At 43.9% G+C, this 67,330-nt stretch overlaps 1 protein-coding gene across 2 annotated transcripts; it reads right to left on the reverse strand.

Moving 5' to 3' along the window:
• Window positions 1-5,790: 5,790 nt before the first annotated feature.
• PRPS2 (phosphoribosyl pyrophosphate synthetase 2) lies at window positions 5,791-60,118 on the reverse strand. Of its 2 annotated transcripts, none has more exons than XM_083174313.1 (7): window positions 59,587-60,118; window positions 32,325-32,508; window positions 16,864-16,965; window positions 15,890-16,014; window positions 11,836-12,009; window positions 10,441-10,600; window positions 5,791-7,481 (listed from the first exon to the last, which is right to left on the reverse strand). In XM_083174313.1, the coding sequence occupies exons 1-7, from the start codon at window positions 59,706-59,708 to the stop codon at window positions 7,389-7,391; spliced, it is 960 nt and encodes a 319-aa protein (XP_083030439.1). In that variant the 5' UTR covers window positions 59,709-60,118; the 3' UTR covers window positions 5,791-7,388. The 2 variants fall into 2 exon arrangements, with proteins under 2 accessions (XP_083030439.1, XP_083030440.1); XM_083174314.1 differs by having other exon boundaries at window positions 16,864-16,962; window positions 59,587-60,115.
• Window positions 60,119-67,330: the final 7,212 nt, after the last annotated feature.

The following is a 67,330-nucleotide window of genomic DNA, read 5'->3' on the forward strand; positions in this document are numbered from 1 at the left end:
AACGATAGTCTTCACCACTGATGATGTTAAACATATCGGCAGTACTACGAAATGAACGACCCATGAGGTAAACCCTGAACTATATAATATGGCAACGTCACCAGGACCCCTTGCGAACATGCAGCCACTGACGATATGGTCAGATTTAACGGCATGTTCAGAGTATAGGGGTTATCATAATGATCTGTGGAAGCATGCATCGTTAATGATATAGTATAGTGCAGGCATGTCCAAACTGTGGCCCTCCAGCTGTTGTAAAACTACACATCCCTGCATGCATCTGCACCGTTTTAGCATTCCCTAATAGCAAAAGTGTGACAGGGCATGCTGGGACTTGTGTACTCACTATACCAGGCATGTCCAAACTATGGCCCTCCAGCTGTGGTGAAACTACATTACAGAAAATCAATGAGTGGTTTCTCACTAGATACATTCATATATGTGCCAATATCATGTAACATAATAAGCAATTATATGAGCCAGAGTGGTTATTACCACAGATCATGAAACCTGGCAGATTAATCATTTCTTTACAAGCAAATGGAGATCTGTTGTTCCTGGTTTAGAATAATGAATCCCTTCCATGCACATGACAAGGATTATTAAATTGATTGGCAGCTATCATTTTATATCGCAGAAAATTAAATATACATATGGGTAGTATAAATCTTCAAGCCAGAAGCAGGCGGAGCATTAGATGTGGGACACACAGCGCGGGAGGACTGTAGAGGCGGGGTCTCTAGCGAGTGTACATTACCTTGTGTGTGTTAGCGGTGAGCGGGTGTCGGCAGCCACGGTTCGGTGTCTTCGTGTGTGTGTGTGTGTGTGTGTGCAGCAACATGCAGAGCAAACTCTGTAGCAATGGAGGAAGTGGGGAGTTGAGGCTTCTGTCTCGTCTCCTCTCCTTGTGGTGCCTGCTTGGCCTCTCCATCCTCTGGCTTACACAGGGGTCCATACAGAGAAGGAGGGTCGGGCAGGTGAAAATACACTGAATGGGTGGCAGACTGGGTGAAATAGATTGCATGGGGGCAGAGTGAGGGATAGGATTCATGGGTTAGGCTGAATGGTCAGCCCTCACACATTTTCACCTGACCAAAATCGTTCCTCTTTGCAAAAAGTTTGGAAACCCCTAATATAGACTCGCAAAAGGAGCACTAATTTACTCATAAATATGCTAGTAAAACATTCCTGAGCTCAGAGACTTTTCATACACTGCTAGAACATTTATTTATTGTAATGGAACATTACCCAGTTGATAAATAAAAACTTTGTGGCACTTACTATAACCTTTCAGGAAGCAAAATGTATTTAGAGTTTAGTTTTTTTTCTGGCCCCTTAAAATAGATATGTAAGGCTAGATTTATGCTTTAAATTGACAGGGGTAATCTGACATTTGTACCCCAGATGGCTGAACCAGGCCCCCCCCCCTCCCCCTAAATAGTGCAGATGTGTGCTACAAATAGTCACTTGTTTTCTTTCAACTTCCTTGACGTAAAACCATGTGGTCAACTGGACAAGGACTGAGATATCCACATTTCAGTCTGTACATGCACATTTCAGTCTGTACATGCAGTAAAAACCATTTGGTGTTCCCTTATAGACACCACCACAAAAAAAAAAAAACTTTTATGAGAGAGCACACTAACACTGTGCCTTATTAATATTGACTTTTTTTTTTTTTTTTTTACACACGTAGAGAGATTGTGCATTTAAACAAAAAATGCATCATGGTCACAATGATATCTGATATAGAACATCAGTGTATCTGTGTATGACTGAGTCGACATACAGAGCAGAACTTGATTAAAAAAAAAAGGTGAAGCGGCTACTGTATATATCATGGGTCTTTAAACTGTGGCCCTCCAGATGTTGTGAAACTACAAATCCCAGCATGCCTTGCCACAGTTTTGCTATTAAAACTGTGGCAAGGCATGCTGGGATTTGTAGTTTCACAACATCTGGAGGGCCACAGTTTGAAGACCCATGGTATATATACTCGAGTATAAATCAACCCGAATATAAGCCGAGGCACCTAATTTTACCACAAAAAAAACTGGGAAAACTTATTGACTCGAGTATAAGCCTAGGGTGGGAAATGCCACAGCTACTAGTAAATTTCAAAAATAAATACCAATAAAATGACATTAATAGACACATTTTCAAACACAGCATGTGACATGGCATTTGGGATCTGATTGGCTGGCTGTTCCGCTCTTATTTTATCACTTTTGAAGCTTGACACATCTGGCCCACAGTTACCATTATGATTGGTGGTTTCTGTTTTCCCCCCTCTCAATTTGTGACAACGCAGTGCACATTTATTTACATTAATCAGTCAGTTGGGGCAGATTAAGCTTGGTGTTGTGATAATGTGGCTGGTACTTTATTACCGGCCAATCAGCTCCTAACGCTCATATTTCAAACCCAGCCTGTAACTTGGCAGTTAGTAGCTGATTGGCTGGTGAAAAATTACCAGCCATTTTTAGTTCACTGGGCTTAATAAATCCACCCCTGTGGACAGTCTGCTATATTTTTATTTTCTTGGACACACATCTTTATTTAAAAAAAAAAACTTACTTTTTTAAATATACCCCTGCACTTAAGGTAAGGAAGGTGGCTGGCTGCACTAGCACACTTCACGGAGTCACGACCAACAAGTCTCAGACTCCGAAAAGGCCCATGGGAAGAGCTGCTCTGTCTGGGCATGCGCAGCAGCACTCCTTAAGGACCGGCAGCCATCTTTGACAGTGGCAGCCATCCCAGACCTCCTCTGCTCCCTCCTCGCATCCACTTTAATACTGTAAGTACAGTATGTACCGGGCGGCTTGACGCTGCACAGGAAAAAGATGCTGGTGTGACGATGTGGCTGCTGGCAGAGCTCACATACTGTAGCTACGGCAAACTTGATTACAAGCACAGTGTGCAGAATGCAGATACGCGCCGCATATCTGCAGTCTGCACACTGTGCTTGTAATCCGGTTTGCCATAGCTATGTGAGCTCTGCCAGCGGCCGCATCGTCACACCAGCATATTCTTTCTGTGCAGCGTCCAGCCGCCCGTCCCTCTGCAGGTACCCGCTCCAGCGCTCCATCACGCTGCAGAGGCTCAGCATATGTGTGAACTGACCTGCCAAAGGCAGCGCAATACCACAGCCTTTTCTGCCTACCCACCACCGTCTGTGACCCTGAGCCGGCCCCTAGGCATTCCAGATGCCTGCCCAGACCCACACTCGAGTATAAGCAGAGTAGGGCTTTTTCAGCCAAAAAAAGGGCTGAAAAACTCAGCTTATACAGTACATTGTCACACATAGTCAAGTGTCATATCAGATTATTAAAGCAGAGTCTACTATTGCACCCTAGTGTGCAACTAACATGCATTTTTAGCAAAAAAATAAAATAAACATGCTTGAAGAAATGAGGACACACCTGTAGTGATTTGAAATGCAGCATAGCCTCATTGCCAAAAATCAGGTGGGTGCCCAGTAAGCTATTTGTTAGTTTTACGCTGCGCTCGCCACACTATATAAAATCAACTCCATGCTGACATGGGTAGTGGGGGTATGAGCGTACTTACTATAGTGGGCGCCCAACTAACATATAAGTACCGAATATTGGAATGATGTGCCAATTGTGCAGACACCCCAAGAGAAGCGCATATTAATGTAGAACTAATATTCATTAGTTTTGTATAAATGTGTAGTTTCTCAACGCCAGTCCAGTACCACCAATAGGTCAGGTTTATTTGTATTTCTTGTATTATTTTTTTTAAGATGTACAGACGAGTTAGTTTTTCTTGGTTGCGGATTATCCCACCTGCTTCCACAGACATATCATGAAAACATTACTTTATAGGAAACCTTCTCTGTTGAGGTATAAAACATTGTTGAGTTACATAAATACCCCTTACTGCTAAAATCAAATTTAGACGCTGCATGCTATACATCCCATTATATAAAGGCTATTATTCCTCATCCCAAGAAAATAAACTTCAAAACATTACAGGCTACATTACGTGAAGCAGAATTATTACAAATCAATGCTTATATTGGTGTCATATGTTTGCCATTGTTGCAAAGGTAGAGCAATAGTTTCAGTTTATCAATAAATAAAAGTTAATTGAAGCAAAGCAATGTCTATGTATTACGGGAGCAGCTAGCCCATTCTAACTAGGATAATAATAATAAACTCTGATAGCTAGCATAGCAATTTTACGTTCTCAAGCTCATTTATAGACAGCGTGAAAAAGACAAATTAGACAATACAGAAGCAAGGCTAGTTCTTCTCCACTTTTAAATTTAGATTTTTTCTATGAACAATATAGCTTCCATCAGCTAAACATCATTCTATTTCCAGCTATATCACAAAATTGTTTGATTATTTCAGAATATACCGATAAGAAAAACAAATCTAAATACTCCAAAGTCTGAATACAGCAATTATGTGTATGTTTTGAGCTTAACCCTTTGCGTGCCCAGGATCTCAATACCGGGTCTGAACCGGCTTCAACCCGGGTATGGAACTTTAACAAAAACCCTAGGTCACCCATTATATACAGGGTGACCCAGGTTTAACCCTTCTTATAAACCATGTTGAATTTCTGGGGTGGTCGACCGAGGATATTAAATGCTTGGTGCACGACACAACCACCAGAGTTTGAGGGGTATTTTAGCGAGTCTGTGAATGTGTATAGTCATACACCACACTGTGCACTGCACAGTCTCCCATACATGTTACGGAGAATAGGAGAGTCTATAAATAGCTAATGAGCATCATGTGGCGAATATGGGTTTTTGTGACCATCAACCACACTTTCAGCTATACTTGCATAAAAGCACACTTAAAGGGCAATATTCAATCCCCGGCGAGCATCTCCTGACGGGAGATGCTCGCCGGGCCCTATTCGATGCTGTCTTCCGACAGCATTGAGCAGGGTTTCTCGGCAGAACAAGCCCGACATCACTAGCTGTTGGGTTCGTTCTGCCGAGAACGGCCGGGAAGTGACGAGCTGCAGCTCGCCTCTTCCCGGCCACGCCCCCTTTTCGCTCCCCGGCAGACGGGACATTGAATCCCGCCTGCATGTTCTCGTCGAGCTGACCGAGAACGGGACTGGGTCACGGTGGTCGAGCAAGCTCGACTGCCGTGACCCTCAGATTGTAAATACATCCACTTAGGCATTCTGATGCATAAAAAAAAAGTACTGTAGATTGAATACCCCCCTAACAGTCACATATGTAAATCCAAAATAGTATTGCAGGCCAGCAAATTGCAATGTGTAAAAATTAGCTGTGATTGAAATGTGTTAAAAAAATTTAATACCCAACAAAGCAATACCCCTTTCACACCGCACAAATAACCTGGGTCCAACCCAGGTCACTGCGTTGTGAAAGGGCTTTTGAAAAAACCTAGGTCCAGCAACCCGGCAATACGAACCGAGTAAAAAGAATGATTTTACCTGGGTCGAACCCTGGTTGCTAGGCAATGTGAACTAGTGACCCGGGTCCCGTTCACTTCAATGGAGGAGGCAGCAGCGTTACCTTAGTATTGCCTCCTCCCCATCTTACACAGCACTTAGCGCCAATGCCGGGTAGCTCCCGGGCCAGATCTCTGTCCTAGCCCCAGTTGCGACCCAGCATTTCCAGTCTGAAAGCAGCATAACTATCAGAGTTCAAGATGGTTGTGTATTCATGTGCAACCACTATGGATACAAGCTTTATTTATAAAAAAGAAAAAAACAAAAACACAAATTACTATTACAAATAATAATAATAATAAAAAAACGACCACAAAAAGGTAAAATTGGTCCACATAAAACTCTTACAATTTATTGATGTTTAAGCAAAAATAGTATTTTTTCAACTGAATTGCAACAGACACCCATTTGAAAAAAAATGCTTTAAAAAAAAAAGAAAAAAAAACAACAACAAACAAACACAGAAACAAAACAAAAAAACACACAAGAGGTAATGCATTGTATAGTTCTGACTTAATTCAGCTTTGGTACAATAAAATTTCTATTTTGTTAACTGTGTTCTCCATAGAGAACTTATTCAAATAACTTAGCTGGCATAAGATGGCAAAAGGGTAACAATGCACACCATTATCACAAAAAAAAGACACTTTAATAGATTTTCATTTGAGGGAAATATTGCTTTTTATAATGAGCAATCAGCAGTGAGAGGCAATATGGAAAAGGCTCATAGATGTGTGGTCCATGTGCTTGTATTACCAAACCATTATACATTTACAACACACATTGGTAACATATGGAAATTTATAAAAACATACTCTATACTTGCTTGCCTGCAATAGTGTTGACTAAATATAGAACTTTCCTGGTTTATGATTGGTTATTAGGTAGGAAAGGGGAGTCCTCTTGAGCAGCTGTCACAAGTCTCAGTGATGCTTACAAACATCTGCACTCCTGATGCCCATTTAAGTCAACAGTGAAAGTATAAATAGATAAAGGAGTCAGAGATTGGTTCATTTGAAATGCAAAAGCCCAAGCGGAAATGGATCATGACATAAAATCACAATAGTACATTAGTACATCTTTACTAATGTTTAAAGACTAAACTCCACCCAAAATGTCAGTAAAATTTTCCTTACTTGCACTCTGATAATCCTCACTCTGGTTTGGTTAGGCCTTGTTCGGGGGGGGGGGGGGGGGGGGGGGGGGTTGGGGGCATTAAAACCCTTCCTTGCTGAACTTTGCATTTGCACAAGTGGGAAGTTCAAAAAGGGGTAGGGAACTTAACAGCCTTCACAAAACCCATCCTAGATCCACTGCAAGTGTTGTCAGGTAAATTGGTAAAAATGTCAGATTATATACATAAGCCAAGCATAAAAAAGTGCCTAGTTTTGTGAGGAGTTTTAAAAGGGATTTAAAGTTCAATAATTTGAACACCATAAGCCTACCCATATCCAGAGAGCACAATCTACTGTAATTAAACATCTGCTAATTTTAAGAACTGCAATCAGAACCAAATATGATTTCTCTCCCAATATCCTACCCTACCGTTCCCACACAATCCAAATCTCCAAAAGCCTTTCACTGGAGAAGGTAACATTCAAAGTGTCAAAACTATCATCATAAATCATCTTGTGCAAGTACACAGCCATTAAATTGTATCCAAAACATCCACAAAAGGTTTTATTAAATATAAACATAGGTACGAGCAGTTTGGACTGAGGGACTACTTTCAGCACTGCCATAAACTGAAAGCATTAAAAACACTATCTTCTTGCTAAGCCACACTCTTTCCAAAGATGGGGAAAAACGTACAGTTTCTGAAACTGCCAAGAGGCATTTATTTATTGGGCTTTTGGTTAATTTTGCTTTTTAAAAGAGAAGAAACAGAAGAGGACTGTTGCATGCAGGGTGTCAACAGTTTATAACGGGACGTGGCTGAAGAGGTACGACACAGATTCACCATTATGAGTCCTCCTAATCGCCTCTGCCAAAATCATGGATATATCGATCACCTGAAATGAAGAAAAAAGAAAAATGAAGTTATACCTTTTTAAATGCAGTGTAGTAAAAAGAAACAAACATTCAAGATCTCCCATTAAGCCTTTACCAAGTTGTAGCTCGTCGCTGAAAATTATATTAAGTGGCAATGAAGATTTGCAATAATTGTCATTCAAGAAGTGGTGACTACAACGTAAATGAGTTATCAAAAATAAGGGTATGTTAAACAAAACTGCTATATTAAAAACAACAAAATTTGAGTTAAGGAATGGCTTCACTAAATAGGAGGGCTGCATCAAAGCTTGGACAGAGACAAAAGCACCAAACAAATTCAGTCACGTTACAGAATGTTTGAAAATAGGCGTTTGGAGCAGATGTTTGGGAAGACTTAAAGCTTGGAGAGTGAACGTATTAACCAAACTTGTACCATAAAAACTTAACCCTTTGAGTGCCAACATTGATTTGAAAAATATTAGTTAACATTGCACCAAAAAAAGAACAGTCGCTGTGAGCAATGCTGGCATTAACAAAAAGTCACTTAATTGACATCAGATCATTTGCTGGCAATAACTAAAGCGAGTCATACTCCTGGTCCCTGACATTTTTAGCAGATATTTTGTACATCTCTCACAGCAACGTTGGCATTCAAAGGGGTAATCATGCTGTCCCTCTATTTATATAAAACTACACAATTTCTAAAAACCATTAAACACTTCTAAAACCCTAGAATGGTGGATAAAATCTTAAAGATTGAAATCAAAGGCTTTCAAAAGCTGGCATGGACAATCGCCAAAATAGTGGCACACAAAATTATTTTTAAAGGACGAGCTTTGGTAATAAAGTGGAGAGTGATAAAATACCAGCCACTCCGCTCCTAGCTGCCATATTCTGAGTTTGAAAAATGACAGATGCCGATTGGTTGGTCAATTATCACTCTCCATTTGATCGCTTTTCAAAGCTTAGTACATATGGCTCTGTATCCAACAGACATATGGCACCAAATGAACGTAAATAATTTTAAACCAGGCACCTCTTCACTATTTGTATTAGGGAGAAAAACCCGTAGGACCTAGTGACCCTTATTTCAAAGTTGAGTAGTAGCACATTACCCCCATGCTTAATAGGCAATAGAAAAGCTTACAAAATCAACTGAGGAAGATGCTTTAGGGTTTTTAAAAAAAATAGTAAATAATGCTTTAGAATACTGTGCTTCCAAAAAATATTGGAAGTGAATGGTCATTTCTAATAATGGTTTTCTTTGAACATTTACAATGGCTTGATTGTTGCAAAACATTGTGTTCAATGAGAAGTCTTATTTAGCATTTGAAAGCAGAGCAAAAGGTACTCAAAGAATATTCAGCTGTGTTAATTTATTGACCGGTTTTCTTAAGCAATATCACATTATCTATTAACAATGGTTGTACTTCTAGACCTATGATTCAGTTTATGCACGGCTGCTATTTCACACAGATTCCCAAAAGTGAGAAAATTAATTAGAAAAAGTTTAAGCATTACCCATGGGTACTACCATGCGACAGACGATGCCCACTTTGCATAACTGAGCATTGCCTAAAAGGTCTCTTTGAAGAGGGTCCAGATATTTTACCAGCATCTACCAAGCTCACCCATTATCTAGTTTCTTGGTCTTGCTTGGCACACTTATTATTGTTAGGGCAATGAACGCAGTACAGTTTATAAGATAAAGCCCAAAAATAAGTTAAGAGGATTCCCGCACCAAGATCATTTTGAAGTACAATCTGGAGCGATATTATATTGTTTCTTGAATATCTTATTTTAGAAGAATGATTTGCATTGTTGCTGTCCAATGGTTTTTAGAGAAACAGTCAAATCCGGAAGAAAAGAAAACCACTTTTGTGGACGCACTCATCCCTTAAGGCCGCCATACACTATGCGATTTGGCCCCGATTTCACCCGATCCAGATGGATCGGGCAGTGAAATCGGACCAAATTGCAGGTTTTGACACCCGGTCCGACCCGATGCGCGGTCCCGTGCGCATCGGGTCAGAGTTGGGACGTCGGACCGACTGCACATAAGATAAATCTTATGTGCAGCCGTGGGGACTCTGAGGACGCCGGCGAGGGAGGGGGGTGGGAGACACCTGCGAGGGAGGGGGGCAGGGGGAGCCGGAGCAGGGAGCTGCTGTCATGCTCCGTCCGGGTAGGGACACGCCGCTAGTAGTGCGGACGCTGCGGGGGACACAGGCTGCAGTGACAGAGCCGGGCGGGGGGAGCCGGGAGCTGTCAGTACTGGAAAAAAAAAAAAGCCCATTCATTGTATGGGCTTTTTTTTTTTTCCAGTACTGACAGCTCCCGGCTCCCCCCGCCCGGCTCTATGTTACTGCCGCCTGTGTCCCCAGCAGCGTCCGCACTACTAGCAGCGTGCGTCCCTCCCCCCAGCCGCCTTGCAGCATCCCCCGCCCGCCACCTCGATGTCCCCGGCCCCCCTGCTCGCTCCACATTGCAGCTCCCCGGGAGTTGCAAATGATACATCGCATGCGATGTATCATTTGCAAAACTTGGCACATCAAGTGCCAAATCGTGTGTCCCCCTTCCGGGGAGCTGCAGGGGGAAACCAGGTCCAAATTGTCCTTAGGACAAGTTGGACTAATGTATGGGGGCCTTTACAAAAAAAAAAAATTATAATTAAAAATGTAAATCTTTATTGGGGTAATTTATTAACATATATCCTGGAGTTTCATTTATCTTATATAATTAGTAGGTAACGGGTGTTTTAAACCCTATGCTTAAAGGTTATTGCTCAGAAAGTGCCCTTATATCCCATGATCACCTATTATCTAGTTTCTTGGCGCACTTATTGATAGGGCACTGAACGCAGTACAGTTTATAAGATACAGCCCAAAAATAAGTGTCATTATTTTCCTTTAGAAATTATGCAAAAAAGCAATTACTGGATATCTAAATGACAGAAAAAAGTTACATTAGTTTCAGTACCTGGATTTTAGAACAGTGTTTCATTTTATCTTCTTGTGGGATTGTGTTAGTTACCACTACAGCCTCAAATGCTGCGTTATTGATCCGAGAAATGGCAGGTCCAGAGAATATGCCATGCGTTAAAATTGCATAAACCTTTGTGGCGCCAGCAGATAGTAACCTTTAACAAAAGAGAACAACATTTTACTGCATGTTTTACAAGTGTACTTGAATAGTAAAGCAAAACTAGAGCAAATTATGATTAGTATCTGGTGGCTGCTGGAGTAGGTGTGAACATCTCACGCGCGTGGGTCCATTACTGAGAATGGAGCGCGACAGTCTCCGGCGCCCTGTCCACCTGCTGGTGACAGCGCAGGTTAGCAGACGGAGTGATGGGAGTAGATCATAGGAGAGTGGCTCGATCTGTATTTTGATGAATTGGTTTACCCAGACCCATCTAATTAGTGGTCAGGTGTACAGAATGATACTCAATTGATATTTAATACGTCAGCCAATTGCCTCCAGACTCCCAGGAGTTCTAAATTGCATCCAACATGGATCGACATAATTGCACAGGTAAGCATGTGACTTGCTTTGAAGTCCTGTGTGTAACGATTGTATGGTACTTTACAACCTAAGTGGGGTATTCAATCATGGGGCAGCACGGCGGTGTAATGGTTAGCATTACTGTCTCAGTGCTGAGGTCATGGGTTTGATTACCGCCATGGTCCAAACTGTGCAGAGTTTGTATATTCTCCCCGTGCTTGTGTGGGTTTACTCCGGGAACTCCTGTTTCCTCCCAAAATCCAAAAATATACTGGTAGGTGAATTGGCTTCCAACAAAACTTAACCCTAGAATGTCTGTGTGCGTGTACATGTGGTAGGGAATATAGATAAGCCCCAGTGGGGCAGGGACTGAGGTGAATGTTCAAATATTCACCGTAGAGCGATGCGAAATATGTGTGCGCTATATAAGAAACTGCAAATAAATAAGCCGCCCCCCCCCCCCGCCCCCGCCCCCCCCTGTTGCATCCAATATCTGCTGCAATGAGGTGGTGGAGGGCCTGATTATCTGCCCAAACAGCAATTCAGGAGATTTTCTTCCTGCAGTCACACTGACAGGTTGCAGCATATGCGACCATGTTAGGGAAAGCCCAGACTGACTGATACCATGAAAGCGGATGTCCCCAGCTAGCAGAACTATGAAGCCCATATAAAAAAGGAACTTTGTTGTGGGATGAAAAGGTACCCACAGTGCAGCATGGTTTCCTGAACCAGCACTGAGCTAAGAGCTGTACAAATTGAGTTTACGGTACAGGCAATTAATAGAATGCTTGGAGAAAAAAATACCGGGTAAAATCATATTTAACAGGAAGCAATCATAATGCATGTTTATTGACTGCTTGGCTCACTCACTTGTCAGCAGCATGGCATATGGTACCACATGTGTCAGCCATGTCATCAACTAGAATAGCAACCCGGTCTTTTACATCTCCGACCAACACCATCCTGTCCACCTCATTGGCTTTTTTCCTTTCTTTGTGGATTAGTGCAAACTCAACGTTAAGTCTGTCAGCAATGGATGTCACCCTGTGAAGAAACAAAACATAAATCAAATGTTTAATACAAAACAGATCACCACAATAACTATAGCAAGTAAAAAAAAAAAACATACATAAATGTATTTAGCGGCTTGTGGATTACTGAAGACTTGTACAATTGTATACATCACAATGGGGCAGATATATTAAGCTTTAACAAGAGATAAATCCAAGGGTGATAAGGAGAGATAAACGTCCAGCCAATCACCTGCTAACTGCCATGTTACAGCCTGTGTTTGAAAAAAGGCAGTAAGGAGCTGATTGGCTGGACATTTTCTCTCGTTGGGGGAGATTCTCTAAGCTAAAAATGCGGTAAAAACCCCATTATCGGGGGTTTTACCGCATTTTGGGATGCTGTAAGCATCCCCCGCCGGGTTACATCGCCAGAAAAATCTGGTGATGCCCCATAGAAGCCAATAGGCTTCTACCGCATCCCACCGTCGCCCCGCAACGACCCCCCGCATCGCCCCCTCACCTGTGTCCGGGCATCACAGAGCTATGCTGCCCGGACCTGTGACCTCCTCCCTGCACTGATCCTCTTCCGGGTGTGGGAGGGAGGGGGGAGCCGCCGGTACCCGGCGACTCTCACCACAAAGGACAGCACTTAACACAAGAGCTGTCCTTTGCTATAATTATCGCATATGTTAGAACATATGCGATTATTATAATTGTGGTGGGCGGCGGAGATTTTTTAGAGAATCTCCCCCTTTATCACCCTTGCATTTTAATACATCTGCCCCAATGTAACCTATGGCCAGTTGTCCACTGAGCCAAAACAGGGTCACAACATTATTTTTTTTACTTTGAATGTAGCATTAAACCATAAAGAAGTTAGGACTAAGGGGGGGGATACACACAGGGGGCGATTTTTGCCTATTTTCTAAGCAAACTGTCTAAATTGCTTAGAAATTAAGCACAAATTGCTCCATATGTATCTAGTCAAATCACCTAGCAAGTGCTTAGCACTCATGTGTATGGGTGATCTAGACACCAGGAAATCAGCTACACTAAATCACGTACCGCACATCACTAAGCTCAAATCTCAAGGTGTGTATGCCCCTTAACACCCACATACAGAGCATGTGTAAATAATGACAATCAGTATTCTTCACAAATTTGAGTTTCAACACCAATGTGCCATCCAATAAAAATGCCATGGCCATAGTCGAAGTATATATAGATAGATATGAATCACTTCAGTTATTGCTGGCAAATGATTGAAAGTCAATTAATTGAAGTTTAGTTACATACAGTGCCCAAAACTGGCATCTTAAGCAGATATTTTTCACATCTTACAGCAACTTTGGCACTCAAGGGGTAAAAACAGTTTGTAAACTCGGATATTTGGAAAATTCAGTATAAATCTCTAATTGCATCTAGAAATTAGTCAAAAACAAATGGAGTACAAATTATCAGGCGCTTGGAGTCTTAGGGTCCACTCAGATCTCTCCGAGGTATTAACATAAAAATGAAGAATGAGAGCAAGAAATAGTGAAGTACGTTTTTCACAGTGCACTCATCAGTTCCAAATCTATCCGGTAATTTCAGTATTCGTCTATCTCAGGATTTTTATGTATATGTTTTTATGATTGTGGATATTCCATGTACTGTATGTTATATTAAATGAGTGCACTGTGAAAAACGTACTTCAATATTTCTTGCTCTCATTCTTCATTTTATGTGAATACCTCGCAGAGATCTGAGTGGACCCTAAGACTCCAAGCGCCTGATAAGTTGAACTCCATTTGTTTTTGTATATGGTGTTTGTGAAGGTTTGTGAGGGACCTTAGGAAATACAACTGTGAGGCTGCTGAGTGCGCTATAGACCAGTCTATAAACCTTTTGCAATCTAGAAATTAGTGTTCCCTTGAAATGATATTATAGATTAAACCTAGTAAGGAGCGTGGATAGCAAAACATTATGGGATATAAACTGTGTACACAGGGTGCAATTGGGGCTATGGACAATTTTGACAATGCGATTTCCCAAGCCCAGAACCGTACAATCTTCACTTGAGATTTTGACTATGTGCTATATAGCCTATGGCAGGGGTAGCCAACTCCAGTCTTCGAGAGCTACCAACAGTTCACGTTTTCAAGGTCTCCTCACAGAACCACAAGTAAAGTAATTAGCTCCACCTGTGGATCTTTTAAAAGGTCAGTGAGTAATGAGTACAGCTGTGCACCTGCGAGGTGAGCTGGAAAACGTGCACTGTATGTAGCTATCGAGGACTGGAGTTGGCTACCCCTGGCCTATGGCAAATGCATTACAGGAAACTAGTCAAAAGTGCTTTTCCTGCAGTCTATTTAGCCATGCGATACGGAGCTCACTAGGGCCACGCATCGGTATCACCAGCAGGGGAAACACAGATTTTAACTAGTCAAAATTGTAAGCCAAAAATCATGCCATGTGTACACACTTATAAGCGTAACATACTTAAATGTATCAAATTGCAAAGCTTAATTATTAAATTGTTATTTGTGGCTTCTAGTGGATAATGCTAGTTTAAGTCAGACGTATAGAAAAAAACAATGTAAACAGAGGTAATACAGTTTCTGAACTCTTTCACGTGTCTACAGATTACTTTTACATGTGATTCTTGAAGTGGTTTTACCAAGTAGAATTTGTGTTATTAGTAATGTTCCATCAGGTATGTATCTGTTAGTTGAAACTGAAAAGCAGTGTATGGAATATGCAATCTGGACAACCCTCTATTGTACCGGTAGTTGGAGCCAATGAGAAATACTATTAAAATTAACATGAAGGGCGGCAAGTTCCGAACCCAAGAAAAGCTCATGTTTGGTGCAATGAATAAAACATAGATCAATATAACCTTTCAAAGGAATAAGGTCATATATAAATACACACACAAAAAAATTGCTGCTTGTCCTCTGACCCACACAATGCTTATGCCAAAGCTGGTTAAAAATAATTATACACAAACTTATACCAATCAATAATTAAGGGAGTGCTTCAGTGTAATTTAGGGGTAGTCATTCATATGGAGTATAATTCATTATCCTCGTCTGGTATAAAGAGGCCAGCCATCCATGAAAGTCTACAGCAGGCATTCCCAACCACGGTCCTCAAGGCACACCAACAGTGCAGGTTTTAGTGATATCCAGGCTTCAGCACAGATGGTTTAATTAGAATCTCTGAGATACTAAGTCACCTGTGCTCAAGCCTGGAGATCTACAAAACCTGCACTGTTGGTGTCCCTTGAGGACCGTGGTTGGGAATGCCTGGTCTGCAGAGACATCACACATGGGAAACAGAACAATTAGGCATATTTATTAAGCCTAGTGAAGTGATAAAGTGGCCGATGCTAAGTTACTAGCCAATTAGTTCCCATCACATTAGATGTTGGATTGAAGAATGACAGCTAGGAGGAGTCAATTGGCTGGTACTTTATCACTTCACCAGGCTAAATAAATCATCCCAACCTGTCCATGCCACTTAATTAGTGACGGGTAAAGCTGTATATAGATTTTAAACCTACCTTTATAATACGAATCAGGTGAATCTCAGAGGATGACTATCTTAGAAATTTTTGTTTCAGAATACACATATGGAACTAAAATGGATAGATCTATATAAATGACAACACATTGTCGGATACCTAAACATACTGAATTGAGCCACAATTGTAGTAGGAGCTATAACTTTTCATATATAAGAAATTTCACCTTTGAATGGGACATTGTTTTATGTGTGGTATTGGTCTTGAATGTATTAAAAGTAACGTTTTATTGAATATTCAATTAAACCTAACAGTGCACCAAAAAAATAAAAATAAAGTGAGCTCTTCTTGGGTTGGGCTGGTCTGATCTTGCAGCCAGTCATGTTCTTTTGGATTCATCGGTTTGTACCTTTTGGCACCACCAGCATCAGGAGATACAATAATGCAGTTCTTCCATTCAGGTATGTTCTCCCTAATCCATTGGAGCACTGCCGGTTCAGCATATAGATTGTCTACAGGAATGTCAAAGAAACCCTGTAAAACACAAATTTGTATGATGCATTTACACTAAAATATAATACACGGCAAAAGAGAAACAGCACAGTAAAAACAGGTATTTAACTATAATGCATTGACAAATGTTCTTGTTCTTGCCAGATGGCAATCATGCATTGCAGAAATCAAAAGATACAGCAAAGGACAGTTCATTAAAATACACTGTACTTGTGTAGTTTCACGGCTCCCAATATATCGGATGCGATCCAAAGCTATTTTTTACCTGTTCATAACACCACTATCCATGGAGTTGATTTTATATAGTGTGGCGAGCGCAGTAATCCGCGGGGCTTGCCACGCTTCGGGCTCGGTGGATCGCCACACTACATAAAATCAACTCCATGCGTGGTGAATAATGGGGTTATGAACAGGTAAAAAAAAAAAAAAAGCATAGGATCGCATTGATATATCGGCCGATATCACATCAGATATATTGGGCGCCGTGAAACTACACAAGTACCAAATACACTACCAAACTGTTACTTACCTGGGGATCAGAGATATAAGGTCATAAATGTTTCAATTTGCCAGGAAATGTGGTAACAGCAAACACAGTAAATGAGTTTTAAAATAAACTGGATGCATTTATGGACACAAAGGGAATATTATAGTTATTTGCTAGTCTGATATAAAATTAGATAGGTTGAACTCTATGGACAAACGTCTTTTTCAACCTAAATGACTAGGTTACTAATTTTGCAACAAATGATCGCATAAGTACAGTATTACATAAATCAAGAAAACCATGTGTATGATCTGTACACACTGTACAGTAGCCCTTCTGGAAGCAGATATAGCAGTGTTTACAAGCAGAGTAATAGGACGTACCTGTATCTGGGAGGCGTGGAGATCCATGGTGATGATATGATCGGCCCCAGCAACAGAAAGCATGTTTGCAACCAGCTTGGCAGATATAGGAGCCCGGCTCTGCTTAAAAAACAAAAAATATATCCAATGAAATATATGAATAAGAGGATGAGATTGGCCAACTAACACACTTAAAATTACATGCTTTGTGTTAAGGAGACGATTTTATAAGTTCCTGACACACTCCAATTTAGGCACCAGATATGGGTGCTTGCATCTTACTAGTGGAATAAAGAACAGAAATACTGCTAAAGCACCTGACTTGTTCCACAGCGGTGGACAGGTATAGTATTAAACTCCTGAAATATGTTTAAAATATTTTTCAGGTTAATACAACACTATAACAGGCAAGGGGGCCCTATAAAGCTCAGATAATTGGACCATATACTAGGTCAATGATGGCTAACCTTGACACTCCAGCGAGTGAACTACACATCCCAGCATGCCCTGCATCAGAATTAGCATGGCCAAATAGTAAAACTGTAGCAGGGCATGCTGGGATGTGTAGTTCAACAGCTGGAAAGTCAAGGTTAGCCATCACTGTACTAGGTCAAAAACACATTTCAAAGTCCAGTTTTGGAGGCTGATGCATGCCATTATTTCTGAACATAAAGAAATGTAAATTAATTGCCAAAAATCACTTTAATGATTAAAATGGTTTTGTATACACTTGGACTTATTAGGGACAAAAATGGTAATCAATAATTAACTGCAAAACATGTACTAGTTATTGTGAGGTTTGCCTGAGGTGCATGAAATAAGTCCGTGATCCCTACAGGACCATAGAAGGGCAGTGAGCCGGGGAACAGGGGGCCCTTTGTCGCCTCTGTTGGTGGTGGGCCCGGCCCCTACGTAGGTGCTAGGCAACCGGAAGCCAGCGCGATTTATAGTGGGATAAGCAAAGTCCCAAACAGAGCATACTAGACATGGACCAAAGCTAGCTACAATTTCTTAGAAAATGTTTTACATTTAATTTAAAATAAAAAGGGTGCGCCTATTACTCATGAATCCAATTAATTATGGTCAACAACTTGTTCTGCAGTAAAATAAATAAAGTAAATAAGTCTTATTAAAAGATCATTTTTTGTTTGTTTCGGGAATAAAAAAAAAAAAAAAAAAAACAGACTAGTCACTATAGTTTCCACACTGCAGTACACCCATGATGCACACCGCAATGTGTGCTGAGTGATCTATGCAGCTTTGCCAATTGTTTATAGGCAAAGCCCCGCAATCTAGCAGAAAAGACTTTCCCCGCGGGCGATGGTCCACACGGAGCGATCAGTGCTCCATTTCTAATCCATCTAGTTAGATCGCTTAGAAATGGGGTGAAAATTATCCCAGTGTGTATGCCCCTTTAGACTATGCAGTTGCGACAAATGTACGGGCATACAGGCTTTCACTGTAGAGTAGAAGCCATATAACATGAATGCTCACCTTCCAACAGAATGCACAGTCTTACTGCAAGGCTAAACAATACAAACTACCCCAGGTCACATTTATCTTACGGTCTATGCTGGCTGAGCAGTTTCAGAGTTATTTAAGAAATACTGGGATCGCTCTCGCTCTCCAATGCTTAGTACATAAAGCAGACCGAGAAAGTACCAATCACCTCCTAACTGCCATGATACAGGCAGTTTGAAAATGTGCCGTTAGGTATTTTATCTCCATCCACTTTACATCTCTCCCCAAAGCATAGTAAATATACCCCATTGTGATCCAATGAAATGGCTTTATCCTCTAATGCTGGGGTAGCCAACCCTAGTCCTCGAGAGCTACCAACAGTGCATGTTTTGCAGGTCTCCTCACAGAATCACAAGTGAGCTAATTAGCTCCATTTGTGGATCTTTTAAAAGGGGTCAGTGATTAATGAGTGCAGCAGCTAGGTTGTCTGGAAAATGTGAACTGTTGGTCGCTCTCGAGGGCTAGGGTTGGCTACCACTGCTCTAATGGATAAAAACAGGCAGCAAGAAAGGGACAATTAACCAAAACTTACATTCTGGCTCTTTTTACACATTTATACCCCTCTCACATGGCTATGCTGGGTCGCACCCAGGTACATGCCAACCCCTTTTAAACTGGCAGCCACACTCTGCTTACTGCAGAGTTGTTAACGTCACCGCGGACAGGTCCCGAGCTGGCACTGAGAGGAGATTGTCTTCAAACACTGGCTCTTCCTATGGTGTGAACAGGTGCTGGATGGCATCAAGCCGGCTTTCCAGTTTTACAATGCATCGCAAGCTGGGCGGAACCCATGTGCTTTTCAACTGCACAATATACCAGGTTGCTGCACTATGCCATAACCCGGGATATTGCTTGTAGTGTGAATGGTGTATGGGTCATTGGGTTGACATGGCTTAAGGGCGAAATATGAAATAGGTAAATCAAAGCTAAGGTCAACACAAGCATTAGGTCGACAGATTTTTCACTTTTGTCACAAATGACAATGTTTTGTCATTAAGTGTACCGATGCACTTGCCATGTTTCAGGCACGGTGTATTACTATGCTCAGCAAAATCTTCTATTCACTCCATATGCCCTAGTGGATGGTAAGGCACGAAATACCGCCTGTTGGCACATCGGCTCAAAAAACCCATGTCTACTAGTGTTCCTTCTAGGAACTGTAGCGGGCAGGGCGCAGCTGCATGGGGACGGACCAGGCCCGCCGACGCACAAAGGGGCATGACCGGGCCGCCCCTCCGAAGTCTCTTCACTGCCGGGGAAGCTCTGGGCATCGCCATCTATGGCGGCACTGGGCTTCCCCGTGCACACCAGCAGGGTTGGAGGCAGGCTCTTTTAACTGGGTGCTGCTATAGAGGCAGGGCGCATTTTGCCCTTTAAAAATGGGGCAGGGCGCAGCCTAGCGGGAACACTATCAACCTTATGATTGTGTTGATCTTTCATTTTGTTCACCTTCAGTGGTTGACCCAATGCACAGCTACCTTCGCTGTGTTGAACGAACGACCATAGGTCGACACATCATATACCACTGTATGCAAAGCCTGTATGCTGTACCTTCACTGGTTGCACACCCTGCCAGCAACAATCAGTACAGTGGACCTCAGATATCTACCTCTCTGTGCAGGATGTAGTGTCCATTCTTGCACCCTGCATGTTTTGGGGCCTATGCTGTTCCGCTGTCCTGCATGGAGTGTTTCTCTCTGCCTTTGTGCTTCTGGTGCTCCTTGGTCTGTATCTCAGCACTGAGTTGCAGGCCGGGCAGTGATGGAAGCGCCGTGGAGGAGAGCTGCACCTTAAGGGGGGGGGGGGCTGGGTTTTGGGAGTTGCAGGGTGCTCGAGTGTACTGCATGTGGCTCTATTAATGCAGAGTTTATCATACATATCAGTTTTTCCATATGTGCATTGGATCCATGTGTGGCTTATCTCCTACAGCATAACCATCGCAGTGCACCCAAAATGGCTGCCTTATTGGGTATGCTTGTGGATAGGATGAAAAACGCATGGACCCGATGGTTACAGTGGGACACTAGCACTAGAACGCTGAAACCACCCATTTTGTGTTATCTTCTGGGCATGATCTATGGTACTTATGTATTATCTGGGCTCCCATGTTAAATGCACCCCATTTTTTCATACCCCTACTATCCAACTACGTATGGAGTTGATTTTGTATAGTGTGGCGAGCGCAGCGAGCCCCGCGAAGGGACGCGGTCTCATAAGAAAAACGGGAGCCCAGATATTACATAAGTACCTGATCTATTTCTCCCAAGGTAATCCTAGGTTCTGCGCCCAAGACGGCTGCTGCGCCTGGTACCTTTTATGGTTGGAATATATAACCTATAGAAGTTATTACCCAAAATGTTAGCAACAACACAGCAGTATGCTTAATGTGCTCTCTACATTAAGTACTTAATTCTCTGTTTTCCAACATGCAAACCATGCAATTCTAATGCCTTTGTTCAATATACTACGTTTTTGTTTTAAACGACTTTGGGGGGTATTCAATCTAGGATCACGGCTGTCGATCCCTGCCGACAGCCGAGATCCTGGCCCGTTTGCGGTCAGACCGACAGCTGAACGTCAGGCGGGATTCAATCTCCCACCTGCCGATTGGCACAAAGGGGGCGTGGCCACGAAAACGGCTGTGGATTGTCGATCTGCGGCCGGGATCGCGACAATCCACGGCCGTTATCGGCAGAACGGGCCCGACAGCTTTTAAAGTCGGGCCCGTTCTGCCGTGATCCCGCTTCAATGCTGTCGCTAAAGACAGCATTGAATAGGGAGCCGCCGCTATTTCCCCCGTCAGAAATAGCGGCGACACATTGAATACCCCCCTTTGAGTCCTATGGGAGAAAAAAGCTCTATATAAATAAAATTAATAATAATTATTATTTACTGTGCTATGTGGTATTGCTTGCTTTACCAATTTGATTGGTGTATAATTTGTACCAAGGTCTAAAAGTGCACATTATCCAGCTGGGTTTTAGATTTCACTGTCTAAACCCTAAAATCTATCCTGACTAAAGTGATCATAAACAAGCCCTACATTTTTTACTTCTCAAATATACATATGCTGCCACCTTGTGGCCGATAAATGCACAAAACAAAGCAGAACGGTCTAGATATTTTTTTTAGCATTTGTGATACTACATTTCCTACATTACAGCAATAGGACAAAAACACTGAAATGTTGGATTTAGGAATAGATTTATGCGCTGGGGGCAGCCTGAAACTATACAGTTAATATGCCACCACACATATAAAAACATGTACACAAGAAAAGAATACTGACAAATTTTTCAGGCGCACCTCACCTCTCAATTTGTCTCTATGTCCAATAAAGTTTTGACTGATGTCTCAATATACATGAAAAAGAGAAAAGAACCATACAAGGGGCGAGATTCAGCAAGCTACAAATGCCGTAAAAAACCCCCCAGTTTTCGGGGTTTTTACCGCATTTTCATATGCAGCAAAGCCCCACCGCCGGGCTTCGCTGCGGGGGGTTACGCCAGTTCCTATTTGGCGTAACCCCATGGAAGCCTATGGGCTTCCCTTCGTGTCCCCTGCCGTCCCCCGCCGATCTGCGTCCAGGCAGCCTCCTGCTATGCTGCCCGGACCAGTGATTTCCTCCTGCCTGCACCACTTCTGAGTGCAGGGAGGAGGAACCGGAGCCCTTACAGCCGGGTGAGGGTTCCGTCAGGGACCCAATGCACATCGCCGGGCATCGCTTTTGCGTTAATAATCGCATATGTTACTGCATAACGATTATTAACTATGCAAATGCCAGCGAAGTGCTGCAGGGTTATTGGTGAATCTCGCCCATAGTTTGATACCATTACTTATAATATGGACCAAATGGGGGGACGGAATACACTTCAGAAATGATCCCGTTTCCCTTGGAGATGGTTCACCATGTGGAGAAAACTGAAAGTTTGCCTCCAATAGTGAAATAATGGTTTATTCTATTAAAATAAAATATTTCTATATGGGTGCACACAATGGATTTGAAACGCATCGGCAGCAGGGACTCACCAGAGCCAACATCCATATCCAGCATCCAGGTACGCCTGTGTTTTTCCATCAAATCGCTGTTTTTGTCTACATTTCTTGGTGAGAGCCCATTGTGTGCACCCATATATAAATTTTTATTATATTTTAATAGAATAAAATGTTATTTCACTATTGGAGGCAAACTTTCCTTTTTCTCCACATGGTAAACCATCTCCAAGGGAAACTGAATCATTTCTGCAGTGTATTCCTCCCCCCCATTGAGCCCAAAATGTCTACTTAAAGTAACAGCACAGGGTACGGTTCCCCACTTGGAAATTTTCCAGCAGATAGCCAGCCGACCTTTCTTAAAAGGAAGGATGGCAATTTCCGCTGTCTCAAATGTGTGACCTGTGGTGGTCTGGAGATTGGGGACCACTTCTTCCACCCCCATACAGGGAAGAAGATCCCCATCAAACACCCTTTAACCTGCTCAAGCCGCTACGTGGTGTATTACATCAAATGCCCCTGTGGCTCCATGTATGTGGGTAAAACCATTAGACAATTTAAAGAGAGGATGGCCCTCCACAAATCCAGCATTCGAGCCGCTCTCGGCCCCAAGGGCTCCGACCAACCGGTGGCCAGACATTGGCGAACCTTCCAACACAGCCTTCCCAGCCTGAAATATAAGATGATCGACCACATCCCTGAGAACATCCGTGGTGGCGACAAGGGCAGAGCCCTCCTGAGATGTGAAGCGAAAGACACACAGACCGTCTTTTGTCTTCTTGATTGTTTGATCTGCCGCCGTGCAGTTTCTATCTAAATCTCCAGAGTGCCGTCTACCTATCCTGGTCATATCTTTCCCCTGCCGTGGGGATAGAAAGGCACCGGAGTTGCTGTGTTCTGTTTGAGAGTGCCTGGACTCCCTTCTGTGAATATATATATATATATATATATATATATATATATATATATATATATATATATATATATATATATATATATATATATATATATATATATATATATATATATATATATCTCTTTCTTTGGGGGATACTCAATGCGGTCTTCCCCGACAGCATTGAGCAGGGTTTCTCGGCAGAACGAGCCCGACGTCACTAGCTCACTAGCTGTCGGGCTCGTTCTGCCGAGAACGGCAGGGAAGCGACGAGCTGCCGGCTGCAGCTCGCCTCTTCCCGGCCGCAACTCGCAGCCACGCCCCCTTCTCGGTCCCCGCCAGGCGGGACATTGAATCCCGCCTGCATGTTGAGAACGGGACTGGGTCACGGCGTTCGAGCAAGCTTGACCGCCGTGACCCTCAGATTGAATACCCCCCTTTGCCTTAATAACAAAAAACAAAAAAAAAAACAACATGTCCAAGTTTTTTACATATTGGAGAGGTATGTGTGATTGATTCTCATCATGAAGATGTAGAAAAAGTGTTAAGTGCCTAAGACATTATGGCCAGATGTATCAATCTTCAAAAAGTGATAAAGTGGAAAGTGATAAACAACCAGCCAATTAGCTCCTACCTGTCATTTTCCAAACATGGCAGGTAGGAGCTGATTGGCTGGTTATATATACGCTCCATTTTAATCACTTTTTGAAGCTTGATCCATCTGGCCCTTAACCTGGGAGATGCTACATATCACAACTGAATGCCCAGGGCTTAGTTCCAATAAACTTCAAGTAGATAAAAAAAAAAAAAAAAAAAAAAATTTAAATTAGAAGTTTTATTTATATCCTTTTTCTGGTAACCTAATTTCAGATGTTTATATATAAACATTTTTTTTATATTTTTCCAGTCCACAGTCTTCGTACATGTTTGTGTAATGTTTTGCTTATTTAAGAAATAGAGGAAGCACCATGAAGTGAATTAAACACACAACTAAAACCAGCCAGTTTCATTTGACAGTAACATTTTGGGAGGAGTCCAATTAATTGCCAATAAATCACTTTTTTTTTTATAATGCTAATATTTTTAGTAGTTTTATAGCATTAAAAAATGAAAAACATGAACATCTAGAAGATTGAGTGAAGATATTTACAAATACTCCTGCATGATTAACGTCAATGAACAGTTCAATAAATGTAACAATACAACAGACACAATTATTCATCATCCATAAAGAATAGGAATAGTAGAGCAAAACTTGGCTGAGACACTGAGGGGACAATATTGTCAAGGGAAAAACTTTGATCCCAAGGCATAACAGGGTGATTATAAGATATCCCAAATTGTATCTTATTTCAGGGGACACATCCTTTTTTACCTAAATGTTTATGAGCAAGTGTCATGCTATTCACAGGGAGAATGACGAGTCAATCATCATCTAGCAATAAATACTACTGCCAACATAAAGAGATTAATCTAAAGTTGATGGTAACCATGAATAGTATCAGCAAGACCCATCCAAACAGGCTCACCTGAAGATATTGCAGTTTTTATGCAGGTTACACCTCACCACTAGAAGGTAAATCCCATCAAAAAAGGACAGGACTACAGCAGATGCCAGAACATCCTCGAGACCTACACAGTGTTTTATCAGCAGTATGGGCAGATCTAATGCCTTCGATCAGGCATGGGCAAACTATGGCCCTCCAGCTGTTCTAAAACTACAAGTCACATCATGCCTTGCCAGCTTTGCTATTAGGGAATGCTAAAACTATGGCAAGGCATGTTGGGATCTGTAGTTTCCCAACAGCTGGATGACCATAGTTTTTCCCATGTCTGCCTTAGATAAGGTCACTTCTTTGCCATTGGAGTGATTGTAAATTGGTATGCCCTATAATACTGTGAAGGAGTTCTTCAAGTACACTTGATGCTGGTTTTAAGAGTGATTTTGTGTGACTATTAGCCTCTCGGGCATGGAAAGGAGTCATCCTTTTACAAATACATACACTAGTTTGGGTTGAAGAATCATTTTCACACCACTTTTTCTTGGACTGATCAGGAGAGTTTCACAATTTAGTTTTTTCCCCCGTTAGATATGTAAACCTTTCTAGTCAAACAAGGAATGCAAGATCCGTCGTCCCCTCACAAATAATTTAACTGCATGCACCAGTGGCAATTATTTTCACATCAGTAGATAATGGATATTTTGGGGTAAGATACCCTAGAAGCCATATCTCTTCCAGGCTTTGGGAGCACAAAGGGGGGTATTCAATGTCAGGGTCACGGCAGTCGAGCTTGCTCGACCACCGTGACCCAGTCCCGTTCTTGGTCAGCTCGACCGAGAACATGCAGGCGGGATTCAATGTCCCGCCTGCTGGGGAGCGAAAAGGGGGCGTGGCCGCGAGTTGCAGCTCGTCACTTCCCGGCTGTTCTCGGCAGAACGAGCCCGACAGCTAGTGATGTCGGGCTCGTTCTGCCGAGATACCCTGCTCAATGCTGTCGGGGAAGACAGCATTGAATAGGGCCCGGCGGGCATCTCCCCGATGGGAGGTGCTCGCCGGAGATTAAATATCCCCCTAAGTATTAAAGCCGCCACCATAGAAGGATTAAAGGAGCGGCATCTAGTAGAACCTAATTTAATTTCGAAAACAAGCCTAAAAAAAGGCTCAATGTTCAAAAGGGGAGGGCTGCCCAATAAACCCCACATAATATTCTAAACATGCTCAAAAAAATAAAAACACTTCATTGAACACCCCTATTTGTCAGATAAGGGACAATTTGACTTTTAATTTAAAAAGCGGTACTTATGTAATATCTGGGCTCCCGTTTTTCTTACGAGACCAAGTCCGCTAGCCACGCTTCGGGCATGGTGGATTGCTGCGCTCGCCACACTATATAAAATCAACTCCATGCGTAGTTGGATAGTAGGGGTATGAAAAAAATGGGGTGCATTTAACGTGGGAGCCCAGATAATACATAAGTACCAAAAAGCAAATCCAAGCTGGTTTCAAAGTTGTAGTTACTGTACACACTTTTTCCCTTAAATACTTACAACTGCAGAGCCCTATTATAGAAAAAGTAAGGAGTGAAAACTTGACAGCGTTTTAACTCTAGCTAGTTAAAGGTTATTTAAACATTATTATAACACAGCTGGTAGAACAAAGTTTACTCTTGTAGAAGCATAAAACAGAGACAAATAAATAAAACAAACACCTTGAGAACTGTTGTGTTTTTATGATAAACTACAGGAAAACATTGGACTATTAAATATTGGAAATTAGTTAGGACATCAAAATTGTTCCCATATGAACAATAACTGGGTAATACTAAAAATTATGAGTTAAATTTATTTAAATTCATTTAAATAGTACATTCTAAGCTAAGTTAACATAACACACACTGCAAACAAGTAATAAAGTGTTGCTTTGTTTTTAAGAATCTGTTCTCAAAGTAACTAAAAACCTTGAGGGCAGAAATAAGTGTTATGGAAAAACATACCACTTCCTCCTCTTATCAGGTAATGTAATAAACATCTTGAAAGACCATAAAAGCTAAAAAATCTGCTTTACATGTTAAGAAATAAGTGATTATGTATTAAAGACTGATCAGTTGTATCTTCTTAGAGGGATATTCAATTAGTGCCAAATTTTTCCGCCTAAGTGACAAAAATAATCAGTGATGTTTTTAGGTCAAATTTTCATTCAACATTAAGGGCCAATTTTACGCCTAAGCAAAAAACTTGGCATGCGTGAAAAACATGTCGACCGATGAATTGCCCAATCCACGTATTTTCAGGAGGTATTAAAAAAAATAAAACAAACACGTGTGAAACTAATCGGAGAAAAAGGCCGGAAAATGGGCAAAATTTTTTGAAAACATGGGGATTGAAAATTGAATAACCCACTTAGTAGTAGTACGTTTATTTATAAGGTGCCACAAAGTGTCCGCAGCGCCGTACATAGCAGGTGTGTTGAAAAATACAGTATAAATAGGGGTATAGCTGGTAGAACTAAAATCAGCATTAGTTCAGAAGTAGGTGTCAAAATTGTCGAGGAGACTGAGGATGAAGTAGAGGAAGGGAAGAACAGGACAGGAGCACAGGTGAGGTAAAGAGGTAGGGTGAGTACGTGAGGAAGGAGGACCCTACTCATAAGAGTTAACATACTAAAAGGAGGTGGGTGGACGAACGAAAAACAATAGGAAAGTAGGAACGGATGGGAACGGTGGCAGGATAGGAGGATCAAAAGAGGTTAGGAGGCGGGAAAGGCTAGTCGAAAAAAGTGGGTTTTGAGGGAGCGCTTGAAGAAGGTAAGGGAATCAGAAAGCCTGATGGGTGGTGGGAGGTTGTTCCAGTGCAGGGGGGCAGCGCGAGAGAAGTCTTGGACACGGGAGTGGGAGGAGGTGATTAGGTGAGAGGTCAGTCGGCGGTCAGCGATGGAGCGAAGAGGACGGGAGGGAGTGTGGATAGAGATCAGTGAAGAGAGGTAAGGAGCGGTGGAGGAGGAGAGAGCCTTGTAGGTGGTGGTGAGGAGTTTAAAGAGAACTCGGAAGGGAATGGGGAGCCAGTGAAGAGATAGACAGAGGGGGGAGGCGGAGGTAGAGCGGCGGGAGAGGAAGATAAGACTAGCAGCAGCGTTAAGAATGGATTGGAGAGGTGCGAGGCGGGTGAGAGGTAGCCCAGAGAGAAGGATGTTGCAGTAGTCAAGGCGGGAGATGACAAGAGAGTGAATGAGAATTTTGGTCGCGTCAGTGGAGAGGAATGGTCTGATGCATGAGATGTTGCGTAGGTGAAAGCGGCAAGACTGAGAGAGCACGAATGTGGGGGGTGAAAGAGAGGGAGGAGTCAATGATGACACCGAGGCAGCGCGTTTCGTCGGTGGAGGTGATCTCTGTTTCACCAATGCATATGGAGATAGTGGGAGAAGAGGGGATGTTCGGGGGATGGAAGATTAGAAATTCAGTTTTAGCCCTATTTAGTTTCAGGAAGCGTTGGGTCATCCAGGCTGAGATGGCCGTGAGGCATTCGGAGACCTTGGACAGGAGTGATGGGGATAAGTTGGGGGAGGAGAGATAGATTAGGGTATCATCAGCATAAAGGTGGTAATGAAAACCATAGTAGGAGCTGATGAGGGTGCCCAGAGAGGTTGTGTAGAGGGAGAAGAGGAGAGGGCCAAGGATTGACCCTTGGGGAACACTGACTGGCTGCGGGGTAGTAGGAGAGGAGGAGCTCGGAGTGAAGACGGAGAAGGAGCGATCGGAGAGGTATGAGGTGAACTAGGAGAAGACCGTGCCAGTGATGCCAAAGGAGCGGAGGGTGTTGAGAAGGAGAGGGTGGTCAACAGTGTCAAAGGCAGCCGACAGATCAAGCTGGATGAGGATAGAGAAGAGGCCTTTGGATTTAGCCGATAGTAGATCGCTAGTGACTTTGGTCAGGGCAGTTTCAGTGGAATGTAAAGGGCGGAACCCAGATTGGAGGGGGTCTAGAATGGAGTTGGCAGTAAGGTGGCTTAGGAGACAATTATAGGTCAGACGTTCTAGGAGCTTGGAGGCAAAAGGGAGGAGGGAGATGGGCCTGTAGTTGGATGGAGAGTTGGGGTCCAGATTTGTTTTTTTGAGAATTGGAGAGACAAGAGCGTGTTTGAAGGAGGAAGGGAAGATCCCAGAGGATAGGGAAAGATTAAAGAGGTGAGCCAGGTGAGAGCAGACTGACGGACTGAGACTTAGATGTAAACCAGGATGAACAATCTTAGGAAATAGGTTACATTTTTATGACTGTCTTCTATAGCAAGAGTAACATGGGCAAAAAACTAATTCAGATATACACATACAAAATATTCTATGGGTCACTTTAACCATCCTCAATGCCTGCCAGCTGCGCACTTATTAGTAGAGCATCAATTTTACTGCACAGATAAAATGACCAATATGTCACCTGCGATGTGCCACCACTACAATCCTCACTTTTAATGTAATTGCACCCCTATACATGACAAAAAACCTTACAAAAAGGTATGTTTGCGAAAATGGTATAGTTTACCATCAGCTGACACTTCCATCATTGGCCAGTATTCAATGCTCTTGATTCCCCACTTTTTTGTGAACTGGGCTGTTTTTGAGCCAAACAGTGAATTTTTTTCTCCGAAAATGTTATTTGCTGTATTCAATGTTCACTGTTTGCCGAAAGCGAACAGTGAATGCCGGCCAGTTCTGTTTCATACTCGCTGCAATTCGGTGTATTTCAATGGGTTTTAAATCTAATTTGCCTAGAGTGTATTCAATGCTAGAATGGAGAACTGCTTTCACCATGATTTTCGCAGAGTTCATCATTTTACATTCGTCATTGTTTAGGTGAACTGGAATGTGTTCTTTCAAAATAAAGTTGTTTTTTTGTAAAAAAAAAAAAAAAAAAAATCAGTAATTGTATTATTTGAATGGTCTTGCTATTTGTTTAACTTGCTCCACATGAATATATTTAATTTAACTTTTTTTTTAACAGATGACGCAGGGGTCAATGGGCGGGATGTTGTAACATCCGCTGCCCATTATTGCCGGGCACCGCATTATTAATAATGGCATATGCTCTAACATATGCGGTTATTAACATAAGGGACAGCTCTTGCGATAAGAGCTGTCCCTTGCAATGCGGTGTCAGCACTGAACTTCCGGGAGTCCATCTGCGCAGAGTGACGGCGCCGGCCACAGGGCATGCTGGGAGGGATCCGTGACTGATCCCTCAAACAGCGCTGCGGTAAGAAGCCCATAGGCTTCTGCAGCAAAAGCTGGCGATTCCCTCCGCAGCACTGCCACTGCGGAGGGGCCATACAGCATACAGAAATGCGGTAAAAACACGATAACTGGGTTTACCACATTTCTGCTTTAGAGAATCTCCCCCACAAATATTCACTGCGCTGGGTCCCACTCATTACATATGCACGAGCAGGACCAGCACAGCGCTCCCTGCACCTCCCCGCCTGCCCAGTGTCCTGGGGCCTCAGCTTCTGCTGCCGTGTCCCTGCCAGTTCTCCTTCTCCCCCCTGCTGCTACAGTGTGCAGGCAGGGAGGCTGGGGGTACAAATTTGCTGTCAGGGGCAGCAAGTCCCTGACGCGTTGAATAGGGGGAGAGGGAGGGCTGGCTGCGAATCCTCCTGCCCTCTGAATGTCGGTGAATGTGTAGCAAATCCTAAACCGGATTCGCTGCACAGGGTGAATACTAGCATTGAATACTAGCCATTGTGTAACATTGAGGTAAATGTATAAAGCTTGGAGAAGTGTATCTGTCCCCATAAAGAATTGTGCCGCAGTGTACACAACACAGCTCAAACCACATCTATAACAGGAGGAAATGTACTAAGCCTTGGAGAGGGGGAGAGTGAGAAAGTAGAATCCAATTAGATCCTTACTTGCATGTGCTGCATTTAAAAATGACAGAAGGTTGTTGGTTGGTACTCTACACTTTATCGCTCTCCAAGGTTTAGCGCATCTGCTTTAATTATAAGATTATGCGGTAAGGAAGGCTAGATTAATACAGTGGAAATGATTACAACAGCAAAGCATGCTTTCTCATGCTTCAAATTATTCCCCAAAACAATGTGTACCAAGAGGAAGCACTGCATGCAGGGAAAAGCAGTACTTACGCTAATATGAGCATTTGCTGTACGAGTCTTCATTTGGCAGGAAACATCATTAATCGTTAACTCAGTCATGTTTATTAGACACACAGAATTTCTATTAAATATTAAAGGGTTATGCAGTAGCCACGGATAGAGCAGTGGTAGTTTGCTTCTGCTAATGGATTTAACCAGGGCGAACCAATGTGATCCAGTCGATGTGACTCATCGTCTACACACTAATATAATAGAAAACCTACACCATAAGTATAAAAATGAATGATGAATAAGTATCTGTTTGTTATTGCAGCTCTGATGGCTGCTTATCTGGAATTATGCTTGTGTGCCTGAGGCATTGGCAGCATAACCCCCTTATGTCACTAGATCGCTGAGAAAGTGCCCCTACATCGGCCCCGCACGTCACTATGACATGGCGATTAAGCTGAATACATCTAGTTACATCGCTAGCCAGCACCAGTGTCCTCGCCGGAGAATACCGACCCAGACAGGTCGCTTATTTATTTTACACCTTTCATGCGTCAACCTATTGCCTGTCAACCAATAGTGGTCGGTCTAGACAAGGTCGACCAATTACTCCCAACAAGCCTTGATATGTGGTAAGGGAGCTGAAGCTAGGTGCGATAAACACATGGGATCAGGAACTTACCCAGAATCCCATGTGTTATCACACGATAAGGGGACATTTATTTATTTTTAGATTCTATCATTTTTCTATTGCATCCTAGAAATAGGAAAGACAGAATTGGATTGTATAGGCAAAAGATTCTTATTTTTAGAAGCTTTAGCAAATTGCACACGTACAGTATTTTATACTATAAATGCTTCATTCAACTGGGTACCACATTTTTCTTGATAACTAGATGTAGATTATGTAATTATTAGCCTCTCCTATTTGTCCTAATACTCATTCTCCTTGTAAATAAGCATGCTAAACTTTTTCTAGATAAGGAATTGCAATAATTAACGGTGTATAAATCTGATGCAATCCCTCTCCTCAATCCTAGTTACCCTACGCACTCCACACTACTGTCCTAATATCAGAACACAATCTAATGATTTTTCACAAAGAATGGGTCTTATGCACACGGTGAGATTTGACATTAGATTTTGACTATATAGTCAAAAATCGCATGCAGATCCTAAGCAGATTGCATAGGTTTTTTACCATTCGATCTCGATGTGCAGGGCAGCAATGACTATAGTGCAAATCTATTGCGGATTGTATGAATTGTAAGTAAATAGTACAGAGATAGCAAAGATTGCATAGCACTCGAATCTTAAGTCGAATAGCAAGGGAATCTCACCGTGTGTACACACCATAAGAGGGTTGAGGACCATTGGTAATATCCTTGTAAAATTCTACTGCTCACTGTAGAGCTGCTGGTCATTTTTGCAGATCTTAACAGAATGAGCCTCACTTGGGAGACCAAGAAAGTGTAGTAGCTTACCTTGTCTTTCTTATCTTGGCGAGCATATGGAAAACATGGAATGACAGCAGTGACCCGTGAGGAGGAGGCAATCTTGCAAGCATTTATCATGATGAGGAGCTCCATCAAGTTGTCATTGATCTCCCCACATCCACTCTGTATGATGTACACATCTTCCCCCCTCACGCTCTCACCAATCTCCACACTACAAGAACCAAAAGAGAAATACAGCTTTAAGTTGAAGTTATACAGAAATCAAAGCACTTGAAGAGGGTGAAATGTAGTAGGGTGAGAGAATCAAAGTAAGAGATTTGGTAAGAAATCTCCAGTTTTTTTAAACGCAGCAATCACTTACACTGCAAATTCAAACTGGTTTTGCAGTGTAAATGATTGCCTCTTTAAAAAAAAAAAAAAACTGGAGATTTTTTACCAAATCTCTCACTTTAATTCTTTCATCCATGGTTGGATGGACCTATACAATTACTCATTTGACAGAATATGAAACTTAAACTGCATTATTTGCCAAAGAACAATGTGTGCATTGCATGGTAACTTCTGCAGGATGCCAGAGGTCAAGGCGTTTATATAAAACATTTGTTTATGTATAAATGCAATTAAGTCAATTTCTAGCTTCTATTAAATATAAACAGCATGTGATGCGTACAAAACAGAAACTATGTACAGTAAATACACAAACTGGTTTTAGTAGTTTAATACAATTATTTAATTCACTGCCCAATTGAGGAAAAAAAAACAACAACATTAAAACACACTTCTGTTAGCTTAGTTGGCAGAGCAGGAGCAAGACCAACAAAGAAAAGGGGATACGAATATCCACAAAAAGGCGCTGGTGTGTGAGTTGGTTTGGCTAATGGAGCAGCAGTCTGGAAAAAGGGGGAGTCAACCCCAATACAATGGTGAACAAAGGAAAAAAAAGTGGTTGACTGCGCTAAACAATAAAAAAAATGATCTAAACAGTTGTAATATAATAATAGATTTGAAATGGTCAGGTGTATGGTGAAAAATGATTGTACAATTTATTAAAAACTCTTACATGAATTAAAATAGAGATAAATAAAAATAACAATAAAAAATGACACTGATGATATAGTCACCCTTAGATTGGTCAGAAAAATCAAGTCCAATTGGTAGGTCCCTTAATGGAATTGGATGGGTGGATCCACCCATCCAATTCCATTAACGGATTATTAATACAGGACCTACCAATTTGACTGGATTTTTCTGACCAATCTAAGGGGGACTATATCATTAGTGTCATTTTTTGTTATTTTTATTCATCTCTATTTTAATTCATGTAAGAGTTTTTAATAAATTGTACAATCCTTTTTCACCATACACCTGACCATTTCAAATCTATTATTATATTATTACAACTGTTTAGATCATTTTTTATTGTTTAGCGCAGTCAACCACTTCTTTTCCTTTGTAGGAGCAAGACCACACTTATGCCAGCTCAGTCATGCAGCTTAAGGAGCAGGATATGGTCAGTGCTCTTCGATTATAAATCTTAGGTGGAGATTTATCATATCTTAGGGGCTTATACGATTGCGGTTGGGTGCCTCCTGCTGGGCATCTGATTGCTTCAACTAAGATACCCATTAGCCAAAGCAGTCACATTTTCACATCCGCCGGAGCCAATTACTGCAGCTTATTAAAATGATGATACCTGGCACTTATTGGGGGGGGGGGGGGGGGGGGGGAGGAGGAGGAGGAGGAGGAGGAGAACACACTGATACTTATTCCGCATCACATATGTTATGGCATTAAAACAATACATTTTCTCCCCTCAAAAAAAAAAAAAAAAACAAAAAAAAAAGGTTGTAATTGGTTGTAATTGGAAAACCCAATAACTGTCATTGTCAAAACAGCCATTTTTGACCAATCAAGAGATTGAATGCACTCCATAGTCTCCAAGTATCAAGTAACACTTTGTAACGCTACTACTATAGGACAACCCAGTCACTGTGCATTTTCCTTCCCAAAACTTTGTACTTTATATTTATAAAATAGCATTCTTGCTGGGATAGCAGAATATATATGCAAACAATACAAAGATAGGAAATGAGAAAAATAGTATGCGAATATTGCGGACTGTACCAGTGCAACAGCCAAATATTTTCAATTAGCCATTTCACACGCTGATAGATAAGAAAACTACAGCGGTACATAAAAGCACTTACTGTTCACATAGACTGCTTAGGTATGTCTAAGTTTCTCTTTTCTATTTATAGAAATAAAGTTAAGCTGTGTGAACAGCCATTTGTACCTTAATCAGCCATAGCAACCAGTGTCCTGATTCTCGTAGCAATCTTTCCCAAGCTACGTGAAGGTCATACACAGACAGAACAATATTTATGGAATAGGACAGTGAGAAGTGTGAGATGCATTGCCGAAGCAAAAACACCTCCATTACGTAAAAAGAACAGCGGATTGTCCACAAGACATAAACACACAGCACATGTAGCCAAATAACATTAAAAGCTTGATAGTTAATGACTTTGGTTTTACTAAATAGTAACAGGCATATGATTCTATATTACACTAGTCTTATGGTACACTATATTCTTATATATTGTACATTGCAGTCTGGTAATGAAAAAATTACACCTGAAGTCATAGGAAATAATGGATAAGGATATTTTCACAAATGTACGGCTGTCAAACAAATTATGCAAATCTAGAACAACTTTGCATACCAGGCATTTGGAAATCGTAACCTGTTTGGGGCTGCTAAATACTAGACTAAGCAAACGCACTCCAGATCGAGCTAAAGTAATCTTAGAAACAATATCAGCACATTTATAGAAACCATAAACAACTTCAAGACAAAAAAAAAAAATAGAAACACAAAGTGCACCTGTTACAAAGAAGGATCCTTTTAATAGCTCACTCCTACATGAGACAGAGGCGGCTTATGGAGCCTGCACACTGTGTGATTTAGGGCATTTTCTAAGCAATCTCAATAGACCACTTATGCTGGGTACACACCAGGACGACTAGGGCCCGATCCCCTCAATCTAGATCCAATTCCGACCAATTGGATGTAGATTGTGTGCTGATTGGGCCCTTTTCTGTCCTGGTGTGGACCGATACCGATCTGATGTGCGGTCCCGCTGGTCGGTCGGTCGTTATTGAGATCCTACCTGCTGCAGGTAGGATCTCAATGACGACCATACAGCCGGGTCGCCATCGGATCGGACCCGCTCACGGTGCACATCGTGAGCTGGTCGTGCCCCCCCGCATCACCGTGAGCGGGTCGGACGAGACACTGACGACCCGCTCACGATGTGCATCGTGAGCGGGTCGCCCTGGTGTGTACCCTACATTAGAAAGTGCCCCTACATCGGCCCCACGCATCGCTATCGCCTGGCGATTAACATCCAGCATGCTGGATAAATCTAGTTCGATCACTTGTCAGGGCCAGCATCTTCATTAGAGATCACTGGCCCTGACAGATCGCTCAGCACACACCTCCCTGTGTGTAGGTCTCTTTACAGAGAATACAGATTCAGTATTATTTATTTTTGGGTTTTAAGACTCTGGTTTCTAAATGATACCATATTTGATGCACTCTGATCATAGATTTCAGAGCACCATAATTACCAATCTTGGATTGCAAGGCCTCCACAGTGCTCTGCAGCACAGAAAAATGGGGAAACAGGATATACATAAATATAAAATGATCATAATATTAATGCGGACATGAAATCCAAGAGTAAGGATGGCCCAGCTCATTTGAGCTTTCAATACTCCAGGAATAGTACACAGCTGAAATGTGAGTGCACTGCTCGTCGGAGAGCTAGTGACACTTGCACAGTGTATTGGCACAGGCGTAAGCCAAATAGGCAATAAAAAGGAAGGTTTTCACAAAACAATTAAAAAGATTTGAAGGCTGTAAGACTTATGTCGAAGATTATACAGTATGTGGGTAAACCGTAAAAAGTTTGGAAAGCAGGAGAGATAAGTTACCAGAGGCAAGGCGCAGGTCAGAGGTAGAGCTACAAGGGAGAGGATTTTCATAGGATACTTGAACTAGGCTGCTGTTGGTGAGGGCTTTGTAGGTAAGGCAGAGTAACTTCAAGTGGATGCTGGGCACACTGAGCTATAAATGTACAGACGAGGACCTCTTTAGCGAGGACCATGCTCTAGCTGCCAATATTGCCGGGTACACACATTGCGTAGTGTGTACCAGACTTTAGAGTGACAGTGGGCAGGATGCACTCCAGGTCTGCCGCACATCGCCAGCTACCGCATAGATAATTATCACATATGAATGATAATTATTGCAAAAGGACAGCCCTTGCGTTAAGAGCTGCCCTTTCCATTGCATCGGCGATGTGCAGCGGGTCCCCACCCTTCCTTACCAGGCACTGATGCTGCGGGGCGGGCTCTCTTTCTCCCTGTACCCGGAAGAGGATGTACAGTGCAGGGAGCAGGTGGTCACTGGTCTGGGAGGTGTTGTCGGCAGGGTCTGGTGCGGGCAGCAGGGGTACATGCGGGGCGGCACTGGGTCACGTTAAGAAGGCTTCTATGGGAGTAACAACAGCTTTCGCTGGAGATACCCCGGCAGCAAAAACCCAGTGTGCGTGTTTTTCTGCATATCAAAATGTGGTAAAAACCAGACAATGTTTTTTTTTTGCGTTAGAGCATCCCGCCCAATGTCTTTATACAAAAGTACTCCAGAGACTGGACAGCAAGGCAGTTTCCCCAGAGAAAAAGGACACTTCAAAATGGCAGTCAAGTTTGTCATGAGTGGAAGAATAAATAGAAAATGTCTGCACTTGTGGCTGTGCAGTCACAACCACTCCCGCATGATCACAGAGTCCCTGGTTTTGGACTAGACTGGGCTGCACAAAGTAGCCATTGGGATAATAGCTGCACATAAGGTGAAACCAAGGCATTTTTTTTATTTTGTATCCTTCTCCAGAAGCTAGGTATAAGGCCTGCCATGATGCAGTCCTGCTATGTAATGCCCTACAAAGCTTAAGGCTTCTCACTTTACCATAGTTCACAAAAGAATAGACGCTTACAACCTTAAGTAACTACTAGACAACCATTTACAACAATTCTTGCACCGCATACAAACTATACCCTCTTCCACATCTTTTACTAGCAAAACCTGTTGGTCAAGCTAAATGTATTGTCCTGGTGTCACCTTCAAAGCTTTACTACCACAAAAATGGTAGTCAAGCAATATTTGGAGCAGCCACATTACACTAAAGGGATGTATACGCACAATAAGGAAGGTAAAATAAAGCAAGGTTATTCATACTTACAATATTAAGTAGTTCAACTAGAAATTTTGCATCAATAATTATGGTATATGGAAGACCTTAATTAATAGGCAGCAGCTTCACAGGTAAGGAATGCCCGGATTCTGATGGTCAGAAATGCATCCTATTTAACTTGTGTTATTTCCCAGTGACATGCTCTGCTTTGCCAGCCAAACAGCACATTCTGAGGTTGGTAGAGCAAGAAACAAGGCAAATGTTACTCATGCATGATCTGCAGCCAACATTCCATCAACTCATTCAACGCAAACATAATGTTCTAATTCCCTTGTTAAAAGGAAATGCTTATGTGCAAAAAACATTCTAAAACTGTTCCATGGTCCAAATGGATTAGTCCCGAGTTTATACTACAGGAATAAGAGTGATCAATTGGATTAAAGAACTGAATTTATACACAACAACCAAAGCGGTTCTACTTAACTTACCATACGGTTTCTAACTGGAGAGCAATTTCTTTTTCTGCATTTAGTGTACCATCCAAAATTAATGAACACAATATAGCATGGATTCCAAATGGTGCACCACCATGTACTTATAGGCGAGTACGGGACAGATACTCTGGTTGGACCCAGATCAAATGATTTGGACAATCAAGTTTTAAGGTTGTTTTGTATTATACCTATAGAACAGTGGTTCCATCTCTTCACCAGACAGTGAATAGGCCTGGGGCAATCTTATGCTGTGTACAGATGGGTACAATCTCCCTGTGATTCTGACTATATAGTCCAAGTCGCATCGGTATCGCACGCAGATCGCAAGGGTTTTAACCCTTGCGATCCCGATGCGCGCTCCCATATCGCACGGCAGAAAGTCTTGGCTGCCTTGACAATATAGTGCAGATCTGCACTATACAGTCAAAATTGTATGCACATCGCATGCATGCCGTGCAATCTGATCACATGGCACCTGGCACAGTGTGTACACACCATTAGAGACACAGCAGGGCAGCAAAAGATTGTCTGCGGTGTATATTCAGTTGATGCCGGATTCATTCTGAAATGCCTTTGCCGGAATGGAACGGTCATCCATTATTCAAAGCAACAGCCAAATCAGGCATTGGATTTGCCCATTGATTGATGCTCACCTGGCCGGCACCGGGACGGGGAGCTGCGCTTACCTGGCCAGACGGCGGTGGGTACGGGAGTTGGTGGATGGGTGCAGATGTCGACGGGAGGATGGTGCCATGGGAGCTGCTGCTGCTCACTAGGCGCCATCCTCCCTGCCTCAATCTGGCTCTTTTTATGTGAGATTGACGGAAACACAGCCAAAACCTTTCGGCTGTGTTTCCATCAAAAGCAGGTGGATTAGCAGCTATTCCATCAATCCACCTGCTTTTCAGCAGGTTGAAACATTTCGACCTGCCAAAAAAAACCCCCCAAAAAAACCCAGATAGCATTGAATAAATCGGAACCCCTTCAGATCTATTTATGTTGAAAACTGCGATCTTTTCAGCAAGACAGCGTTTCAACACTCATTGAATATACCCCTGTGCCTGTTGCTGGGGCTTGGCTTACCGTCCAAAGCTTTTTGAAGATTCAACATGGGACATGTGCTCTGATGCGACATGTGATCCCCTTGTCTCGAGTGCATGGGTGAGGTGGTGTGTGTTTGTCCAACATGCACATGGGAATTGGAGTGGCATAAGTGTGCAACATAGTACATACCTGTGGGAGGCAAGTAAATATACAGTAGAAAGTGAAAAAACACCTAGTAGGCGCAGTGTACATATCGGGAGGGTGTGTAAATCCTTTGGAGTCATAATCACAAACTCAGCAAACACATGCAAAGGTGTGTGTGTGTTTTTGTTTCAGGGAGAGTAATGGTGTGTACACGCTTGTACAATGTGCATGAGATTTTGACTATATAGTCAAAATCTCATCTGGATCTCATGCAGATTGTATGGGTTTTAACCCTTGCGATCCCGATGCGCGCTCCCGTATCGCAGCCAGAAAGTCTTGGCTGCATAGACTATATAGTGCAGATCTGCACTATATAGTCTAAATTGTACAAGTGTGTACAACCATAAGTGTGCCTCTATAGTGCAAACAAAAAGGAGTGTTTTCAGGGTTTACCCTGAAAATGAGGACTAGCAAGAGCCTAAAAACCTGCTCCCTGAGAAGTGCAATAAAGTATACTGTTTTTTTACTTATAATCTTTATTATATCAAATTTTCACATGACAATCCAGGGGAGTACACGTTCCCCATAATGACATACAGTACATATATCCAAATAAACAGACACAAAAAAGAAATACAATACAAAACCTCACAAAGGATACGGTTTTTAAATGATAAACCATTCAAATACCAGGCTGAGAATCCCTTATAAGAAATGCTCAGGACCAGGAGCATTTTGGATAGGGGATCCTTCCAGTTTTTGGATTCTCTTTTTTTTTTAATTTATATAACTACTTTCGAGGCATCCCTGGTTCCAATGAAGCATTGCATTGGTTACGTCATTGCAGCACCTGCGCAACGCATCACTAGGACCAGGAATGCCACTGAAGACTGCAGACGTCGGGGGACCAGGTGAGTATGAATAAAAATAAAAAACATTAATGTATGGTGCAGGGGGTGAGAGGGATATAGTGAAAACCTACAGTTTTTGGAATATTTTATTTTTTGGATATGCAGATAAGGGATACCCAACCTGAAATATCTTACAAAAAAAAGGTCCCAAACAAGCAATAAGCAGTAGTGTTTGGTTCAGACTAGGCCGATTTTTAAAGGGCAAAATGCACCACTGCTAGAACGGCTTACCACCCGACACCGCTGATGCACTCAAGATGAGCCCAGCACCGCCCCCTGCAATGACATTGGCGGGCCCTGCTGCCCCCATACCCCAGCCCTGATCCTAGAAGGTTCACTTCTACAATTACTATTGCCACCATAGACTAAAAGGGGGGGGGGGGTATTCAAATCAACACAATGTTAAAGCGAGCGCTACACAATGAGTGTCGGACACCTTGTGTTCTGCAACATAGCAACAGGGAGAACCAAGGGCCTCGGGGGAAGATGTATTAAGCATGGTAAAGTGGCGATGAAGTAGAAGGGGATAATGCACTAGTCACTTTATCAGGCTTAATACATCTGCTCCTTTTTTTCCCCAACTTTCACTTTGAAGTAATCACTTGAGAGTTTGAGCTAAAAGGGAGTATGGGGGTTTGCGCTTATTCCACACCAATAAGTTACTGCAGTTAGGATTTCAATTATTTTCAACTTGGAGAATATGCTGTATGAAAGACTGCCATCATGATGTGTGTATGATCACACATTTCAAGTGAACGGACCAGTTACCGGTTTTAACAAACCGTTTGTATGAGAAAAAGTCCCAACTGTTTACAAACACATTGGTATCCATTAGCAACCTTAAGAGGCATTGTTGAGTATTTGAACTGCAATAATTCAGTATGTGACCATGGATATATTACTCCATAGTTACTGTGTTTTTATTGTTAAACACTTGGTTATTATTGCCTACTTGCAAGTTTATTGCACATTTATTGTGCAAAAGGCACTATTACAGAGAGAGATTAGTTTAAAATTATATTTAGTGTATTATGTCCGTCATACCATGTTCCGCTTCTAAATTAAAGGCTGCTAAAAAGGACACATTATACAGGAGTTTTTATTTGACATGGATTAAGTACAAACTACCAGCAGACAAAATATTTACCTTAATCTGTTTAGGTTCTAACACCCCCCCCCCCCTTCTTCCTTCCTCACCCCAGTACTTACCAATCAGGATCCACTAGTATTGACTGTTGGGGTTTTGCCTGTCTATATTCGGAATGTCAACTGCATCCATATGAAATACCAGGTCCTGTGAGTGCGTGTTTGTGCATTTAAATAATGGCTACCAATAAAAAGGTCAGACAGTGTTTTAGCAATTAAATAAATTTTTAAAACTTAAGATATGTAGAATAATCAGTCAATAGCAAACATTATAAAAATGGAACTGGATACAAATAACTGAATAAAAAAAAAAAAAAAAAAAAATTACCAGTGGTTCCCAAACTTTTTTTGAGCCATGGTACCCTGGAGTATTAGAATTTCTTTCAAGGTACCCCGAGGCCAAAAGGTTTATTGAGAAAGTCGGATTAATAAAATAAATAAATTAAAGGAAATTGTGTTTATATCTAATCCTTCTAAGCGATTTGGACTACATAGTCAAAATTGCTTAGAAGGTTAGTAAAGATCGCTGTCAAGGTTACAAATCACCCTATAATATCGCTTAGTAAATAAAGAGTTGCCAGGCAAGAATATTTTGACTACATCGCTGGCTGTCTAGTCAAAATCGCTGGTATTCACTGCCGAGAGAGATATTCACTAGGCGATTTGCTATTAATACCAACCAAGTATGTTGTTAATTCTCTCACTAGCAAAAATCGCTCCATGTGTACACCTTTTTTATCTTTAAGTTCAGTTATGTGGTAATGGACAAGAATCATTTGTGTTTGACCACAATTTGCCTATTACATTGGCCTTAAATAATTTCAAATTGTCATGGACCACCAATGCAGGGCAACCGTGGAAGTTCCCTAAGGCCCTCAGGGTGCCACGACACACCGTTTAGGAACAATTGCAATAAAACACAGTTAAAAAGCTTTCCAAAACCTTGTCAATTTAAGAGAAAATGTTAAGTCTCTAAAGCACTCCATTGCTTTCCTAGAACCCCTACTGAAGCAGAGCTTCTCAACAGTATAAGCCAGGTCTCGACAAACCCTGGGCGCCAAGTCGCCATGGCGACCAGATCCTGTAGGTGGTGTGGCCTGCCAAGGAGATGTCATAGGATGTGGCAGTGTCTCTGCCTGCCTACGCTTCTTTTATAACATTTGTAGCCAACATACCCAGTGTATCTCGTCCAGCGGACAATAGTAGTCCCTCCATAGCTGAACCCCTCCCAGCATCTGGGTAGATCCTTGTGAGGTATTCCGCTCTCAGGCGCCGGGGCCTGACACATGTAGTGAAGCCGCGCCTCCAATTTACGTAAGCTGCATATGTGTCGGCAGTGGCACTTCCGAACCTCCAGCCAGCGCACCCACCCACCTGCAGTGCTGAGCGCCCGGAGGAAGTAAAGCGATGAGGTGTCAGGTCAGGCGGCTTGCTAGAGAGGGGGACCCTGCAGCTTGCGAGTGGCGGCAGTTGAGATGTGGCATCCATAAATGTCCTGGCTGCCCCAGTCGTCGGTGTGGAGTCAGCACTGATGCTAATGGGTGCCACAGGATGGCTGGGCAGCAGAGGAAGTGCTCGTCCCACAGGACGGAAGGTGAGTGCCGGGTACAGTGGGGCTATGTAGCCTGGTAATCCCAGGCAGCTCACCAGATCAGGCTGCAGCAGCTGAGTGCAGGCTGGGCATTGGCGGCGGGCGGCTCTCCTCCCCTGCACTCCTACTGAAGGTGAGCGGGGAGAGACACAATGCCCGCTGTCCAAGCCCTGATTGCAATCTGGTCATGTGCTGCGGCAGATTGTGCCCTTGTCTCCTTGTCTTGTGCCCTTGTCCCCCTGTCTGACCCAGGGGGGGGGGGGGGGGGGGTCCCAAAAAGTAGGGACAATCATTTGGGGACAATGTTTACAGGGAACACAGGATCAGGGTGTCAGTGTCCAGAAAGACCCCCCCCCCCCCCTAAAAGATAAGTACACCTGCCCCTGTCGACCGCCACAGTGTGGTAGTCACGGCTGTGGAACCCAGTGCCATCACAACAGCCGGCTCCTCCATGTGAGTACTCGGTGGTACGCGGAGTGTGGCGGCCCACCATTTTAAATCCTCCTCAGACCTAGTAGTCAAACGAGCAATTATTAATGTCAAATAAATTATCTTCATTATTTGCTGCTGCAAGAGATGAGCTATAAATGCTGCATTTCTAGAAGTCAGTCTTTTTTTTGGGGGGGGGGGGGGGATTTAGTATTTTAGTTTGTCTGGCTCTACCCTTTCATGCTGGCTCCTAGATTTTAGACAAATTTGTCGAGCCCTGGTATAAGCAGCATTTAAATGCATGCAAAGCAATACATATACTGCTTCTAGGACCATCACTGCTCAAGAGTGTACTAGGTTTTAATAGTTGAAATTGCAATAGTAATGCCTGTGTAAAAGCACCAATAAATTCCCCACCAGAGAAAACTGGGTAATTCAGGGTTTGCAAAATATAATATTCACACTTACCATTGAAAGCAAACTATTAACTGTGGAGATAGGTAAAAAAAACAAAAAAAAAACCAGCAGCCTGAAAAATATATAATTATTGAAATTAACATTTCACGATAACTTTGTAAATGTACTCAATAATACCACTCCAAAATTTAAAACTTCACTCCAACTCAGAAGTCTGAACATGGGTTTGGCGCCGGATTTAGGTTAACTCCTTTTACACTGGCAGATGGAGCCAGGTCTTCTGCCTAACATTGGATGCTTGAAGATTAGGTAACCTCCTAGCGCTAATGAGCTGGATGATCATTTCTAGGAATAACACGGGTAGTAACCAGGGTTGAAGCATGGGTCATTTAGACCTGGGAAGATATTTTCACACTGAGGGCCAGATGCACTAAGCCTCAAGTGTGACAAAATGGAGTGTGATAATCCACCAACCAATCAGCTCCTACCTGCCATGTCACAGAATGTGTTTGAAAAATGTCAGGCGGGAGCTGATTGGCTGACTGTTTATCACTTTGAAGATTAGTGCATCTGGCCCTGAGCCAGAACCCAGGTCACCCCAGCAAAAGGAGATAATAATAATAATAATAATAATAATAATAATAATATTTAGTATTATTATTATAAGAAACCCCATAAAAATGAAACAATGTTGCATACATTTTACTTTAAAGCATTGTATGTATGGGAGTGGTGCTTAAATTAAAGGCCAAAAGCTGATGAAATATTGGACCTGTATGCATTTACACTAAATTTCAGTTTCCTGCAGTATGCTGCTGAAGATGGCAAATTATACTTTCTGCAGAACACTCTCCCTGGTGTAAAATAAATAACCAAAAAAACAAAAAACACAAAGTGGTTAGGTCTATATAGCTATTAGCGCCTCCTTATACCCCTTTCACACACTTCACACGCAAAAAATATCCCGGGTTTGTGCACATGAACGCGCATCAACTCAGGATTTAGCTCAGTGTGAAAGGATCTTGTCACCGCATTCCGTGTTCAGCATTCTGGGATTTCTACCCAGGTCCTGACCTGCGTAGATTCCGGAATCAACGCGGGATGCGGTGAGTGTGAACGGGTATTCTGGGTCAGCGTGACCCAGATCCCGTTCACTGAAGTGAAAATTCGCAGTTGGGAGGTGCTGACATCTACCAGCACCGCCCAGATGATGCCACCCGCCCGACTTGGGTTGGGTGGCCAGTGTGAAAGCACTTGCAAGCCGGGTCGCACCCGGAACTTAGAACTTGGCTTGTAAGTGTGAAAGGGGTATTATTCTAAACAAACAAGCGCAGGACTAAATATTTGCAATGAATTATCAGTTTAAAAATAGAGCTACTGTATTTATATAGTTAAACTAGTTATCTTTCTACAACCATATTGTCTCAAGTAGATTACAGTGCCAGTGACCTTGTAGTAAGGTCACCACCATCAACTTGCACATTTCTTTACATTTATAGAAAAGAATGCTAAAGGAAAAGTTGTATAATACATAACAATTGAGAGATTACAGTTACAACCAGATTTGCCATATTAAAGCCATATATGCACCTGAGCAGCAGTTTCCTAATTTGTCAAAATCTGAAGAAAAAAAAAAAACCACACACACACATACAAAGTGTTTCTGCCCACTGGAAAATTTTACAGAAACACCTTCAAGTGTTTTATTGAAATTTCAAGAAAGGGAACCAAGAGCAAATTTCTTTTTTCTCAAGCCCCACAGTGAAATACTTTGTGCTTCTTGTTTTGCCAATAATCCACCTATTGAAAGAGCATTGGTTTAGTTCTGAACCAAAATAACTGCCAACTAACTTATGCCCTTTTCAGACCGCACTTAAAAACCGGTATTTTGCCAATTTTTAACTGTTTTACAACTGTAATCTGTGCGGTCTGAAAGGTGCAGAACCACTTTACCGTTTTACAAAAGCCGTTTTTGGAAAACGGTTAAAATGGAGGGTCCTACCAGTTTCAGACCCATTTTTTGGCATCAAAATCGGGTCTGAAACGGTATTTATATATTCTGAAACAGCTCATTGGCTGGGTCCTAAATTCAGCGCAGTGAATATTTAATGAGCACTCATTAAATATTCATAGCACTGGAGCCCCCCGCCGCCCCCAAGTTAACATCTGCCGACTACCCCCCCCCTGTGCAGCCGGTACCACCCACCTTAATTGCGGATCCCGGCAGTATGGACGGCTGCGCTTATTTAAAAAAAATAGTTTTAAAGTAACTTTCGGAAAATGGCTGCCCCTTAGGAAAACCACGCTGAAGACTACACTGGATTTGACCCGGTATTTGGAAAGTTTCCAAAAACGGGTCTGCCAGTGTCCAAAATCGGCACTTAAACGGTAATATACAGTTTAAGACAGGCATGTCCGAAGTCAGGCCCGGGGGCCAATTGCGGCCCGTGCGGTCATTTCAAGCAGCCTGCAGCCTCCAGCTGGAAGCAGGCAGAGCATCAGATGCGGGAAGCACAGTACAGGACACTAAAGGTGGGGCCCGACGAGCGCGCCTTTACCTTGCTGTCTGCTGCAGTGAGGAGGTTCCGGCCGCCACAGTCAGATGTGTTTGGCGTCCTACCCCTGCTGCTGCAATCGTATATTACCCTACTCCACAATCAGTGACAGCAGTGTTTGGGGAGGGGGGCAGCAAGGGGGAAGCTTGCTCCTGTAACATGCAGAGCGGAGGAGGGCAGCAGCGGGAGCCCAAGCATCTCCTGTCCTTGAAGTGCCTGCTTTACCTCTCCTTCCTCTGGCTCACACAAGAGGCTGGGAAACATACAGAGAAGGGAGGGGGCAGAGCGGGGGACATACAGAGAAGGGAGGGGGCAGAGTGGGGGACATACGGTTAATAGAGCCAGTGACAGCCATTCAGAGAAGGGGGATAAGGGGCAGGCTGGGGGACATACAGCGAATGGGGGCAGAGTGGGGTACATAGTGAATGGGGGTCATACAGTGCATGGGAGTCAAACAGTGAAGGAGGTTCAGGTTTGATGACATACAATGAATGGAGGCACTGATGGACATTAAGAGAAAGGGGGCAGGCTGGGGGGCAGAGTGAATGGGTGCAGAGTGGGGGACATACAGTGAATGGGGGACATACAGTGAAGGAGGGGCAGGCTGGGGGACATACAGTGAAGGGGCAGGCTGGGGGACAGAGTGATGGGGGCAGAGCACTAGCTCAGACGCTGCCAGGCTGTTCCTGACCCCTTGCAAAAAAAAAAAAATATATATATAAAAAATGATGAATTGTGTCCTTGTGCCTCTTCTGAGGAAACCGTCACATTGACATGACGGAGAAACGCGTCAAGGACTCCCCCTGCCATTGATGCCCTTGTTGAATTTTACCTAAGACGTGCCCTGTGCCAACCCGCTTCTCACTGCGCCCACAAGGTACCTTCTCCAAGCGATAGAGACTACAGCACACTCTCGCTACAAGTGGAGCGTGGCGCAAGCCGATAAAATCATCCGTCGGGAGCTGAGGTAGCTATAAACAGCTGATACATCTGTTCCCCCGCAGCGTCCGTCTGAAGGCGGTCGGCTCCCTGACACAGCGAGCAGGTCTCGTTGCTGTGGTCAGGTTGAGGAAACTTTCAGCAGCTGAAAACCTGGAAGGTAGCTATTAATCCACGCATATCTGCTTCCATACACCTTATGCTGACGGAGATCAAAGCTTTAAAGTGAGAGGTATACGGGTGTTTATTCAATTCTGCACTTCCAAGATTATCTGTTGGTACTATATATCATTAAGTCCCAGCCAAGGATCAAGTACCCTTTATTTCTATTTGTGGCAATTTCTGGACTTGCCCCATCTCCAGTTAACCAAATATCCAAACAGTTGGTAACATACAGATTATGTGGACACAATTACCCTAAACATCAAAGTGGATATTGGAACTCATACTGTCATCATTCTGGGAAATTAATTACTGACAGTCATTGGCACAAGGACACAATTCATCATTTTTTATATATATATATTTTTTATTTTTTGCAAGGGATCAATGCATAGTTGTTTACATATATATGTATATATATTTTATTAAATGTTAATATATTTTCTTGATATTCATGTTTAAATAAATTTGTAATTTTATACGGCCAAATTTTGCAGTGTTTCTTGCGCTCTCTTAATAAATATTCTGCTTGTTTCCTGTATCTAACAGTTTTAAGGATCCCAGAGAGCCTTAATTGGGAGCAGCAAGTTACACTCTTTTGAAAGTTCCATAGTTTGATTGCTAACTTCTAAAGCTGTGCGCCCGATTATTTGGTTCTCTCCACCCCCTTTGGTTGGTTTTTTTGGGACCGTGTGTTTAAATTTATCACACGGTTTCCGGGGATCACCAAGGTGGGTGCCCAGAAAGCCAGGTCTGTGTTTTTGTTCCTGACCCCTGCGTGCGGCCTGGGCAGCATGACTGTCACGCTGCGCAGGCCACGCACGCCACCCATACTGCTGTCAGTATCACCCCTTCTCCTGGCCGCCCGCGCCTTCCAGTTCCTCCCTGCTTCTTATCCAGCTGCAGTGCTGATGAGGAGGTGTACGCTCCCGGAGGCACCGTGCACATCCGAACCCACACCACCTCCCAATGTAAGTAAATGTGCAGGTTGGCCGGTGTGGGGGTGGGCATTAGTTACACGTCTGCGAACTAGGGATGCCAATCCCTGGATTGAGCATTTTTCAATCCTGGGATTGAAGAAATGCCCCGGGATTGGCATCCCTAGCGCCCATATATGGTGCGATGCGCACCATGCGTTTTGATTTAGATTGCATCGCATTTAGTTCAAAATGCATGCAACGCATTACAGCAGTGTGCATTTTGAACTAGATGTGATGCAGTCTAGTTCAAAAAGTACCTGCAGCACATACTTTTGTTTACCTTGTCCACGCGTATTTGCAATCACTTTGCTGAGAGGGGGCCCATATGCACATGACCAGATTCTGGTCCCTCCCCCTATGCAAAAAAAGAAATAAATCTGGTCGCCATGGTGACCTGGCCCCCGGGATTTGTCGAGCCCTGAACTATTCAGTTTTAAAAAGATGTCTGCACATAACTAGCCCCACCTGTCCTCCACAGTGGAGGGGTTATAGAACTAAAACATCCACATATGTCAGTCTATTTATACAGGTTGAGTATCCCCCATCCGAAATGCTCGGGACCACGAGCATTCCGGATAGGGGAATTTTGCGGTTTTTGGAATATTTTTTTTTAAAGCATACTTACCTGTCCCCTGATGGTGTCCGGTGGTCCCTCGGCGTCCACAGCAGGCCTCCGGCATCTTCTCCGGGTCTCCAGCGTTCCCAGGAATGCATTGCGCGAGTGTGCGCGCGCACCGGTGACGTCACCGGCGCGCGCGCACACTCGCGCAATGCATTCCTGGGACCGCTGGAGACCCTGGAGAAGATGCCGGAGGCCTGCTGTGGACGCCCGGGGACTTGGTAAGTATGAAAAGAGGGTTAGGGGGGTTAAAAAAAAAATATATATTAATTTCGAATGATTCCAAAAACCACGTTTTTTGGAATAATTCGGATAAGGGATGTCCGGATACCGGATACTCAACCTGTATATTTAAAAAAAAAAAAAAAAAAAAAAAGCAAGAAGAAAATCTATGCTATAGGCAACCAGATGTTATCTATTATATTCTAGAAGGTGCTAAACAAACAAGATTATTATTGGTTGACCATAGCATCATCCCTTGTGAAAAAGAACTCCCACCTAAAAAGGCACCCTACACTACAGGGATTTGGGACAATTTCACCAGTTTCAGATGGGACGGGCTGAGAAATCGGCCCAAATCAGGGGAGTGTGATGTCCACTTAGGCACGATGCGCGGTCCCATGCACATCAATTGCGAATCGGAGGTCAGACCGGCACTCAGGTCAGACCTGACCATGCTCCCAGCGGCGGGGGAACAGGAGCCACATGTGATTAGTAAGTTTTATTTATATAGCGCACTTTCTCCAACAGGACTCAAGGCGCTTGTGATGGATCGCATGCGACCCTGCTGCCTGGGAAGGTCCTGGGCAGCGTGCGGGGCATCAGCTGGTCTTACACGGCTGCAAGAGATTGCAGTAGTGTATGGCCAGCTTTAGTATATTCCACCTATGTATCCTTATTGCAGCAGTGACAATCTAGACAGCCAGCAGGGGGCGCATAGAATTTAATTAATCCGCAAAGAAACAGAAATTAAGGAAAAAAAATTAAGCAAAAAGTCAAATTCTGGATATCACTTGATATGCATGATAAAGTAGTGTTTATTCTAGCACTCGCCATCTTTGAAAACCCATGCAGTTCCTCTTCCCTGCCTGGGGTGTCACTGTCTGCTGTAGTGCTTCTAGCACAGTGTGGTCTGTATATCAGCACTGATATGCAAACCAAACCTGTGCTACAAACCTTACAGCAGACAGTGACACCCCAGGCAGGGAAGAGGAACTGCATGGGTTTTCAAAGATGGTGGGTGCTAGAATGAACACTAATGAAGGGTGCTCTAGCCCAAAAAAAAAAAAAAACATATGACAGGAGCTGATTGGCTTGAGCACCATTTATTATGCGTAAGCACTCATTAAATCTGCCCCTTAATGACTCTACACTTCTTTATTAATCCATTTGCTGCTGAGCTTACGCTGCCCACATTCCAAGGTGAAGCACTAGGATTTATTTTTTGTGCATGAATGAAATGTATAAAATTTGTTGGAAGGATCAAAAGAGCATAACATTTTGAATAGACAACCTATAGCATCAAACACTGATACTACTTTGCTTAGCGATGGCAGGATATGGAAGTTTGGATATTTAACACTCAACTTTGGACTTTTAACAGTATAAGGTGCTATTGTCTGGTGGTAAACACTAGAAAATAACAGAGTGCACTGTTTAAAAGAAGTTTACCTCTTAAGGGCCCCTTACATAAGAACGATATATCTGATGCTGAAATTGGATGCAATTTCCCTTGAACTCCCCCTGGACCTTCTCGGGAGTGATTGCATCCAATTTGGTACTTTGGTGTAATTTTGTGCATGCAATTTGGTCCAATAAATTGTTTGAGATTTATCTGGCCAAATTGCATGTGTACTATACTTTCTGCAATATATTGCATACGATATATCGCATGCGCCAAAAGCACTCCATTTTCCATGAGATTACATTCGATTCTGACAAATCACAGGTGCGGTCCGACCAACCTAGAGGCTTCCATCCGACTCACAGGACCGCGCATTGGATTAGATGGAAAACAAACGATGTGGCATTTTTCAGACGATATATCGTCCGAAACATCGAAATTTGCCAAAATTGTTCTAATATAAAGGGGGTCTTTACTGTATGTGCCAGGATGGGGGAAATAGTAACATGTTAAGCATAGCACCCATCCACCAGATCTACAGACAACTATTAAGGTGGTCACATCATCTGAAAGAGGACTCAATCAAATAAGTGTGTAGCTGATTTTGAAATAAGTCTGGAAGAGAGCGTTATTCCCAATCCCTAAAATTCATAATTTGTTGTGCAGATCAATGGTGTTCTCTGAGGATTTCACATGATCAGAGAAATATATCACTTTAGTGAGCACACCTCTTTCAAATAAGGGTACGATTGAGAATGGGGTACTAATAGCACCTTTAGGCTGGTTTCACACACTCCGGCTCCTGCCGGACGGTGAAATCCTGCACGGCAAGGGAGCCGTGCCGCACACATTAGTTGTGAATTGGACACTATTGTATCCATTCACATGGGACGGCCACGACCCGGCCGCACGATTGCAGCCGGATCCCGCCACTGGAAGGGACGGCTGCCGGGCTGTGGCCATCCCTTCCATGATAAACTAGTGTGTGCGGCACGGCTCCCTGGCCGTGCGGGGTTTCACCGTCCGGCAGGAGCCGGAGTGTGTGAAACCTGCCTAACCCAGCATCTTGTCAGCCCTAGCGCTAGTAGCAGATCCAATGGTGAGCCGATTTAAAATAAGAACATTAACATTGTAAACCACTTTAATAAAATAAATAAAATTACAATTCAATTAAACCAGACTGAATTGCAAAAAAAGACTGGACTGCAGAAGTTCAAATGCTTTCTTCCAATTCCTACCTTTTTATAAGAATTCTGCAATGCTCCTCTTGTAAGAGGCTGGGCTTGTTGGTCACATTGAACATGTGCTTTTTCAAGTCCCAAATCCTCATGGGTTAGTCAGACAGCAACTTTAATTTGAGACATTTTAGGCAATTTCCCATCCATTTGACCCCCTCAAGTGTTTAGGATGAGTCACTCATACCTGGCATCAACAGGGTTAAAATTATAACTAAAAGATTTGTGGAGAAAACTAACAAATGTAAATATCCATGACCACTAGCAGGGTTTATGTCAAGCAGATGAGAGCATTGGAGACTTGTATTGGTCTACCCCATGCCTTTATGTAACCTTTAGCTAGTGCTAGATTCACAAAGGAATTTCTTTTAAATTGGACTTTTCATTTTCCCACAAAGCCATACAATGTAAACCTTGTTTTTCAGGTTAGTTAGTTGTCCTTTAAACAAGCTAAGGACATACCAAACTTGAAGTAGTTTGTCAAGTCAAACTAAAAAAGCCATCTTACGGAGGGCTAGCTGTTGCCATTGATGCAAACACTTCACAGCTATTGATAGAATAAGACGACTAATGCTGGGTACACACCAGGACGACTAGGGCCCGATCAGCACAATCTAGATCCGATTCCGATCAATTGGATGCAGATTGTGTGCTGATTGGGCCCTTTTCTGAGCTGGTGTGGAGCGATTCCGATCCGATGCGCGGTCCCGCGGGTCGGTCGGTCGTTATTGAGATCCTACCTGCTGCAGGTAGGATCTCAATGACGACCATACAACCGGGTGCGGGTCGCCATCGGATCGGACCCGCTCACGGTGCACATCGTGAGCGGGTCGTGCCCTCCCGCGTCATCGTGAGCGGGTCGGACGAGACACTGACGACCCGCTCACGATGTGCATCGTGAGCAGGTCGTCCTGGTGTGTACCCTACATTAGTAGAGACCATTGCGGGAATAGCATAATTAAAGAGCTACCTTGCACAAATCATTTTATCTTCATATCTGAATTCAAACACTAATGTTCCATTTCATACGCACATACAGGCTTAAGGCCCCCATACATTAGTCCGACTTGTCCTAAGGACAAGTCGGACCTGATTCCCCCCTGCAGCTCCCCGGGAGGGGGACACACGATTTGGCACTTGATGTGCCAAGTTTTGCAAATGATACATCGCATGCGATGTATCATTTGCAACTCCAGGGGAGCTGCAATGTGAAGGGAGCAGGGGGCAGGGGGACATTGAGGCGGCTGGGGGGACGGACGCTGCGGGGGACACAGCTGCGGCAATTACTTACAGCTGAGCCGGGCAGGGGGAGCCGGGAGCTGTCTGTACCGAAGAAAAAAAAAAGCCCATACAATGAATGGGCAGCCTGTGATTGGCTGCTGAGCGCTCTCTCAGCCAATTGCTGACTGGCTGAGAGAGCGCTCAGCCAATCACAGGCTGCCCATTCATTGTATGGGCTTTTTTTTTTTCCTTCCGTACTGACAGCTCCCGCCGGCTCCCCCTGCCCGGCTCTATGCCGCCTGTGTCCCCCGCAGCGTCCCCAGCCCACCCTGCTCCCTCTACCGCCGCGCCGCCCCACTAGGTCCCAAGTCGGGTGGTCGGACGTGCAGCAGGTCCGACCACCCGACGCAGATCCGATGCGCACGGGACCGCGCATCGGATCTGAGGGGACATCAAAACTAGCCGATTTTGGTCCGATTTCGGCCAGATCCGACTGATCTGGCTGAAATCTGACCAAAATCGGCTAGTGTATGGGGGCCTTTAGTCACACACAGAATAGGTATCCTGTATACCATTTTAATCATAAGAGTCTGTGTTTGTCACATATGTGACAGACATATTTTTAGGGGGAAAAAAATGCATCTGTACCATTAGATGAACACTGGAAGAAGCCTAGGTCACCAATGGTAAGGGATCATTTAAAACACTGCAAGAATAACTTAATGTCCCTTGTGTAAATTCTGTGATCCCTCATCTAGGGGTAAATTTACCAACACTTAAAAAGGGACGTTGCCCATTGCATCCAATCAGATTAGGACTAATTTGCTAGGATGCAACAGAGAAATGATAGACATGACCTTCATTTTTAAAAGCTTTAATAAATGTACTCCCTAGTATTCACTCTACTGTAATGTGTAAATTGACTGCTCATTATTTAAGCTTTGTTTTCTATTAAATGATTAGTTCTTCACTAAAGTACTTTTTTTTTTTTAAATATTTATAATTAATATTTAATAAAAACAAGTTACTATTCTCCTAGATCAGGCATTTCCAAACTGTGGCCCTCCTGCTGTTGTGAAACTACACATCCCAGCATGCCTTGCCCTAATTTTAGTATTCCCTAATAGCAAAGCTGGGGCAAGGCATGATGGGACTTATAGTTTCACAAACAGCTGGCAGACTATATTAATGAAGCTGCATATAGGACCCTCTCCAAGTATACAAGCGTATGTATGATACAAGGTGTTGCTGTTATGGGTTCTGGAGTTGGAAGAGGGGAACTGAAGACCTGGAGCGGAACCGTTTACCAGTCATGGGCACAGGCCTCAGCTAAACGGGAGTGCGCTATCGCTCACTGTCAATGTGCCCTGCTCCTCTTGCAAATCCAAACTAAAAACTTTGTGAATAGATGCCATGAGCATGCGTACGGCATATATTCACATTAACCAAAGAACTTGAGGGAAGCCCGGCACCAACCATCAGTTACCAGTCATGCTGCCCCCATAGCCCTGTGCTGATCCTAGGGGGGATTAGTTTGCATCTATGGTGCTCTGAAAAAAAACAGGGCACATTTACAAGTTTCTAAAACATGTAGGCCACGGCACTTTATTAAAATGGCCTAGCGTGAACACTACACAAAGCGTTAACCATCGACAAAAACGAGAAACTGCTTCTCAATGCCGCTGGGCTATGAGGTCATGAAAGTTAAGAAAGGTATGGGAATTTAAAACAGCATCGTGACCAGAGGGTAACATTTTATTTTTTAGCTTCAAAATAGGAGTAATTATCACAGGAAATAGCTGTGAGACTGCCAAACCAGCTTCTGAAAGTAGCAATAGAATATAAAAACTTTACTGTTCACCTGATTTGTATATAAGACTTGAGATTACTTTGTATGAGTAAGCTAATTTTTTTTTTCTGTAAAAACTGTTTGCGGCATTTAACAAATAAAAAAAAAAAAAAAAAAAGATACCAGTTACATTCAAATACATTGGAAAACAAATATTTCTCCAGAACCAAATAAGCCATTTCAGCAAATAATGTTCCCTTTTAAACCAGTTTTACTTGCAGGTCTTCCTTGTTCTAACAAATATTTGAGAAGCATTGAAATGTTTTACCAGTGAAAACACAACACTTATTGCAGTGTACACAGTGAGATTTAGCATTAGATTTTGACTATAATCGGATGGTGATCGAACAGGTTTTTAACCTTTTGATCCTGATGCGATACGTGCTCCTGTTCAGCATATATCGAATAGCGAAATAGTCAGGGCAGCAATGAGTATATAGTGCAAATCAAATGTAGATAGCATGAATTGTATGTCAATAGTACAGAGTTAGCAAAGATTGCATAGCAATCGAATCTTATGCTGCTTTCACATTGCCTAAACGTTTGAGTCCAGGTATTTTGAAACAGTATATTACAGTTTTAAACCCCTTTCACACTGCACATAAATACCGGGTCTCAAGCAGGTTTGCAATGTGAAAGCAGGACAGACAGTAGCTATAAGACAGCATAGTGCATATGTAATGAGCCGCTCATTACATATGCAATGAGCGTGGTGCATATGAATGGTCCACTCAGTACATATGCACATATGTAATGAGCAGTTCATTACATATGCCTGGGGTAGCCAACCCTAGTCCTCGAGAGCTACCAACAGTTAATGTTTTGCAGGTCTCCTCACAGAATCACAAGTGAGCTAATTAGCTCCATCTATGTATCTTTTAAAATGTGTCAGTGATTAATGAGTGCAGCAGCTAGGTTGTCTGGAAAATGTGAACTGTTGGTAGCTCTCGAGGGCTAGGGTTGGCTACCACTGCCATATGCAATGTACTCATTACATATGTGCATATGTAATGAGTGGCTCATTACATATGCACAGCGCTCTCATAGCTACTGCCGGTGTCCTATATACCGGTTCAGAGCTGTTCACATTGGATAGAAAACGGCTCCGAACCATGTAGGACTCTGCTTTTTAACCTTTTGCAAATACACACTGCAGCTCTAACCGTTTTAAAAGGCTAAAAAAAATGGCAATATACTGGTTTAGAGCTGCAGTGTTAATGGTGTGCACACAGGGTACAATTTAGCATACAATTTTGACTAGTCAAAATTGAATCGGGATCGCACAGGTTTTTTAACCTAGTGATCCCGATGCGCTCCCGCACAGCACAAATTGAAGCCAAATAGACAGGGCTGCATTGACTGTATAGTACAGATCTGTACTATATAGTCAAAATTGCATTGTTTGGGCTTGCCGTGCGATTCGATCACATCGTGATCAAATAGCAAGGGAATCTCACCATGTGTACTCACCATAAGTGTAGTTTAGAAAACAATGAAGTGTTGGAGACATAAAATCAGTAAGATTTTGCAACAAAATATACACCGCATTTAGGCATTAGAAACAAATAATTAAAAATCATAGGAATCTAGAAAGGACTTGCTTCATATTTTCTTATTTACTAACCGTTTCTTATACAGCGCAACAAGTTCAGTTGCTCTTTTCAATTGGAAATTATGATAAACCAAACTGGGAAGTTCTAGTCAAAATGGTAGGAGGGCCCTGCTCACAAGCTTACAATCTATAGCTGGGGTAGCCAACCCTAGTCCTCGAGAGCTACCAACAGTGCATGTTTTGCAGGTCTCCTCACAGAATCACAAGTGAGCTAATTAGCTCCATCTGTGTATCTTTTAAAATGTGTCAGTGATTAATGAGTGCAGCAGCTAGGTTGTCTGGAAAATGTGAACTGTTGGTAGCTCTCGAGGGCTAGGGTTGGCTACCACTGATCTATAGGAATTGATACACAAGGATGTGTAGACATTGCATAATGGTCCAGATTGCTACGTTTATTGGTGGGCTGAATAATTACAGTGACCCACCAATGTTGGCCTGGTTCAGGAGGATGGAAAGGGGAGAGAAAAAAAATAAGTGAGCATTTTTGTACTGTATAGTTGGGATGTAATTGGATAGGAAAAGTTTACAAAGGCTGTGTGGGCAGTTCTGGAATTTGATACGCCTGCCTGAAGAGGTGCGTTTTCAGGGATTGCTTGAAGGTTTGGAGACTAGAGGAGTGAGTCTTATTTGTGCGTGGGAGGGCATTCCAGAGTGGGTGCAGCCCAAAGAAAGTCCAGCAATTGCGAACGTAGATTTTGTTAAGAGTGAAGAGGATGGGTTTTATCAGCAAACTTAAAAGCTAATAATAATAATAATATTATTATAATATACAGGGGGGGGGGGGGGGGGTGTGAGTGACTCAAATGCTTGCAGAGGTGGCTGTCAGTTCTAAAAGTGACCCGCTTGGGCACCCAAATACTTTTTGCGTAGCATGCAGCACTTTGGTTGCGTGCAGCTACACAAGGTACTGCAGGGTGTAATCAGCATGAAAAATACACAGATTAATAGCCCCAAACACCTGTCTGACCTCTTACGTCTAACTGCATGACCTATAACTAAAGCCCATTTTTTAAAACCTGGGTTTTTGAAGACTTAACACCGTTTATATTTGGGTTATTCCTGGGTATCCCTCTTTTACTGCACCAGTGTGCTTCAACCATCGCTTGGAAATGACATCTCCAATTGCTGGTGATCTAACTCTCCATAGGCTTTAAATGGGTTCCAAGTTACTAGTTTTCACTGCGCCCCGGCCGTGGGGCATGCTGGGAGGGATCCGTAACAGATCTCTCACACAGTACTCTTCTATAGGGTATTGCCAACCTCCGCAGCCTTGCCCAGGCTTTAGAGCATGTGGAAGCATTAGACAAGAGAGACGCAGGATATGACCATGTAATCAAGCTAAAAGAAAACCTCTCCAATAGTAGCTATGTGTATAGTTACTCAATCATGTGACTGAATTAGTATAAGATTAAATCACTGAAGGACCAAACATGGAATCATGTGTTTTTACTACAAACATGAGAGGGGGCTGGGATTTTCAACTTTAGCTAAATGGATTTGGTCAAGCTGATAATATAAAGTAATGCTATGTTATGATAAAAATGCAGTACAGGAAACATACTGATTAATATTTTCTATGAAGTATGGTTAATATTTGATAACATATTATCGTTATTACAAAATATTATTGTATTTGAATTTCCACAATGTTACTATATTGGCAGCTTTTAAGTGTTATGCGGCATCTACACGGGAGCCTCTGTAGCTGAGCAATCTCTGTGGACCAGTGTTCTCTGACAAGAAAACACTGGCGATTACTAGATTCATACTGTCTGCAGAATAAATGCAGCCCATCGCTGGCGAAACTCAGGACCACACACGGAGCGATGCCTGCTTCATTTATAAGTGATCTAAAGGTGCGTACACATGGGCATTTTTCGCTGGCAATATGGTCACTAAGCGATCACAGTGTGCTCCAGCGATAAAACGCTGGGTGCGCACTCCCATTTTTAGCCCCCTTATGATCGCTCCTGTGACCGGCTGATTCCCTCTGCAGCTCCCCCAGCAGAGGTTCCCTTTCATCAGCGACCATCTCTGGTCGCTGATGAAAAGGAGACACTGAGCAATATATCTCCTCATGTGTACACATCTTAAGATCTCTTAGCAATAGGCTACAATCGCCCTATGTGTATGCACATTATTCTTTACAAGATGCTTCAAGGAGCTTATTTTCCTTTTTATACCCAATGATTTTGCTGGTGCGAATCGTAGTGGAAACAGCCGTCAGACTTCGCACACAAGTGCTCCCCATCCCATAGAGCAGGGAACAATTATGTGCACATTTGGACTGAACCAGACCACGAAGTGGCTGACATTGCACTCAAAACTTTGAAAAAGATTGACCTAAAGTCCTGACATACAGAAGACAAATGAAAGTTATTTTTCACATGGGATGTTGCTATGGGCAACCAATCAGATCAACTCTATTATCTTCTAAAGATTGCTATACAAGTAGATTCATATTGGTTGCCCATAGCAACATCCCACGTGAAATTGAACTCTCATCTTCGTAAATTTGCCCCAAATTAGTATGTTGATTCTGACGATAACGGATTAGAAGGCTGTTTGAGTTAGAGCACCAGTTACATACACACAGAGGTTGTAAGCTTCCTACTCCAGCATTAGTAAGGTGAAGTTATAGCATATACAGTGGTCTCTAATTAAACATTAGAGTACTAGTGTCAGACAGGGAGGTTATGTACTGCCACTATGCCTACACAATTTGTAAAGTGACACCCAACCACATACAGTATAGGGGGTGGGGGTCATAATACAGAAGCCATGTGAAGCATGAGGCGTATTGTCTAACGACTCTAACCCCTTGGTACATGGAGCGGGATGAATGTGGATGACCTCCCAATGCGCGCACACACACACTCACAACATGCTGGGGACAATGTGACTCCGGGGGCATGGCCATTTTACCACGTACCATGCCCGGGCACAATACACACACGGAGACTGACATGGTATACGTGCATGTAGCGTAGCTGCAGGAGCCGGTGTGCCCGCACCATGCGGTGTGCCCGGCTCCCCCGCCAGACGCCCGTCTGCCCGCTCACCTGGTCTCCTGGTTGCTGAACTTCTTGGTGACCACCTTGCCCAGCTCCAGCCCGAGCCTGTCCGCCACCTTCTGTGAGAGGTCCTGGTGGGAGCTGCCGCTGAAGAGCACGATGTTGGGCATGGCGACGAGATGCAGACACCTGGCTGGAAAACCAGGAGAGGGTTTTGGGCACGCCGGTTTCAAAGGGGGGAGGCGGGAGCGGGTGGCTGGGTGTGTGTGCGGTGCTGTCCTCCTCTCTTCCCTCCCGCGATCAGGGTGCAGGGGCAGCAGACCTCGGTGTCATGTGGCTGCCGTGGAAGCGCCGGCGATGGTGGGAGTAGGAGGGAGATTTGCCGCTGGTCTGAGAGGAAGTGATGGCAGCGTGTCCTGTCTTTGGGCCGGGCCTCCCTTCTCTCCCCTCCCAGTCCCAGCCTATCAGTCTCCGCCTCGGAGAGGAAGAAGCACTAGCAGCAGACATGCATTGCCATGTAATGTAGTAGTGTGCGCACACTCCTCAGCACCCTGGCCCTTATTCTGGTTGGTGCGGTCGAGCCGCATATGCGGCTCCGACCGCACCAGACGAATCCCCGCCCACGCTACGGATCGCCACGGCCGTCCGTACACGGACGGCTGGCGATCCGCACGAAAATGGTGGAGGCGTACGCCTCCACCATGGTGGGAGCTGCCCCCTGCATTCGATGGTCGACGACCATCGAAGGCAGGGCCGCACGCCGCGGCAGCTCCCGCAAGCTGAGACCACACGGACGATTGTCCGTGTGGTAGCTTGTATGGGGGCTGAAAGCTGACATCCGGCGACGTCAGCTTTCCGCCCCCATGAGTGGCGTCATGCCCTCATTACCATGCGTACGCCCCGCGTTTGCATGGGAACGCCCATGAAACGCGGGGCGTATACATAGGGAAATGAGGGACTGAAGCCCCTCACGCCCCTATACGCCCCCTTTGCGGCGTCTAATTTTTTTAAACGGAGATTTCCCCTGCACATGCGCAGAGTGACCTCTGCGCATGTGCAGAGAGAAAACATCGGCGGTACGGCCGCATGCGGGCCGTACCGCTTCAATCTGAATAAGGGCCCCTATGCGGCGGCTGCTGCTGGGATACTGGGCCTGATTCAGGTTTATACTTCTAGGCTAAGTTGCTATGTAATGTTAGCAATTGCATACACATTTTCAACTTATTCACAAAAACAAGGAACATTGGGGCAGATATCATGTAGCTAGCCTGGAGAAGAGGTAAAGTGGATGCTGATTAGCTGGTGTGTTACCAACTTCTACTTTATCTACACATTGGGCCCGATTCAGACCGGTTCGCTAGGCTGTCTAGTGAACAGCATACTTGTCTACCTGACCCTCTCCATGAGGGAGAAAATACTCTGGGCCAAATGTAATAGGGTGAGAGTTTCAGAAAGGGAAAGATTTTGGGAGAGCTTTCCCATGTTTTTTAAAGCAGCAATCAATTACACGGCAAAAGCAGGTTGATTTTGCCATGTAATTGATTGCTGCTTTAAAAAAAACGGGGAAAACTCTCCCAAAATCTCTCACTTTCTAAAACTCTCACTCTATTACATTTGGCCCTCTGTTCCTGGACTTTCCTGGTAATGTATGATTGCCATCACCTGTGGTGAAACACCTTTCTTATCAATTACCGAGCTCCACACAGGTGATGGCAATCATACATTACCAGGGAAGTCCAGGAACAGAGCATTTTCTCCCTCATGGAGAGGGTCAGGTAGTAAGGTGACCAACCGTCCCGGTTTGCTCAGGACTGTCCCGGTTTACTTTTGACTCCTAAAATCCCGCATCCCGGCCAAACCCATCCTGAGGCGCGGAAAGTCCCGGTTTTAACTAACTAAAATTGTTGGTGGATTGAAGGGCAGCCAGGGCAGGCCCCAGGCATAGGCATGCTAGGCAATTGCCTAGGGCGGCAGTCTATGCCTAGGGGCAGCAACATTCAGCTAGGCTGGGTGACGGACGGTCTTTACATACTTTTACACCCAAATTTGCTGCATACATAGCTCCCTGAATCGCCGTGGCCGCCCCCCGCTGCCCTGGCAATGATGTCAGCTGGCGTAGCTACTTAAGTCATGTCCGCCCGGCCAGCCGTGGTGCACCCCCACGTGACACACACGGTGACGTGGCGGCTCAGTGCTCGCCATGATAGCCCACTCTGTCCCACCTCCACCAGCCGCCGCGGTGCCTGCTGGGAGTAGTGGAGGTGGGACAGCAGACAGCCACACAGCAGCAAATTGTGTGTGGTGGCAGGTGCAAGCAGCGACGCCACCATCATCAGTGCCTGTGCCCCAGTGTGTGATTCCAGCCAACCAGCCAGTGTGAGTTTTGAAGATAATAAACACTCATTGTCTATTATGCTTTATATGATTCAGGGGTATGTCTGTGTCTGGGACTTGATACCTACACCATAATGACCCAGATTCCCCGTCCCGTGTTGGCCCATTGGAAAGTTGGTCACCCTATCAGGTAGGCAAGTATGATGAATAGGTAATCGCCGCCTCGAGGACGGGGTACGGTCGTATTGTCAACCTGACTTAGGTTGGTAAGGTCGACTCCGTTGGGTCGACAGGTGTCTAGGTCGACATGGGACAAGGTTTAGGCAGACAAATGCGTTAGGTTGACATGGGTTAGGTTGCGAGGTCCACATGGGGTTTTTTTCACTGTTTTTTGAGCCGACATGTGCCGACAGGCGGTATTTAATGCCCTACCATCCACTAGGGCAGGGGTGGGGAACCTCAGGCCCTGGGGCCGAATGCGGCCCCCGTAGCTGGTCTGAGTGGCCCTCCCACCCGCCTGGCAGCTATGCCGTGAGTCAAGTACAGGGGAATTCTTGCGAGAGGTTGGTAGTTCTCGCGAGATTCCACAGCAGCAGCCAGAGACTGTCAGTTCTAGTCAGCGGCAGACGCCGGAGTGTGGGATGGCTGCAGCAGGACATCTTGTAAGAGAAATTTTTAACATATGGCCCTTGGCACAAAAAATATTCCCCACCCCTGCACTAGGGCGTGGTGGGAGAAAAAAATTGTGTGCCGAGCTCAGCAAGGCACCGTGCCCGAAGCATTGCGAGCCATGCGAGGGGCTGCAGTTGACTTCCCATTGTGTCCATGTCGACTGTGTCGACATTCGGGTAAAAAAAAAGCTGAGAAAAACCATGCTGACCTAACCCATGTCGACCTAACGCATTTGTCGACCTAACGCATTTGTCGACCTAGAACCCTAGTTGCCTGTCGACCCAACGGTGTCGACCTAATGACTGTTGACCTAAGTCGGGTCGACAATACGATCCACACCCCTCGAGGACTGGAGTTGGCTACCACTGGTCTAGAAAAAGGGTCTAGATCCGCACAGACTGGTAATCTGTATATTTATTTAGAGACCAACTTATAAAAACTACTTGGAAGGATAATTTCTGGTAGTTGTCTGGGTGGCGGTGCGCCCGGCGTTTAGAATCAATGGTTATACACTGGGATTTTTGTCAGAAAAGAGGCTGACAAAGAAAGAAAAAACGCTTTTTGGGCGCACTCCTTTTTTTAAAATTTAAATGAATTCAATGATTGTTTTAAGACATAACTTTTATTAAAGACTTTTTTTAAAATGGATGGCACAGGTAATTGGATAATTGGTTTAAAAATGTAGTGTGATCCTTAAACGGATATTGTTAAGGAATATTCATTGTTTTATCACACTTTAATTTTCATTTATGCACTGTTTTATCAAAGGTACAATTACCAGTGATCATAGGCAGAAAAATGATTCAGTTCCCCCTAAATGTATGTAGTAATGTGCTTTATTGCACCATAAGGTATACCTCAAATGGTTTACCGAGAGAAGAAAAGGGGGAAGACACAGCCTCAAAAATCTTTAATAATTTATAGGGTGCGCATTATTCCAAACAGTATCCTTACATGATATGCAGGGCATTCCGCAGCAACAGAATGCGGTCAGCATCCTGGCGTACAATATACTGACGCCGGCCTCCCGACTGGTGTCAGAAGATCGGAACCTCGAAAAGGATAAGGATTCCAATGCTGGAATACCGACAGTCGGTATTCAGTCAGACATTCCCCAATTCCCCCCCCCCCCAGCCAGATGTGTTAGAGCATAGAGGTGTTTATTTTGCCCCGGTTGTACAGGTAAGCAAATATTTAAGCAGTCTGATCTGCAGATTGATGTAACATTTGTGTTTGGTGACCTTGTGCACCCTCACCAAATAAAAAGCCAGGGCAACACGCCCTCAGATAGTGCCTGCATGATGTTAGCAAGTGGTTTAAAAATGGAGAGGAAGGGGGCTAACTCATGAGGTGCTGGTTCTGCACCACAAATGGGAATACTAACCTTCTGTATGTGAGCTATATAAGAGATGAAAATACTTTCATACCCAACACACAGTGACGTATAACTATCGCTGTGGGTACAGACGTGGACCTGTTATCTTGTTAAAGCTTCCACTGCCAGACAGTAATATCTAGATCACGTTAAGTCAAATAACTCAAATAAAAGTAAACCATCCACATAGCACAAATGTGATCCACATACACAGCAACAGTCCTAGAACAATGGGAGGGGGGTCTGTACTGTACTGGACCAAAGCACTTAAGGTGGCCATACATCAGAACAATGTCCATACAATTCTGACAGGGTTGTGTGAGGAATCATGTGCACATCGTGAGGAATGTCCATACAATGCCCGGTCCCATGGATCAAGAGGTCGGCCCTCAAATCATATGTGCTGCATCATATGATCTATCGGCTTTCATTGCGATTATAAGCAGATTGTATGTGCTTTTAAAGCACATATGATCGCTTCTTCGATCGCACTTACAACCTGCATACGATCAGGTCATATGCAGGTCATTCAGGTGTATGGCCATCTTTACAGTCTTGCTATTCCAGCATCTATTCCCCTCAGCTCTACTCAGCAGAGCATCGGCAGGCAATGGGGACACCCAATACACCCCCCAACATGGGACACTGCCAACCACGGGGGGAAAGTGAGAAATAAGTTTTACTGTAGATACTTTTTTACCACCATACAGTATAAGCGAAACCATATTATATAATATAGTAAGTTTAATTTATGTAGGGCACTTTCTCCAACAGGACTCAAGGCGCTTTACAGACATTAAAAAACAATGCACATAATATATATTTAGATATAAATATATAAAGATATACAACCTGTGCTCCCTACCTCCTGGGTCCATCCACTTTTTTCCCTATTTGCCTCTATTACTCCACCATGTACCTCTTCCTCCCTCCTTCCCTCTCTCACTCCTGTACCTCTCACTCCCTCCTTCCCTCTCTCATCCCTTGGTCTCTCCCTTCCTCCTTCCCTATTTCACTCCTGCACCTCTCCCTTCCTCCTTCCTTCCCTCATCTCTGCACCTCTCCTTCCCTTTCTAATCCCTGCACCTCTCCCTTCTTTGTTCCCTCTCTCACCCCTGCACCTCTCTCTCCTTCCCTCTCTCACTCCTGCACCTCTCCCCTTTGTTCCCCCTCTCACTCATGCACCTCACCCTTTCTCCTTCCCTCTCTCACCCCTGCACCTCTCCCTTTCTACTTCCATCTATCACTTATTGACCTCTCCCTTCCTCCTTCAATATCTCACTTCTACACCTCTCCCTCCTTCCCTCCCTCACCCCTGCAACTATCCCTCCATCCTTCTCTCATCCCTGAACCTCTGCCTTCCTCCTTCCCTATATCACTCCTTCACCTCTCCTTTCCTCCTTCAATATCTCACCACTGCGCCTCTCCCTTCCTCCTTCTGTGGCCAATCTACCCCTGCCCTGATCTGCTACCTTTCTTCTGGTTCAATCCTGTCTAATTACTCCTCCATTACATGCACATAGGCAGCAGCAGGGTTACCCAGCTTGTGGCCACCATGCTGCTGTGCACAGGTACTAGCCAGGACTACAAGTGATTTAGTGGTCTCTTTAGCTGTGATTATGTTTGTGTATTGTTGAATATTGCTCTTTGTTCAAGCATGCTTATAGTTTGTGGTGCTACATAGCTCTGCACAGTGGTGTAGCTTGGTTCCACGGTGCCCGGAGCAAGGGCATGTTTTGCGCCCCCCCCCCCCCCTCTCCTCTGCTAGTAAAACGCACAGATGGGGGTTAAGGATTAATCCTGCCCGTTGAACCTCTGGGTACCTTTGGAGATAGGGCGACACTGGCCAACTCACGTGCCCTGGGCTGGTGTCTGGGGTGGTCTGAGACCTTCCTATTCAGTGCCACCGGATGCTGGGGGCCATCACTGGTCACTGCCTGATGTGGGGGGGTCAGTTGCTGTGGCCATGTAGGTGCTGGCTCCCTGACGCTCTGGCTGTTGCCCAGGTGACACTGTGTACTGCGGCCAGTTGCTGGGTGCGAGGCCTGGGCTCTCATTCTCTCCTGTGGCCACCAGGACTTGCGGATCAAGGATGACTCATTGGCCATGGAGAGGAGAAGTGCCTGGTCCCTGGAGAGGAAGCCCGAGGTCAGGGGTCAGTGCGACGAGGAGGAGGAGGAGAGTGAAGCTGCGTGGCGATGGGGCAGGAGGAGGAAGAGCAGCCAGCAGCGTTGCCAGCAGTGCGTGGGAGCAGAGCAGAGAGAGGACGGAGCGGAGATTGACAGCTCCAGTCCCCGGCACCCGACAGCAGCGCCCGATACCCGGCATCCAGGTGCCGTGGACTGGTGCGGTGATGCGGCTGCCTGGTATCGGGCGCTGCTGTCAGGAGCCGGGGACTGGAGCTGTCAATCTCCGCTCCATCCTCTCTCTGCTCTGCTCCCACGCGCTGCTGGCAACGCTGCTGGCTGCTCTTCCTCCTCCTGCCCCATCGCCACGCAGCTTCACTCTCCTTCTCCTCGTCGTCGCCTTGACCCCCGACCCCGGGCTATCTCTTCCTAATGTGGGCTCCTTGTTTCGCCCACCACACAGGCACAACGGGATCTACGGCACAGAGGGGAGCGGGCGAGCAGGGCGGGGAGCCGGCGACAGAGCTCCGGCGCCAGGTGACATGTCTGCGCCCGGAGCTGGTGCTCCGCCGGCTCCGCCCTAGCTACGCCTCTGGCTCTGCAGGACCCACCAGTTGCAGGTCTGTGATTGATGGTTAGATTACACTGGAATCAAGGTTAGGGCAGTACAGATTACTGCCTGACAGCACTGATGTTAGATACTCACCATTGCGCTAACTGTGCTGAGTTTGTACTTACTTGCATGGGTTTCATCTGGATACTCTGGTTCCCACCCACAATACAAATAGTAGGTATAATTGGCTCCCAACAAAAATTAACCCTAACGTACAAGTGTGTGAATGACCATGGGCAGACTAGATGGGCCAAGTGATTCTTATCTGCTGTCAAATTTTATGTTTCTATGTTGCTTTTGCTACTAGCTGCCACCGTGCCTTACATATGGTGCTGGCAGTGAGAAGCGTGGCTCTTCAGTCTACCTGCCCCAGTGATGTGATCTACCATATCAGGACTCTCACTCTGCTATATCTGTCATTCTGTATGACAGACATAGAAACAGACAAGTGACAGTTTTAAACTAACATTTTGTATACATATCTAAAATCTTGATTTTTGCACTTTTTTGTGCAAATATATAACCAATTAGCAGTGGAGTAAATTCATGGTAGTCATCCAGAGGCAAGTCGGAGTTTGGTGTACCCCATCTCAAAGTCCAGCATCTTTGCTTGCTGCAGCATAGGCTGAGCGGTACCAGGCAGGAGCTGTCCTGTCCCGTATTGCAGGTGTT

The sequence above is a fragment of the Crinia signifera genome, chromosome 2 (genome assembly GCF_055691185.1).
Source record: "Crinia signifera chromosome 2, ASM5569118v1, whole genome shotgun sequence".
Taxonomy (NCBI): Eukaryota; Metazoa; Chordata; class Amphibia; order Anura; family Myobatrachidae; genus Crinia; species Crinia signifera.

Excerpts from the sequence above, each read along its gene's own strand:
- PRPS2 (XM_083174313.1), bottom strand. The coding sequence starts at position 59,708 with ATGCCCAACATCGTGCTCTTCAGCGGCAGCTCCCACCAGGACCTCTCA. Across the intron at positions 10,601-11,835 it reads ATATGCCATGCTGCTGACAA|GTTACTATCTGCTGGCGCCA; the intron begins GTGAGTGAGCCA and ends CTTTTGTTAAAG. Across the intron at positions 7,482-10,440 it reads AACACTGTTCTAAAATCCAG|GTGATCGATATATCCATGAT; the intron begins GTACTGAAACTA and ends TCTTCATTTCAG.